At 32.0% G+C, this 72089-nt stretch overlaps 1 protein-coding gene across 1 annotated transcript; it reads left to right on the top strand.

The window, feature by feature from the left end:
- Positions 1-47972: 47972 nt before the first annotated feature.
- Positions 47973-69588, top strand: LOC120177787 (NAP1-related protein 2-like). The gene is made up of 12 exons (XM_039183804.1): positions 47973-48176; positions 48279-48329; positions 48521-48592; positions 48716-48826; positions 48910-48971; positions 49432-49492; positions 49602-49658; positions 49755-49790; positions 50463-50532; positions 50647-50704; positions 68829-68897; positions 69513-69588. The coding sequence occupies exons 1-12, from the start codon at positions 47973-47975 to the stop codon at positions 69586-69588; spliced, it is 927 nt and encodes a 308-aa protein (XP_039039735.1).
- Positions 69589-72089: the final 2501 nt, after the last annotated feature.

Here is a 72089-nt window from a genome sequence, read left to right as displayed (position 1 = left end):
ACTCATGTTCGAGCAACAAACACTTTGTTCTTGTTAGGGTTGAAGAAATAGTATCCCTTAGTTTCTTTAGGATATCCAACAAATATACACTTATGAGATTTAGGTTTGATCTTTGTAGACATCGGATATTTTACATAAGCTTCACAACCCCAAATATTCATAAAAGACATACTAGGACGCTTCCCAGTCCATATCTCGTATGGTGTCTTTTGAACCGATTTAGATGGAACACGATTTAGTGTGAAAGCGGTTGTTTCAAGTGCATGTCCACAAAAAGAAATCAGAAGATAACTATGACTCATTATCGATCAAACCATGTCTAACAGTGTTCGATTCCTTCTTTCAAAAACTCCATTCGACTATGGTGTACTAGGTGGTGTAAGCTGTGAGACAATCCCACATTCTTTCAGGAGTTCATCAAACTCTATGCTTAAGTATTCTCCACCTCGATCTGATCGAAGTGCCTTAATACTCTTGCCTAGTTGATTTTGTACTTCATTTTTAAATTCCTTAAACTTTCAAGGGCTTCAGATTTATGGCGCATAAGATAAATATACCCATACCAACTGAAGTCATCGGTGAAAGAAATGAAGTAATGGAATCCACCTCTGGCTTGTGTATTCATCGATCTACATACATCACTATGTATTAACCCCAATAAATCACTTGCTCGCTCACCTTTACTATTAAAAGGAGCTTTAGTCATTTTTCCCAGCAAGCAAGATTCACATGCATCATATTGTTCGAAAAAAAATGAATCTAGGAATCCATCTTTATGGAGTTTTAATTTGCATCTCTCACTTATATGGCCTAAATGACAATGCAAAAGATAAGTTTATTTGAGTCATTTGTTTTCGATATTTTAGTATTTATGTTATAAATGGTATTTTCTTGATCCAAAATATAGAGACAATTAACCAATTGTGTCGAACCATAAAAAAATATTATCGAGATAAAAAGAACAACAATTACTCTTAATAATAATCTCAAAACAAATATTGTCCAAACAAGAAATAGAAATAATGTTCTTAGTCAAACTAGGCACAAAATAACAATCTTCTAAATTTAAATCAAGTCCACTAGGCAAAGATAAAACATATGTCCCTATAGCTAATGCATCAATTCTTGCTCCATTTCCCACTCGTAGGTCTACGTCTCCCTTAGCTAGATTCCTTCTCTTTTGCAGACCCTGTACGAAAGTAAAAATATTAGAACCACAACCGATATCTAATACCCAAGAAATAGATGTTGACAAATTAACATCAATAACATAAATACCTGAAACAAACGTTCCATTTGCTTTTGCCTTCTTGACCTCTTCAAGGTAAACAGGGCAGGGTAGTTTCACTTCCAATGTCCGGTCTTATCGTAATGGAAACATTTTCCTTCCTTGCTAACTTCCCCTTTGGGTTTTAATGAATTTTTCCCTTTCGGTTTAGCCTTACCATTGCCCTTAGACTTTGCCACTACCTTTTTCTTTTCATTTCCTTTGTCCTTGTGGACCATCAGAATGGGCTTAGGTCCAACCTTTTTCATGTTACTTTCAGCAGTTCGTAACATGCCAAGTAACTGTGGCAAAGTCTTGTTAATTTCATTCATGTTGAAATTAAGGAAAAATTGGCTAAATCTATCTGACAACGATTACATAATAACATCGGTAGCCAATTCATATTTGAGAGGAAATTCCAACTTTTCCAACATTTGGATGTAGCCCATCATCTTGATGACATGAGCTCCTATAGGAGTTCCCTCTTCCATTTTGCATTGAAAAAGATCTTTAGAGGTCTCATATCTCTCTTGGCGTGCTTGCCCTTCGTATATTTCTTTGAGATTTTATATCATCTTATATGCAACCATGTCCTCATATTGCTTCTGAAGCTCAGGAGTCATGGTGGCAAGCATTAGACATCCAACATCTAACATATCATCCTTATGTTTCTTGAATTTGTCTTTGTCAGCTCTTGAAGCATTAGCTACCGGTTCATGAGGAATAGGTTCTTCAATGACATATTCATTCCTTTCCTATTTGAGAACAATTCTCAAATTACGAAACCAGTCAAGGAAGTTTTTGTCATTAAGTTTATCCTTCTCAAGGACTGATCACAGTGATAATGTGTTGTTTGCCATTAAATCTACAACAAAGGAAATATTAAAGTAAGTAAATTTACCGAATTAAAATTTATTAAAAATTAAAAACCCTCTCTATTTTAATTTCGGAAAAAATCAACGAAATTTTTTCTAGTGCGTGAGGATCCATAATACATCAATTTCCTAAATCAGCTTTTGCTTTTCTTTTAGGATAGTGATTATTTAGGTAACACTTTACTAGTTACATCTCATATAACTCATCCTTTTGGCGAACAACTCTTGTTCAAGTCATCTCATGACTTATCCAAATATTTAACCTCTAGGTTTCTAATCCTATTAGAATAACCTAGCTAATTTATTACCAATATATCAACCGGTGAATATCACTTGCTTATTCTTCGCGTTTAACCAAGATAGATTTATGTGCCAATGATTTGGCAAAGCCCACACAATATCGATCAAACCCTTAATGAGGGTAAATATTGGACGGTTAAGTTAACTTAGATTATAAAGAGGGATTTGCATAATTATCTCATCATTGTTCGTTTTAATTTTAGGCCCTTATTGATGTCATCAATATTCATTCTTATTTTATTATTTGATGCATTGCATACATAACATATATAGCAATAAATAAGATGCAATGCTTATATCCCAAAACAATGACTAAGGTGGCCCATCCCAAGCCAATGGGAGAACCAAAAAAACCCTAAAGCCTAAGACTACTCTATAGGTATATTCTCGCCATTCTTCTGCTCCTTGTGAATCTTCATAGGATTACAATTTAAAAAAACTCATTTTACATACGAGGGAGAAAGATGAGAAGAGAAATACAACAGAGATATAGAAAGGCATGGCTCGCAGACCGTATTTCAAATTAAACCATTGTAAATTAAACAAGGACTATAACCATGCATATCAAACACTATACAAAACAAACATATCATATATATATACACACACACACACACATTGTTACTCCTTTGTTTAAAATATTAATATGAGTTTTCAATTTGTACTGCTAATGAGGAGTCAAGGGGCGGAGCCCTTAGCGTGCATCGGTCGTTGCGGTAAGGCCAGTGGGATTTTTGAAAAATAGTACTTTCGTTTCTATAGAAAAACCTTATGATTTGAAAACACTTATCAACAGAATCGTACTTTTGGGATTTTCAATCCCGAAGGTTTTCTACATCGGAACAACCATTGTTCCACTGCCAAACATGATCTGCTATCGCACTCCCACAGATCATCATGTCAATGATTAACATATGGATTTCGTAAAATCCTTGCAGCAATAAATCGATTGAAAAACATATTAACAAATTAACATATTAATCATTGTGGTTATCGATTCAAACAATGATATCATGCATATTTGTCGAAAACGATAAAACTAGAACATGCATCTCATACATATCGCATTAACCAAGAATTTAACATGAATTCGGATCGTAAAAGTGGCTCTGATACCATTGTTGGGACCGTCGGCGTACCACACGACATAGCAGTAGCAAAACCTAACGGTCTCACTAGCAATCCAAGTATGTAAAATCAAAATCGGGAGGAAATGATGTGAATAATTACAATGGGTTCCTTGAAAAACAACAAATATAGCAGCGGGAAGTGGTAATCATGAACGGTTCAAATCGTAAACCTCCACAAAAACATGTCTCGGCCCCTACTTAGTTCACTCGATTGAGAGCAAATTTTCTTTTCCCAAAAACAGTTTTGAGAAAAACGACTGAAGTAAAAACGATTGCTAGACCTGAACTCTTTTAAATATATCAATTGCCCTAATATCTTAGGGTTTATAAAGTTATTTTGAATTAATAAATAAAATATTATTTACTTAATTTAAATTATATATACATTAAAGACTTATAATCTGAATTACAATCTTTAATGTTTATTTAAAAACTTATTTAATTATTCCAAATTATATATCAATTAAAAGAGTTGTAATCTAAATTACATTCTTTTAATGCTTACTTACTATATTCGTGATAATTAAAATCATATGTATATCAAATATACATATCTTAACTTTAGATATATTTTAGTAACATACAACAAATTGTACATCTTTGCTCATTTCACTGTAGGTTCTTGTAACGTTAGTAGTAATTATTATAACAATTCTAATATTACATACACTGAGTGACATCTAGCAATATATAATTGTCAACTAAGTTACAAGAAACTATTAGACATATCATCTTCGTGATTAACTCTTTTATGTATTACATCCTTTTGTCATTTATATCTAGAATAAGCACAAGTCTTAGAATAGTCACACTTGTATAGCCCATCTATTGTTTCTTGATATCTAGATTAGACTATAATTAACGAATAATTTGTGATATCACATATCAACTTATTCGAGCATGGCCATGCATTTCTAGTCTCACTCAATCAAGTGGTCTGTGATATATTTCCTATTATGTAGGCATGACAAATCCTATCTTAACCATATACACCCCACTACATATATCGAGATATATTTAATATCAGTCTTTATAGTGCAACCAGTTATGGAGCATGTTTAACTGTATCAAAACATACAACAATATATGTTGGGATGACATTGATCTCAAGTCTGAGGATCATACATATAATCATCACCATGAGCAATGTTATGACTGTTACATAATAATCCAATACATATGCTCATGATGGGTCAATTCAATATATTGTTCTCTAACAATATAACCATGTATAAATTATGACATCTATATGTCAATGACAACTCCTTGTCATCAATCAATAACATGTTAGTCTTAAAAGTATTATTATTGTCCATGTCCATAATAATACTTGACTATAGATCTTTTAATAATGTTATTATATGGACTTTATTATCTTTCAGTTTATGTTAAACAAAGACATATAACTGAAAATAATATTGGCAATGCCTTTATTCAAAAAAATCGATAAATTAATGTATTATTACAATCATCATATGATTGATCTTTGGGCATACTCTAATATGAGCCTCCCTGATGTACTTCTGGCAAAACCTAGATAAGAAGTACTCTCATGTCGGTCTTACTAGATCTAATTCCATCTCTATCGTCTCGCACCAGTCTACGGTGTGACTCTTATATAGGACGGTGAGATACTTGAGCTTACATTCATAGGTAAGGTACAACTGACGAAGTGTGCAGATGGTATTTTTAAGCCTTTAATTTACAGCGATGGGGTATTCATTCCCAAACCATATAAATTTATGGTCTTATATTAACAGAGCCTCTCAATCAGAGACTTCTGAGGTGGTACAACGGGTGGAGCTGTCTTTGCTGGTGGGGCAGGTGAAACAACTATGGTCATAGGGATGACATGGATGATTTGTTTGAGTGTTAAGGTAAGGTATTTGAAGAAGGCCTCTTTGTCAATCCATGTATCTTCAAGAACCTCAAACTCTAAATCTATGATAAAATTATCATAGATGCCACTAACTTGGAAGGCGTGACTCTAATCCATATCCTCAAAATTAGGAGCTGAACTATTAGCCATAGGTTTTTGTTTGAAATTAAGAAACTAAATACTTAAGTACACTTGATACTTTAGAGCCATCTACCCATATAGAAGCTTACAAACTCTAACCCGTGAGTCTTAGGAACAATGAAACCTGACATTCCAATACCATTGAATGTAACACTTTAATCTAATTTGACCCAAAGATTGAATTATTAGAGCATTACACAATACAACAAAAGTGGTCAACCCAAAACTTTCTTTAGATAATACTGAAATCGTCATTTAGCCATCATATTTGAAAATTTAGATAAAAGAAATAAGTAATTTAGTTTGAAACAAATGAGGAAATCCCAATTCATCTCAAAATAGTACATATAAAATCTTTCTAAAAAAGAGTTGCAACTCGAATACATGAAGGTATATAAATAGTACATGCCCTCTAAAAAGACTTAAGAAGTACTATACTATTGTGAAAGTTATTGAATGAACGTTGTGTGATAAGCTCCTCAATGTTCCTCATAAGAGTCTTCGTACAAAAAAAATTCTTAACAATAAGCTCACAAGCTCAGTGTCATACAAATAACTGCATTATACAACATGTGTTCATCATACGATCATACTAGTAATAAAGACATAAACAAATAAGTATGCCAAATAAACTTGCTGAGGTATGCATCATGGTGTGGTTAGAGGATCCGATCCATCTTAGGAAACACACCCCTCTATCTTACATATAGTACCCTCGGGTACTAAGGATGAAATCCATAATTTTTGCATAGGAAACATACACCTGACCAAGCTACTTCTCTTGAGTACATAAGGCATTTTTGCCCAACCAACAATTGAACTGCCTTGGGATTAGTTGATACATATTCAGATATTCTAATCATACAATAATGCTAGAGTAACTCTTGTGTCCTTGATGTTTACTAAGCGTAAAAAAATTACTAGTTTTATGACGTTCTTATTCATATCATTCTTATATCTTGCTATATTCATTAGTTGTTCTCACTAGTAGATTTATTTAAGAAGTTCTGGTGATTCTACACCCCATCCCAAACCCTTGCATCAAAGTTAAAATCCTTTCTCAATTGAGGATGATAGTACCGATATTAAGCCCTTTAGTATCGATACTAACCATTTAGTTTAGGTACCCACCCTTGGTATCGAAACCAAAACTGCTTACTAGAATCTTAGAAAGCCTAATAATATTAATACCCTAATTTCAAGTATCAATACTTCTCTACTAGGGTATCAATACCTCCCTAGGTATTGATATCTAAATTTGGTTCGATGTTTGGGAAAATAATTCAGTATCGATACCCTTACTTAGTGTATTGGTATTTTTTCCTTGAGTGGTATTAATACTAAAATTTAACTCTGGTATCTATACCCCTCAATTGGATATCGATACTTGAAAAATAGTATCAATACCATATGAACATGGTACCTATAATACTGAGCCAAAAACTCATTGTTTAGGCTTTCTAAGGAACAATCGGTATTGTTCATCTAATACCGATAACCAAGCCCATAAATATTATGTTTTCTCACAAAAAATGACACCTATTTTACCCATTTCACAATCCAAGGCTCTTAAATGTCTTTTAAGTGTTGTGTAAGTTGTTAGGCGTCATAATAAGTCATTTTTCATGTTATGTAATATCAAATGTCGTAATCTACCATGAATTCCCTCACATGCTTAGTGAACCTATAAAAGATAATTTGGTGCACATATGACATACAAGTGGTATAGATGAGTGTTAACCTCGTAAAAAATGTATAATTCATGCCATTTTTACTTGGATTATTGGTTTTTTAAAGATCATTTAATTGCATATAGTTTTATGTAGCTCATTTATTTGCATGTGGTGGTGTTTGCTTACCTTATTTTATTTATTTGTGAAGTTAGTCCTGCTTTGAGAGAAATTTTTTCTTTGGTGTGGTGATGTGCATGCAACTGAAGGGGAGTTGCTGGAAGATGAAAATTTTGCTAAAACATTGTGGATGGCATTTCTAGGCGTATAAAAGGACAAAATAGATAAATATATTTTATTATTGCTACCAGCTATACACTCCACATGTAAATCCCATCGCCTGCCATGTCCACTCTTCACATAAAGGGAATATTCCCTTAGGGTACACAAAATATTAGGGCACAAAACCCTAGGAGACTCCACTATGAATAAATAAGGTCACATCATTTAATATAGTTTTGGAAATTATGAGATAAGAGATAGAGAAAGGGAAAGACAATTACACAAAAACCCCCATCTTCTATATTTTCTTCTTCTTTTTATGGTGTCTTCCATTTTGAAGCTCCAAGGGGATAGTAAGATAGACCTTTGAGAGAAGTTAGCAAGCTAGAGGTAGTTCATAGTTCACGACAACTCACACTTGGGAGATTTTTCTTCTCATTTAGTTGTCTTGCATTCTTATTTGTTTTGTGGGTTTGTAATGAAACGAATAATGATGATGGATGATGTTTGCCCCGCCATGAACTAACTTTATTTGGTATGGGTTTATTATGGATGATTATGATTTTGTTTGAATGAATGATTTAGTATTTTTCATGTTAAATACTTTCTTTGTTTATTATTTTAACGCTTAGATTTGTAGGAGTTTTTTAGAGTTAAAGTTATTTATGTTTGATGCTTGATATCGAGAGAGTTAAGCTTAGATCGATATGAATAATGGGGTTGAACTGGGAAACAAAACCCTAACTCTCCTTAGAGATAAGGATAGGGTCTCAACAACTAAAATTAGTAAAGCTTAATCAATAGTACTTTGTTATTATTTACGCTAAAATGTATTTTGTAACATTTCTTCTATCATATTCCTTATTAGAGATAACTTAAAAAAACTTCAACAAACTTTTTCAAGAAGTATAGTAATGGAAAGTGTTAACCATTCTCGAAACAAATGATATGATTCCATAATAGTCCCAATATTTTTCATTCTTGAAAGCTTGTTTGTGTGAGGTTTGTCTCATTTTATTGTCCCATAACCTAGTTCTCAATCCAGTTTTTCTCCAGCATCTCTTAACTTATATTCCCTTTGTTACAAAATTCCTCACTTGCTACTTTGCCATAGAGTTCACATCAATCGTTCATACCATTATATATACATACATACTTTTTCATAGTTTAAATGCATATACTTCGCTTAATTTCTCTCCAATCCCCGTGGAGACGATACTCAATCATCACTTCATTACTTGTTCAATATTTATACTTTCAAAGTTTGCATATCAAATTACATTACACCCACACACGCAACAAGTTTTTGGCGTCATTGCTAGGGGTTGGTAATTGGTGATTTTAAGTTTTTTTTTTCACTATTTTATTTCTTATTTTTGTATATATTTACTTGTTATTTTTGTTTATCTTTTCAGGTGTTTTTTTATTGCATGACCTATAGAGGTTCTAAGAAACCATTGTTACCTTTGATACATGAGATAAAAAAACTTTTTCGCCAAAGAAGACACGCTCAACGTGCTCAAAGAACCATGTACGAAGTTCAAAACCAAGCTGAGGATCATGTAGATGGTAATGATGTAGCAAATTGCAATAATGGAATCATAGCTTGACCATGAGCCATTTGAAATTATTTAGCTCCTATCTTGGACAATCTCAACCCTTGTATAGTAGCTTCCGAGAAAGGACATGGCTAAGTGGAGTACCTTTTAGCTCGATGGAATCATTGTTAGACTCGTGCAATAGTTTTATGCTGCATTATAATCCACACAACATAACAGTCAATTGAGAAATGATATTGCTTCCTTTCGTCAAGTTGATGACGCGTCTATGTACGAGTGTTGGGATAGATAAAAGTTACTGCTTCACAAGTGTGTAAACCATGGATTCCATGAATGCAAACAAGTTGTGATGTTCTCTAATAGTGGGAATTCTCCAGCGAGGATGATTCTAGAAGCATAAGCAAATGGAACTTTGCTGGACATGTTACCTGAAGAAGCATTTGATATCCTTGATAGGATAGCAACCAATGATTATCAATTCCCTTTTCAAGGCTAGGAACATGGAGGAAAGCTTAAAGAACATTTTAATTGGATACTTAAGATTCTGTTTCATCTCAATTGTCGGTCATTACCAACATGTTAAAGAATATTCAACGTCCTAGTGAGGTGAAAGAAGTCAAGGTTGTAAGCTCATCTTGTGTTCTTTTCTATGGAAATCATCATTTGAGTGAATGTCCTGAAAATCACGAGTAGTAATCATCATTTAAGCAAGTTCCCTGAAAACCACGAGTCTACCAACTACATGGGGAACTTCAATAGGAGTAAAAACAACCCCTACTCGAACAGTTAAAACCTAGGACGTGTCAGCATCCTAATCGTTTTTACGAAAATCAAAGAGCCAACAATGCCATCAGTTCAAATCGACAACAAAATCGAATGAACCCTAGGTTTTCAGCAAAATATGTTGTGGAAAAATACCATTAAGGTGTTAGCAACTTCATCAAACACTAACTCTTTGGAAGCTACTCTCCAAGACTTTATGGTGATCATGAAGGCTTTATTACATGACCATACAACATCTATCAAGAGCCAAGGAACAATGTTTCAAAGCCATGGTGCCTCTTTAAGAGCCTTGGAAACTCAAGTGGGTCAAATTGCTCAAGCATTACATATACATCCACAAGGTAGTTTGCCTAGTGATATTGAAGTCGCTAAAGCTCATGGAAAGGTGTAGTGTACTACCTTCACTTTAAGGAGTGATACCCAACTTAACTAAGGATAGAAGTTTGGGGAAGAAAATAGAAGATCTCAACCCTAAAATTATGCAAGAAGAACCTAATTTGCAAGAAGATATATCTTTGAAGAAGGAAAAACATAGGGGTTCGATAAGTGAATCCACTAATGGAAGAGAGAATATCTCTACAATAAAAGTAGACTCCCACCAATAGAAGAAGAAGTCAAACCCTCACCACCCTTCCCTCAAAGATTGGAGTAGCAAAATCAAGACCTTCAGTTCAAGAAATTTGTAGACATCATTGACCAGTTGTATATCAATGTTCCATTCTTGGAGGCCATTGATCAAATTCCCACATATTTGAAGTTTCTCAAGGATATTGTCACCAAGAAAATGAAGGTTGAGAAGTATGAAACTATTGCTACAACATAAGAATGTTATTTTGTGCCGAACAAAATGCCACCAAAGAGAAAATATCCTAGCAGCTTTATCATTCCTTATTTTATAAGCGATACTTATCTAGGGAGATCCCTATGTGATCTTGGATTAAGTGTGAATTTAATACCCAAGTCAATGTTTATGAAGCTTGGTATGGTAAATGTGAGATTGACAACTGTTTATGAAGTTTTTTTTCCAGCAAACTTCTTCATCTTGATTGCGAAACTAATGATAATGCACCCATAATTTTATGGTGGTCATTTCTAGCCACTGGCCTAATTTTAATCGATTACGAGAAGGGTGAATTTACCGTGAGAATAGCTACTCAAAGTGTGACCATCAATGTAATCAACACTCTCAAATGTGGATTATCATGAGGAGTGTCAATGTATTCTAGACATGGAATCTATGGTGGAAGAGGAATCTGTAGAATTTCCTTGCAATAATTTCTTGTAGATCGAGCACTATCTTAAGCTCAATGATGATTGTGATGAGGAGCTCGAGGAGTTCCCAATTGAGGTGCAACAGTCTAGCTTGTTCATAGCTAGACCAGGTACGTAATTTGAACCATTAGATTTTGCTGAATTTATTCCTCCAAAACCCTCACTTGAGTATGCACCCACTTAATAGTTAAAGTCTTTCCCATCAAATCTTAAATATGTTTATTTGGGTTGCAATGAAATTTTGCCTGTGGTAATCTCTTCTAGTCTTAAGCCTGAATAAGAATGTAGCTTGATAAATGTATTATCCCAACATAAAAAAGCTTTAGGTTAGACTATGGCTAACTTCAAGGGTATAAGTCCTATTATTTGCATGCAATTCTGTTGAACCCCAAAGAAGGCTCAATCCAGTCATAAAGAACTTAATGATAAAGAAGATCATTAAATGGCTCAATTCTAGAGTTATTTATCTTATATCTAATAGTTCGTGGGTAAACCCAATACAATGTGTACCAAAGAAATGAGGCGTGACCACGGACTATCGAAATCTTAACAAGGCAACCAAGAAAGACCATTTCCTCTCCTATTCATCGATCAAATACGGGATCAATAAGTGACAAAATCATTTTATTACTTCCTAGATGGATACTCAAGGTGCAACTAGATTGCTATAGCGTCAGAGGACCAAGAGAAGACAACATTCACATGCCCCTATGGTGCTTACGCCTTTGGGAGGATGCCCTTTGGACTTTGTAATGCTCAAGCTACTTTCCAAAGGTGTATGTTGGCTATCTTTTATAACATGGTAGAAGATTCTTTAAAGATCTTCATGGAAGAATTTTCTATCTCTAGAGATGACTTCGACTCATTCTTGGGCAATCTAGCAAAGGTTCTTACGAGGTGTGAAGAAGCTGACTTGCTGCTGAATTGGGAAACGTGTCACTTCATGGTGACCGAATAAACTATTTTAGGCCATAAGATCTCACAAAAAGGGATGTGGACAAAGCGAAGATTGAGGTGATTGAGAAGCTACCTCCACCCACCACAGTAAAGGGAATTCGAAGTTTTTTGGGACATGCAATCTTCTATAGGAAATTCTAAATGACTTCTCCAAAATCTCCAAGCCACTATGCACTTTGCTACAGTATAATTAGCCCTTTATTTTTTATGAATTTTGCTACACCGCATTCAAAGAGCTAAAGGAGAGGCTTATCTCATCACCTATAGTTGTTCCCCCTGATTGTACCTCACCATTTGAGTTAATGTGTAATGTGAGCGACTACACTGTGGGAGCAATGCTTAGGTAATTTCAAGGTAAGATTTTCCATGTTATTTATTATGCTAGTCGTAGTCTAAATGAAGCACAAATCAATTACACAACCGCTAAGAAAGAATTGCTAGTTGTGGTATTTATATTTGATAATTTTAGTGCATAGTTAATAGGCACTAAGATCATTGTATATACCGATCATTCAACCATTAAATACTTAGTGACTAGAAATGATGCCAAACCTAGACTTATTAGGTGGATACTTCTATTATAAGAATTTAACTTGGAGGTTAAGGATAGAAAGGACATTAAAAACCAAGTTGTTGATAATCTTTCTATGATAGAAAACAAGGGTGAATGCAATGAAAACTTAGAAATCAAGGATGAATTGCCTGATGAGAAAATTTTATTTGCTATGTCAATTTTGTGGTATGCTAATATTGTTAACTTTCTTGTTACTGATATTTTACCTCCTGATTTAAATAGCTAGGGAAAGAGAAAATTTAGGCATGATGTGAGATTTTATTATTGAGAAGAGCTTTATTTATTTAAGCAATGTGTCAATCAAATGACTAGAAGGTGTGTCCCCGAAGAAGAGAAAAAAAGATCTTATTCCATTTCCACTTATCTTCATGTGGAGGCCATTTTGGAGGAACAATGACTAGTAGAAAGGTCTTACAATTCAGATTCTATTGGTCTAAACTCTTCAAGGATGCACATGAAATCTACAACGCTTGTGATAGATGCCAAAGGATACGAAACATCTCAAGAAGACATGAAATCCCATTGCAAAAATATTTTTGAAGTAGAACTCTTCGATGTATGTGGTATAGACTTCATAGATCCATTCCCTTCATCATTAGAGATCTTTACATCATATTAGTAATTGTCTACCTATCAAAATGGGTCGAAGCAGTGGCTACACCAAAGAATGACTCCAAGACAATCTTGAAGTTTCTTCACAAGATTTGGAGCCCAATGAGCCATTATAAGTGATGAAGGAACCCACTTTTACAACAAACTCGTTGCCAAGGCATTTCAAAGATACGGGATAATACACAAGATTGCTACCGTTTTCATAACCTAATTTTATCTTAAGCGTTCAACTCGAATTAAAGATGGTCGAAGACTCATTCTAAAAACTTCAAATTAAATGGCGATAGTGGCATTCGTGAAAGTGGTTCATTGAATCGGGCATTTGGTAGGGATGTTAAATATTTCTATGCTTAATTGGGTTTCGTGCCAAGTTAAAGCCCAAATTAACTAAATTTCTCTTTGTTAAACACTCAAATATCAAAAAATCAAATCCAAGTCCAAAGTTACAAATGTCCAAATTTCAATTCTCATCCAAACCTATTCAGCCACTACCTAAATACTTGAACCCAGTTTCACTTAATCCACTACCCAAACACAATTAACACATACACATTTCCATAATCCATCAAGCCCGATATTACAAAAACTAATCCAACCATTTGGCCTAACAATATGGAAATCCACTCGTGGGGCTAGGGTTTTGTGAACTATCCTACAGCCGCACTAGTCATACCGGTTAGATCAGATTGGTTCAAACAGACCAGATTATTCAAAGAAAGGGCTAAAGTAAACCCTAGAAATGAATAAGCTTCAGCCACCGCCTCATCTTTCCAAGTGAACAGCATGATCGTGACCCCCATCCTAGAAAGCCTCCTCTGCCTCAACAGAAAATGTGTGACCAGTGGTCCCAAGCAACACCAACATGTTAACAGAGGTCACTTTCGATTCACTCGTATATGCAATACCATCCCTCGAAAACGGCTGAGGTGAAACGAAAAATGGTTTTGCAGCAACCAGGGGAATCATCATCACATGCAAACAAAAAGAAAAAAAATAGTAATTTCATTTTTTTTATTTGTAAAGGGTCTATATAAAATCCACACAGAAGATGTAAAGGGATCTCTCCCTTCCCCATTATTCGAATAGAAACAGAAAGCAATTCAACATTTTGAGGTTTTTTCTCTATAGAGTCTCTATTCTTTTCAAATAATGTCATTTTTTTTCTTGCTCACTTGTTTTCGAAAAGAAATAAAAAAAGATAGGTTTTAGCTTTTACCTATTATTGTCGTGGTGTCATCGGAGTCTTTGTTGCGTTGCCGGGAGTTAAGAGCCGAGAGCTTTAGATCCTTAGGGAGTCTTACGTCTTCTTCTTCTTCTTCTTCTTCTTTTATGATTCGGGGTTGAAAAGATCATCGTTTTCCAAGGCTTTTAGAGTGAAGAAGTGAAGATCAATAGGAGCTTTCCATCACCGATTACCAGAAAATGAAGGGTCGAGTTACTTTTGAGGGAGGCTAGGACTTTGTTTAGGCGTTGTTAGACTACGATTTAAGGCTAGGAAGTAAGATCGGGGAGTTTAGGTTCAATTTGGGGAAGATTTGAGTTTTTCGACCACCGTAGGTTGTGGTCGGCAAGAAGGCTAACGCCGATCTACGACGGAAAGCACAACAGTTTCTAGGTTTATGACCGACAGCCGTTTGGGGAGATAAGAAAGGGGGAGAAGAAACAAGAGGGAGGAAGGGGTGTAAACGAGTCGAGCTCGGTATTGTTAAACTCGACTTGATTCGAAAATTTTGAAATAGAATTCGACTCGATTCGAAAATTTACGAGTTTAAAATTTTCAAGCTCGACTCGAACTCGAAATCCTAAACTGAAGCTCGTGAGCAACTCGAAAAGGCTCGACTTAAAAAAAATCTTAAACTTAACTCGATTGAAGCCTCAAACTCAAATTCGAATATTAACCTTAAATACATAAAAATTTTACTATATATTTTTTAAAAAATAAATACATAAATATTAATATTATTAATAATTTATTTTTTTTAATAAAATCTTAATATATTATATTTTCGAGCTCACGAGCATTTCGAGTCGAATATCGAGTAGTTTGTTTCGGCTCGTTAAGAACTCGAGTCAAGTCCATTCAATATGAGTATTTATCGAGCATGATCGAGTCGATCTCAAGTTGCTCGTGATCTGTCTCGTCTCAAGAGAGGAGAGCCTTTTTTTGGTGTTTAGGTTAAAATGAGTTAAAACAAGAAAATGTTGGGATATACACAAGGAAAATGAGTTATTTGCGTTTAGGTCATTCATATTTATCTGTGGTTTTGTATTTTAGTCCCTAGATTTATTTTTTAATTCTTTGAATTCGATTCATTGTTTTCATTCATTTACGAAACAGTCACTTATTTTTTATTTTATTTAATTCTAATTTCTTCACTGCGTTTCATTTTATTTATTTTAGTCATTTTGTTTAATGTAGTATTTAAATTTTAATCTCTCTATTTGTTGCAAATTACACTCCAATAACTGTTTCCTTTGCTTTTAATTTAAGGATATTGTTTTATGTTTATTCTAATGCTCATGTTGGCTTATTAGTGACTTGGTTGTGTGATTCCTTTTAATTTATATTTCAACCTTGCAATTTTCTATTCATTCAGTTGCATCCTTTAATACTTTTCATTCAATTTATAGATTTAAATATTTTGTTTTGTTTTGTTTTATTTTATCTTAATTCTAGTAGTTTTTTTTCTTTTAGATTTTCCCTTTCTTACATTTGTTAAGTTTAGCTCAAACATCAATTTTCGTTTTCTTAAGTATTCTATTTTTATTTCCTTTAAATATGCTCGTCTGTCCCAATTTGATTCCATTTTCTTAATTTTGTTTTTTCCCCTTATATGTGTGAATCATGCTATGATTTCTTTCATTTTTTTTATTTTTTTCTTAATTGTAGTTTTCTTTAATTAATTTGTCATTATATATTGTACCTACATCAATCCGTCTACTCCTTAATTTTGAATGCTTCCTTGAATATTGCATTGTTTGTGTGCTCTGTTTATCCGATTTTATTTTATTTAATTTTAAATTCAGATACATTGATTTAGGTGGAACCCTTAGGTTTAGATTTATTTTGATTTAGTCCTTACTAGAATAATTAGACTTTTATACCTAGTCCCTAAACTTAGAAATATTTGAAATTAATCCTCAAACTTTCTTTTAATTAGGGAAAAATTCAACTTGGTGATCCCATTAAAATGCTCGAGGGTTGACGTTGTTTATTCAATTTCATAATTGACATAATTAATTATGATTAACATTAGAACCTCTATTTTAGGTTTAATTTTACTTTTAGTTCTTTAATTTAGGAAATAATTCAATTTTGCATTCGCATTAAAATGTCTGAGGGTCCGTTTCGATTATTCAATTTAATAATTGGTTAAGATTAATTACTGTTAATATTAGAGCCTCTATTTTTAGGTTTAGTCATCTAAGTTCTTTAATTTCCATAATTGTATACTCTAAGTTAGGGATTGTCTTAATTAATTCACCTGGTATAATTATGTTCATAAATAGTTGCGTGATTTCATTTTGATTTTTTAAAACTAACAAGGCAATGTTCATTTACCACTGGTAATTTCTGAAGTAAATCAACATCATTTACAAAACCTGCATCATATTTTCTTAATTATCAAGGCAATATCTGTTTAATGGGATTGATAAAGAATCTTTCGCATAAAAAGCCCAAGGGTGGTCATTATTTGTCTTGGTAAATCGATAAACTTTTCAAAATTTGAATACCTAGTGGATTTTAAATTAAATAAAACCCCAAATTCAAAATTATGAATTTTTAAATATAAGGTAATTGATTAGGTACCAATATTTGGGTGTTGTGGGGGTGTTAATCCTTCCCCACGCATAATTGGCTCCCGAACTCGATTTATAGTTTTTGCAGACTAAAATTTGGTATTTTTTATGAATTAAAATATTTTTTAAAACTACCCAATTTTAGGTGTTTCAATCGTATCTTAAAAATGATTGGTGGTGACTCCCCAAAACTTCATTAAAAATCATTTCAAAAAACCTCAACATATAACTATTCGACTTTTCCCCTGAAGGGTCGATTGTTACAACATCATATCACCCTCAGACCAATGGCCAAACTGAGATCTCCAATCAAGATATAAAGAAAATACTTGAAAAGGTGGTCAACCTAAAAAGAAAGAATGGTCTCCAAAGCTTGATGAAGCTTCATGGGCATATAGGATAACTTTCAAGACACCATTTGGAATTCCCCATTCAAGATAATTTATGGAATTACTTCCCAATGGAACTAGAGCACAAGGCCTACTAGGCCATTAAGAAGCTCAACATGGATGCCCATCTGGTTGGTGATAGAAGGTTATTGGAGTTGAATGATATAGAGAAATTCTGAGCCCAAGCTTATGAAAATTCACATTTGTACAAGGAGAAAACAAATAAGTGGCACGATAAGCATATTTTGCCACGACATTTTCATGAAGGATAACAACTGCTCCTCTACATCTCTAGGCTCAAGCTATTCCCTTATAAACTCAAGTCACAATGGTCATGTCCATTCCAAGTACAAAAAGTCTGTAAGATCCCAAAATTTTAGCTTGTGACCAAAATGAAATTTTTTAATGTTTTGTGCCAAAATATAAACTTTGGAAACGTTCAGGGAGCAAAGTCTAATTTTAAAAGGTTATATATATTTTGACCTTGTAAATGAATATTTTACCTCCAAGAATGAATTTTCGTGTCTTTCATATTTTTTGGTACAAATTTTATATTAAAAGCTATAAAATGATAAAGTTTAGAAAAAATTCGGATAATCGAATCGATTCGGATTTTTGAGATATTTTGAAGGATGAAAGAGAAAGATTAATAATATCATTTTCATTCCTTAATATGGAAGGATTTAACATGGACCTTTGGATTTAAGTTGATTTTCCATGTTAAATCAGAACCGTTAGAATAAAATGGCAAGATTGTAATTTTAGGGAACTTCAAGGGAAAAGTTAGAAGCTATATAAATGTCGGTTAATATTTGATCATATGATGAATAAAATGAACAAGTAGCATGGTAATTTACATGATTTTTTTAGGGCAAATGGTCATTTGGCATTAATTGTGTAACACCCTTAGATCGATACGGGTGACCTGATCCGATCCAAGGTGTTACATTAGGGCCACCGGAGTGACCCACAGTAGAAATCTAGGAAAACTTTAAAAATAATTTGTTATAACATGTAAAATCATAAAGCAATTTATAAATAAAATACAAGTTCATAAAACATTTATATATTACAAACATAATTAGAATAAGACAAGTTCCAGACTCAGTATATAAAAAAAGCAAACGTGACCTACATGCCCCCTAATTACACGTTGTACCGCACTCTGCAAGCAAAGCCAAAGGAATTCCCAATGTTGAAGTTGTTAGCTGCACTGGATCGGTTCTTTTAACTTGAAATAGTGAGTAAAGAGTGAGATTTGGAAAGCTCGGTAATATAGAACTACCAGATGAATGCGATAGGCCATCAAGTATAAGTAAAGCATGAATTTTATTAATGATACATGCATCATCAGGTTCTATCGACGAGCTTAGATTGCATTAATCATTTCTTCAGGTAACAATCCAGAAATCAAAATCTAAAGGAAATATTCATAGAGAGACTCAGGAGATTGAGATGAAGAGTCTAATGTGTTCCCTCTAAACCAGAATAAATGTAATCATAATTTAAAAACATTAGTAGTTTATTTTAGTAAAACAGGTTTAAAATCACTGTAATACCCTCTACCCAAATACTCCATATGTAGTGCCTCAGAACTGCATTCATAAAGAGTTACCCTAAGCACACAGTAAAGGAGCCACCCTAAGGGAGTACCTTGGGGCATATTGGCCTACCCAAGTGTCTCTTTAGGTCTGTAAGGATTTACCAACTTGATCAGAATTGTACCTCCGTACTCCAGAATCCTACCCATATAGTATCTAGTAGAATTAAGATTGAGCAATAACTTTAATATCAAAATCATGGTCTAGTAGAACGTTGTAAAAATGAAAATGTAGTTATTTAAATAACATAAATTTCCTCAATCCGTACACCAAAATACAGTCCCCATACTAAAAGGGTGACTTGGGGCCTTAGAGCCTAGCCAATGGTCACCTTAGGTCTGTAAGGAATTACCAGCTAGATCAGAGCTGAACCTCCATACTCCAGTATACTTAGATTGTGTTCGAATAAATCATTTCAAGTAGTAACCTGTAGGTCAATGATCCATACTTTAGGCATAATTCATTTTCCCCCAGTAAAACAAGTAACTAATAAATCATTATATCAATCAGAAAAAATAATCGTAAATCAACCATATATCCATTTATAATTTCAATACAAATAAAATGCTCAGGAAGCATACAGGGAATACACCAGAATATTCAGTTATTTTTTGGAGGTAATCAGTCGTTGTCAAGAAGGAAAAACTTATAACTTTTGTAGATTTGATGAAATTTAGAATTGAGGTCCTTATAAAAAGGGTTTGTTCATAAGCAGATCAAATCAACACTAAAAAATTGATGTTTCAAAAATCATTTAAGATTCGAGTGTATTAAAACGGTACTCAGGAACCTTTACATTAGAATCATTGAAGATCTAGATATAAAATTAGTGTTTTCATTATTCAAGAAAACATGGGTATTTCAGACATTTTAATTTCTAATGGATTCTTAGTAACTTAATCAAATAACGGTAAAATGGTAGTTTGCATTATTATGAATTTATTTTGAATTATCATGATTTCGAGTCAAACCATACTAACAAATCTACACCTTGTACAAATTGTCAATAATCTGGACTGATATACTTCATGAATAATCACTCCTTAATATTGATTACACTAGTTAAACTGGTCACTTTCGGAATCACTACTGAACGAAACTAGAGGAGATGATAAGGTATTCGATGACATCATATATTTTTGTTTTGTATCAGTATCAATAATACTTAACGCACTTTAGTTATGCTCCATAACCTTTAGGGATGATACAACATAAGTTTATTGGTGTTTCTAGAATTTATCCAAAGACATTCACTTATTCCAAGTCGTTAGGACATTTAGGTCACTTTAACACTTGAGGTTACTCTGGTCATCTTAGAGTTCAAGGTATTCCAATCTTTTTAAGGTTCAGGGGTATTTCAGTCATATGAATATTAGAGGTTATTTCATAGATCGATGACATTTTGATAATGCTTTTCAATCCAAACATATGTTTTTTTCTGTAATTGATCAAGTATGTCCTTTCTAGGTTATTTTTCATCTTCAGGGCCAATCTTGGTATTTTTAGAGTAATAGGGCATTTTTTTATAATTTTTCTCCATAGAGTTATTTTGTGATTTCTTAACCAAGTATTCCCATAATTTAACCTTTAAACAAAATAATCTGAATTTTGAATCCTGAGGTCAATTTACTTACTAATTAATTCATGAACTTAGAATTATTTTTAGTCGATCTACCAATTCTTTTGTGAGTCGTCTGTAATACCCCAAATAGTAAGTCAGTGTATAATTTGAAAGGAATTAAAAATTTGGAGGATTAAGTTGAATAAATGGTAAAGTATAAGAAATGACTTAAGTAAGACCAATTTGTAAGAGATAGATAAATGAAAGGGAATTTTGGTCTTTTTAAGTGAAATGAATTTAAAACCCATTTAAAATTAGGGATTTAAGAAAAAAAGGAAAGTAAGTTATCTTACTCTTATTGTTCTTCTTCACGTGAGTGGTGCTCCTCTCCATAGCATAAGGTAAACTTCAATTAATTAGTTCTTCCTTTAAACTTTGGGTTGCTCTTGTAACATTAAGTGATATGTAATCTTAAGGAATGATTAAAGAAGATTAAAACTAAGTGGTGGATGTTTTATATGAGATTTAAGGAAATTGTTTTTTGAATGATATGCTGATATATAAGTTTATATTGAGGTTTATTAGTAGATTTAACTTGTCAAAGAGGTAAATGAGAGATTAGAAGCATTGGATGAGTTTAAAAACAAGTAAGAAAATGTGGTGTGATTCTTAGAATCAAATGATCTTGAAGGATGCTAGATGTTTTAAGTAGCTAAATGAAGGAAAGTTAGTATGGATAAGTAGAGAAGAGTTAAATAGAATTATTGACGGTAAACATCATGAAATTTGACCAAATTTGGGTATGTTTCAGGATGAAAAATGGAAAATCTGAGTGATGGTATCAGTACTGATGAAGCAATACTGATACTATAGGCTAAAATTGAATGAATCAGCTGAGTAATATCGATACTGATGCAATCAATATCGATACTGAAGGGGGTATCGATATTAAAGGAAAGGTATCGATACCATTAAAAACAAAATGAAAAAATGGTATCGATACCGTAATAGAGTATTGGTACCATAGTATAGTACTATTGATACCATGGTAGCGGTATCGATACTAAGGAGCCAGAAATTGTAAGATAGGTTGATATTGTTATAGAAAAGTTAATAATATGTACTCTTGAGTAATGTTTAAGTGTAATTGTTAGGAAATATACTAATAATTGATATTATATATGTATTTAATGGATATTGAATAGATCGAAATCAAGCTCCCGAGTCAAGGAAAGCAAAAGGCAAAGGCCAAGTTCTGGAGTAATCAACTTTGCGTTTAGGATACCAAAGCGAGGTAAGCCAGGTGAGTGCATTTATTATGTACTTATATGTTATAATAGTTATAGATACATATTGCTTACTATATTTATATTGATTACCAAATGTCACTATGTGTGCAAAACTAAGAAATTCATAATAAGTTTATGAATTTCCATATTGGCACTTTGTGTGCAAAAATAATAAATTCATAATAAGTTTATGAATTTCTGGATTGGTAATGTGGGTGTAACCCACGTAAATAATAATAAGTTCATGAATTATTGTAATTGGCACTACAGGTGCAAACTCTAGAGTTTATAATAGTTGAAAGAGTTAATTGATATTATAAATAATTATTAGAGTAGAAACTATTCCTAAGTAAAAGATTAATGGCCTAGCTGTGCATTTGACAGAAATATGTCAATTATGCCAGTTAGATGAAAGGTTAAATACATTTGAGTAAACGATTAATGGCCTAGTTGTGCATTTGATAGAAATGTGTCAATTATGCCAGTTAGATGAAAGGTTAAATAGCTTTGAGTAAAAGATTAATGGTCTAGCTATGCATTTGACAGAAATGTGTCAATTATGCCAGTTAGATGAAAGGTTAAATACCTTTGAGTAAAATATTAATGGTCTAGTTGTGCATTTGACAGAAATGTGTCAATTATGCCAGTTAAATGAAAGATTAAATACCTTTGAGTAAAAGATTAATGGCCTAGCTATGCATATGATAGAAAGGTGTCAATTATGCCAGTTAGATGAAATGTTAAATACCTTTGAGTGAAAGATTAATGACCTAGATGTGCATTTGATAGAAAGGTTTCAATTATGTCAGTTAGATGAAAGGTTAAATACCTTTTAGTAAAAGATTAATGGTATAGTTGTGCATTTGACATAAATGTGTCAATTATGCCAATTAGATGAAAGGTTAAATACCTTTGAGTAAAAGATTAATGGACTAACTGTGTATTTGGCAGAAATGTGTCAATCATGCAAATTGTATGGAAGGCTAAATGCCTTTGGGTAAAAGTCTAAATGCTTAACAGTATAATTTGACATAAATAAATGAATAACAATACATTAAAGGCATGAAATGGTACCATAAATGAGATTAATGAATAATTACTAAAGAATAATGGGGGAAAATGTACATAAAGAAAGGTATATTGGACATACTAAGAATGTTTACGATGATAGTATGAAAGAAATTTGGTTTAAATAAGAGGGAGTTATATAATCCTTATGGATGATACGAAGTAGTTCAAAACCAAATAAACATGATATACTTATGTATATAGAAATGTTTCTTTACAATACTATGTCTCACTAAATAAGTATTTAACGTGTGTTGATTTCACACGTAGGTAAAGGCAGAGATTAGTCAAGTAAGGAGTGCAGTAGTAGCAGCAACTATCATCAATTAAGGTTGAATCGTCAGTCACAATAGGACAATCTAGTTTGTTTTGGGAAATATTTAGTTGGCATGTAATTAAAGTACGAAAAATGCTTTAAATTGTATTTAAGTAGAACCTCTTAACATATTTCAATTAATATTTTGCTTTATCTAAAAAATGCTATGTTTTAAGAAAATCTAAAAATAAATTTTTATGTCATTTTAAAAGTAGAAATATTTAAAAAGTGATGTGACATCTGTATCTCGTGTATGGAAAGGAAATCGGGAGTTGGGTGTTACACAGTCTGAGTCTTATATATTGTTATTCCTTTATTCCATATTCATTTTGAGTCCAATGATAATTAAATACACCTAATTGACCAAACATTTACATTCATGCACTTACCAATTATCAATGAGTTTCGAAAAGCATACAAAAGATAGTAGAGTATTACATCAATTTTTTTAGCCACATCAATTACCAATTAAACTCCATTTGATCATCCTCAAACTTTAATTCCATGTCCCATATTGTCTAGGATACAAAGCAAAACCAATTACATTAGAAACGGAACTTAAACGAGAAAATTCGTATTGAATCAGGACATAAAATGCCAAAAATAGCTTACTGAGTTTGAATTTGGTAAACCAGACTTCGGATTCAATTTCAGGACGTCGAAAAACATAAAATATCATATTTCAAAAATTTTGACGTTGTGGTCAAAGTCAATGGTCAACGGTCAAAGTAAATGAGTTAACTCTGTTTGAGTAGACTCAACTGGGTTGACTCAGTGAGTCGACTAAGTTTGATCAGTTTGGGTTAATTAAGTTGGGTCAAACAAACCCAATTTAGACCGGTTTGGGCCGTTTCAGTCCACCTAGACCGTTCTAGAAGAGACCAAGGCTGGAGAAGGAGCCCTATGCACACGCGGAGGTGACGATGTTGGGTCGATCGACTGAGCACTCCAACAACTTCAACAAACCAAGATTAATCCACAATAGTCCAATTTCAGCCCAAAATAATTTAAATCAACCAGACAAAACATTCAAAACCTTACCCAAACGACGATCAGTGATGGCACAACGATGGGTGACGATCTTGGTCGGGTTTCGAGCTCACGGTAAAAATGAAGCTAATGGCGTATATGGTGAGTCAAGAGGACGACCGAGGTGACCAAAATCACCGAAAAACTTAGCGACAGGCTAGGGATTTGATGGAATTTGGTGAGCTTCCCATGATGAACGGTGATAGCTTGCACCAATTGCTCTTAAGGGTTATGGCGAGGCTTCAACGACACTTTTAATGAGGTCGAAAATGACGAAAATTGACGATCAATGAACGAGATCAGTGGTTGGGAAATTCGAACATCTTCCTCACTTCATCGTAATGAAAGACAGTCATTTTGGGTAAATCGAGGGTCGAAATTGGGTCGTCCGATGATGCCTATTCAACTTGTGGCGACGGTGCGTTACAACATCGACATGAGCGAGGAAGATTGTGGAGGTTAACAGTTGGGGTTAAGAAAAATTTAGGGATTTTTGTTTCGATTCTAACTTGGGTAGACTAATTTTTTTTTAGAGATTTCCAATCCAAATAGATATCTCAAAAATATTTTAAAAGGGATATTGACACAACCAGTGGCTTAGCCTAATGGATAGGGCATGGCTCCCCATGCCTGTTGGTCACGGATTCAAACTGTGCCAACCACTCCTTCATTGTTTTCTGCTGTTGGTATTGAATGGTTAAATCTTGGGTTAGATTCCTGAACTTTCAAGGAAATCTAAAAATTGGCCTGAGACTTTAGAAACTTACAAACTAGTCCCTAAAATTAATTAAATAAAAATCCAATTAAGATTATTAATGTTAACCCAAAAATTTCAGGGTGTGAAAAATTGAATTTTTAATTGATTTTATTATTAAAAGATGATAAATTGCTTGTGATGTTTTCATAGAATTTTCAAGACATTTTTTTCCATCTTCCTTAAGTTTCCATGAGCTATGCATGAGTAAGGAATATTTTATTTTTGATTTTCAATCCATTTTGTTAGGATTTTGGACGAAAACATGAAATACAAAATTATTCTACATGAAATTCTCTATAATTTGGTACAATTTATTCATGCTTTCCATGCTTTTTATCTTCCTCAAAATTATTGTTGAATCATTTCCATGTTTGAAAAGTGATGAAAATCATTAGAAATGGTATTAGAAATTTTGACCACCTGGGGTTTTTTTTTGATGAATTTGGAAGTTTAAAGTGAATTTAATATAGGTTTGATTGTAAATGCCTGTAAATGATGTTTGGAGGTCGAATTAATGCTTGAATCATGTTGGAAATCATGTTTAATGTAGGGTACAAAGTTTAACCATGGTGAAATAAAATGGGGAAAATTATGGAAAAATATACAAGGGTTTAGAAATGATGAATGTATGATTTTACAAGCTTTGGAAGGTTGTTTGGAACAATTTGGAAATTTTTAATGGTTAGGGAACCAAATCGCATAATATTGAAAATATGGGTTTGAAATGTAAATTGTTTATAAGTTGATGTGTAATGTTTAAATGATTGTTGACATACTTGAATATGTTATTAGAAGTTTGAAATTGAAGTTGAAATGGAAAGGGACCATTTTGAATAAATTGAAAATGTTAAGATGAATTCTAAAAGAATTCATTTTAGTGATTAAATTGTGGAATTGGAAATGGTTATGTGATATATATTCCTTGAATGAGATAATATGAGAATTGAAATTGTATTTGGAAGTGTTGATGTTAGCATTGATTTTATGAAATGAAATTAGTATCGAAAAAGTATTAAAAGAACTTTTAGGAATTTATTTCATATTGTGTGCCTCTGTTAGTAAGGTACTAACATGTACTTTTAAATGCATATGTTTTGTAAATGATGTTCATATATATTTTGGTTGAAATTAAAATCAAAGAAAGCTAAAAGCTAAGGAGAATGTGCAAAATTGAGGCTTATATCGTTAAATAAAATGTGCAAGCTAAGTATACCAGGTGAGTTTATTCTTACCATACTCTTATATATGATATGAGTAAGACTTACGATTAGTTAACTTGGAATGATTTGAAAAGAAAAAGGTTTTAAATAGTATTTACTATATTTTCATATTTTTTTACAAAATGATATTTAAATGATTACGGGTATGAACTGCCCAATGCACTGTTATACAATATATTGATATATTATATTTATGGATACTTTGATATGTGAATGGTATATGAAATTGATAAAAGCCCATTTTATGTGCATTGATATTTATTGGTACAATTAGTATGCCATGAGGTGGAGTGTTTATCAATCGATTATGTATAGGTAAATTCGTCTACGTCATAGTGACATGAGACAATCTATGGCACATATATGATATGTTTCCTGCACATATATATGATGGTGGTGTGATTTATTCTTGATTATAGATATAGTGTTGTTATATTCTACAGTACTTATACAACCATATGGAACCTATGGTGCAAATGATTCTAATTTATCATACATTAGGCTATGGTTTATATGAAATTGAAAGGAAAGTAAATCTTCGATTGAGTCTCCTGATTTGGTTACATGCGATATATATAAGATCTGTTATTTTGCATGTTATTTGATTAGGCAATAACTTCGACAATTTTGTTTTACATGTTTATACGTTATTATATGATACTTACAATATTATGATTTATACAATATTTTATATTTCTATATGCCTCATTTTATTTATGATAAGGCCTCACTAAGTGTATACTTAGCGTGTGATGATTTTCACGCATAAAAAAAGGTGATCGAGTGGAATAAGGAGATTAGCTTAACATCACTTATTGAGGACTACTTACTGGTATCAGTAATGACATGTATACATATAATTAGTGTACGTAACATATCAAAATGGGTTAGAAATATTCTTATATGTTTATGATGTTTAAATGGTTTGTAATAATTTACATAAGAAAAAATTTGTAAGTAATATATAATTATGAATATGGATTTTGGTTTCATGTTTTGATAAAGTTATATTTTATTAGCATAAAGATGAATTTTTACTTGGGTAGTTTTTAAGCAATTTCACTTAGAACATGATACAATATTAAACTGTCATGTTGATGCCTAAAATCGAACTTGATTTAAATGTTCAAACATTAGATTTTGATATTATGCAATTAAAGTTTTTCATGATTGATGTTAAATTTGATGATTTTAAAAGAAACATAATTTTTCCTATTTTTGAAAAAGATTTGTCTTATATGATCATGTGACATCACTTACTCGTGTTTGGGGATGAATACAGGAAAGGGGTGTCATGTTGTTTACCCTCATGGAGCTATTGATATTAAGAACCATGATGGTGACACAATTTTCAAGGTCAATGGACAATGACCGAAGGCTTATAATGGTGCTCCTATTGATGTTTCGAATAATGAAACAACAATCAGTGCAAGCATACACTATCATATCAAGTAAGTATCGCGTCCATAGAGACTAATATTGCTCAAAGAATTGCTATAGTAATAAGTAAGTAAAATAAAAGACTGTGTAGGTGATGCTGGAAACAAAGTAATAAAAATATAATATCTAAAATAAAGATGCGAATAAAGATATAAAGGGATGAAGGGAATCACAGTAGTGGTAATGAAAGCAATGGACAAACTCAAGCTAAATATTAGGGTTTTGTTAAACTCAATCATGTAATTAATGATTCTGCAACAATAAGATTGATACATCTAGCATTAACATAGCAGGTTTTCCTCTCTCGATGGATCCACCTGAAAACTCACAGCAGTGCTATATCTCTATACCCACTTATGCAAATTTACTAAGTATGCTATTACAATTAGCCAATAAGATATCTCTACACTGAAACATTGCTATCGCAATCAATGATGCTATGAAAGTGTCACTCACCTCTCGATGCAGAGCTCATAAAATGTCACTCACCTGTCGATGCAATGAACTGGGCAATTATATATCTCTATATTAAAAGCCTTAAAAATTGAGAATACACCAATCAAATCAATGGAAAATTAATTAAATATGAAATTCATAAAATATATTTAAAATCATATGTATTCAAGGTTTAACAAACCCAAAACAAAGTAAAAAGTATTTCAACTAAACAAAAATAAAATTCACTCTCAGAATTATTTTATCATTGATGCCGATGATACTCTTACTAATCATCAGCCACTACTTCTTGGTGGTGTGAATTTTGCCTTCACGTCCAGTTGCTACTCTTTCCCAAAATTATCTAAGCGGCCATAACTAATGGTGGAGGAAAGAAAAGATTAAAATAAAACCCTAAAAAGCTCCCTTTTTATTAGTTGCAGTCACCTCCTTTATATAATGACTAAAAACCCTAAATAATAGAGTTTATGTCTGCATTAAATTGAGAATCCTTTTCCGTTAAGGCTCATTTCCATATTAGGATTCTATGTAGTTGTCAACAGCTTTATGGCCGCGTATCGATTGCTACAGCGATGACTTAGCAGTCTTGCCTCGCATCAACACACATCAACAACTACAACATCAGAAAACATCATAGCATTAGTGTAAAAATATCAAAACAAAATATCATGACTAGTCTAATAATTACCAAATCACTCCCAGCAATAAATGTAATGCAAAATTAATTAAAAACATTCTAAATACAATCCTAATATGCTAAAGTGAAAACATAAAACTAAGTAAAAAGGCTTTAAATAATAACTTTTGCGGACAGTTATCACACCTCAAAACCTAAGTGTTTGCTTGTCCACAAGCAACTACAATGCAAAGAATGACCATTCTAAATAACAATGGTGCCAAGCCAAATCAGATTTTTAACTCATTTTTTTTCAGTTCTCATAATTTTTTATTGTTGATATAATTGTGGTAGCATTAGCTCATTTCAAATTAAGGAATGTATTGTCAACTTACCAAAGTTATAATCCACGAAGTGGTGTAGTGTACAGCCAAGGTGTATCCAATAAATACTAAGCTAAATTAGAAAAATTTGATCCTACTCACATGTTTAAAATTTCAATGATATATCAACATCATCCTCACTTTATTTCATTGTTGGAGCTAGTTTCGGGCACCTCCAGGATTTGCTTTCATTTCATTATTAGAGCCAGTTTTAGGCTCCTCAAGTAGATTGGAAATTTGAAAAGTATTTTTTTCTTCTTCTTTTTTCTCGTTAGAGCCAGTTTCGGGCACCTCTTGTGTCCTTTTTTCGAAATAAATACTAGAACCAATGGTGGGCACCTTTAGCATTTTAAAAAAAATATTGAATGTTTTTACAATACCGATTGATTTCATAAGATTTTTAGGTTTCAACAGTTTTTAATGTCTCTAAGTATTTAAAGTATACACCCATTGGGTTAAAGCTTTCCATAAAATCCTAACATTAGCAAGAATTTAACACATTCCTTATGAATTTCACTACGAAAAAAATCATCATCAAACTTCATCAAAAAGAGTTTAAAATTTTTATCAACTACAGCAGCGTCCTAATCCTAAGGCAACGAAAATAAACTAACAATATGAATTTAAAAAATGCAACATGAGCATGACAAATGGAAATGCAATGTTAAAAATGAACAACACACCCCCAAACCTGAGATATTGAAGATGTTGTGTAGTAATGGTTATTTGGAAAGGAAACATGGGAGATGTTGAATATGGTGTGTAGTAATGGCTATTTGGAACTTCAACTAATTCTATGAAGCAAATATAGCAATAACAATATAAACTGAGGATGATGTGATGTGGGGGCATTACCTAAAAAAATCGGGATAAAAGAATTAAACATAATTAATAAATAAACAAAAAAATTCTAATCTAATGTCATAAAATGACTTATTGAAAGTATGGAAAAAATTATTTCACGTTGTTAAATTAAAGTTTGTGATAACTTCTCCTGGGTCCTAGTAAAATAATCTCTTTTTGCTTTTCAATTGTTGTTGTGACATAATCGTATAGCTTCAGACCCTTTGTACTTATGGGATCGAAAATTATTTAAAGCAAAACTCTTACTTGCTAGAATCAATCATGAAATAAACTTTTCCTTTTTAACATATATATGTTGTGGCTTCACGGGGTGAATTTTTAGATGAGAGTCTTCAAATGTCAAAGCTTTGTGAATCCTTTCTTGTTGCCCTCGATTCTACTGTGTCATTTTACACCATGGTAGCATTTTTATCTTTGCTTAGGTGTTCATGTTGTGAATTTGTAGTCAGAATTAACGGTGCAAAACTGTTGTTGATGCTAAAGTCAATGTAGTAGTATTGGTTTCTTTAGTCACATCAATATTAAATAGTTCTTCAATGTTGCCACATTCATCTAATTGGTCTTGTACTATTGCTTCAACAATGTCAACATCACGACAGTCTTCTTCTTCATCACATTGTAGTGGGTCTAATACATTAAATGTAATTTGTTGGTTATTGAGATGCAATGTGAGTCATTCCTTTTTAACATCAATTAATTTTCTTTCAGTAGCAAGGAATGGTCTTCCTAGTATTATGGGAACCTTTTTGTTTTCTTCACAATCCAAGATAATGAAATCCACTGGATAGATAAATTTTTCCACTTGTATTAGTACATTGCCATTTTTTTCTAAAAGATGGATAGTGGATTGGTCGACAAGTTAAAGTGTAATAGATGTGAGTTGTTCTTTACCAATGCCAAGTTTCTTGAAATTAGACAAAGCCATTAAGTTAATGCTGGAACCTAATTCACATAAAGCTCTACCTATGTATTGATTGCCATTAGTAAAAGGAATAGTAAAACTAAATGGATTCTTTAATTTTTTTGGGCAATTTTCTCGCGACATTGGTAATACACCCTTCAGTGAGTGCAACGTCTCAAAATCACCAATCTTACATTTCTTTGAAAACACTTGGTTCATAAATTTGACAAAGTTTGATGTTTTCTTTAAAGCTACTAGCAATGGTATGTTAATGCACAATTACTTAAATTGTTTGTCCTCTTTGCTTTTCTGGATTATTTGGAGGAATGAAGGTAGAGATCTTGGATTTTGTTGCAATGGCAATGTTGGTGGCATCACATATGGTAGTGTTGTCTTCATTGCTGATGGCAATGTCCCAGAATTACTGCTCTATCATGTATCATTTTTTGTAGCATTAAAGCTAGGCGAATCGATCACCTTTTATGGTTCATTGCCTTTTAATTATTTTCTAGGTCTCTCATCCTTTTTCTTTTTGTTCTCATAATTGTTCCCAATTTGGAGTTCACTTCTCGTTGTGACAGCCTTGTAGTGCACACTTCTATTTGCCTTAGGAACTTCAGTATCACTCAATAATACTCTTTGTGGTATGTCACTCAGTGCAATATCCAAGTGTCTAACTTGATTTTCCAATGCTTTTAGCCATGTTAACTGGCTTTGGATCACAACTTCATTTCATGAGATATACTCCTTCAATATAGACTCAAGTGATGTTGATGATAAAGCATGGTTATAAGACTGCCTTTGGTAACTATATTGATTGTTGAGTTGTTATGGTTGCATTGTCTGGTGATATGATTGTTGATGCTGTAGCATCGAGAGTTATTGTGTATATTGTTACTGCTTATAATGATGTGTATTCCCAAAAGTGCATTACAATGCTACATTGGGGTCAGAATAATTCTGGAAATTTGGATTGTAGGTGTTCCCATATATTTTGGCATTGTCCTTCCTGTTATAATTTCTTAAAAAATACACAGACTCGGAGTTTTTTTGACATTCTTCAAAATTATGGTTATCACCACAATAAACACAATTAACAAAATATGTATGTTTTACCTCGTACATACCTCTAAGAGTTTGATTTTTCTTAATCATCTTAGTAAATGTTGTCACATGTATGGTCAGTGTGTTTAGAGCGTCGTTGTCTACTGTTGCAGTAACACGTCTACATTATATAATCATTGTATTAGGGTATTGGTAGTCATAGTAGGAAATCCTCTCGAAGATATCGTAAGCTTCATCGTAGAACTTTTCCAACAATGCTTCAATGGTAGAAGCATCTATAATCAACCTTGTTTTCATGTTAAGCCAATTTTATAATACCTATATTTGTGTCCAATGTTGGAAAAAATTCATCATAATTTTCGTAGCAAATCTTTAAATCGCTCCCAATCTTCATACATCTTTTCATCTTCCATTTTCTTGAAAGATGTGATGTCATTTCTCAGCCTTGCATTCGTTGAGAGGGTTGAATCGTAGCAAGAACTTTTGGGCAAGGTCACTCCATGATGCTATAGCAACATGTGGTAGCGAATTAAGCCACGCCTTGTCTTATTCATAAACTGACTACGAAAATAATTTCAACTTCTTGGCCACCTCGAGCACTCCTTATTGTATGAATGAATCACACACCTCTATAAATGTTCTCAAGGGTCCTAAGTGTGCGTCCCAGTATATTGCCCCATTGATTGTAGCATTTGGAACATTATCGGCTTCAGTTCAAAGTTGGCAACATGAATGGTCAATCAAACAATGCTACGTTTCCAACAATCTGATGTGGGCGCAACATGCTCATGGATTGGGCTAATCCTTTTATCAATGTTATGATAAGCTGGCAATATTGGAATATTTTGCAAAGGTGGAACTATTCCAAAATTAAGCACTTGTTGTTGATCTCCTTCCAAAAATTATTGATTTGATTCATGCATCGGAAAAAATATTAAAATACACCTACAAAAAGGATAAAAAACTATGTTAGTAAAAAAACTTTCAAAGTAATAACACTAGTCCTTGGCAATGACGCCAAAAATATGATGCTTCAAATAATGTAACAACAATCAGTGCAAGCATACAATATCGTATCATATAATTAAGTGGATGCAAATTAATGTATCCAGTAGCTTATCCACAAAGACTAGTATCACTTAAAGAATTGCTATAGAAATAAGTAAGTAAAATAACAAATTGTGTAGTGAATCACAACATTGGCAATGAAAGTAATTGATCAATTTGAGCTAAAGATTAGGGTGTAGTTAAATTCAATCTTGCAATTAACGATGCCACAACAATAAGATCGATGCGTCTAGCATTAACTTAGCAGATTTTCCACTCTCAATGGCTCAATCCAAAAACTCACAACGGTGCTATATCTCTATACCCACTTATTCAAATTTGCTTAGTATGCTACGATATTCAGTCAACATCTCCCTTCACTGAATTTTGCTCTCGTAATCATTGATACTCCAAGAGTGACACTCACATCTTGATGCAATGTTCACACAATGCAGATCACCTTTCTATGCAATGGACTAGACAATTTTATATATATATATATATATATATATATATATATATATATATATATATATATATTAAAAGCCTTAATAAAATAGAGCAAACACCAACTGAATCAATGGTAAAATTAATTAAACATGAAATACATAAAATATATTTAAAATCATAAGCATCCAAGGTTTAATAAATCCCTCTCAAAAAAATTTTATCGTTGCCGTCGTTGATGTTCTTGCCGATCACCAGTGAGCACTTATCATTTATGTGATTTTTGCCTTCACGTCCAACTACTGCTTTACCCCAAAATTGCGTAAGTGGCCATAACTAACAATGAAGGAAATAAAAGAATAAAATAAAACCCTAAAAATCTCTATTTTAATTAGTTATTATCTTCCTTATTATATAATGATTAAAAACCCTAAAAAGTAGAATTTAAGCCCCCATTAAATTGAGAATCCTTTTCTATTAAGACTCATTTCCATATTAGGATTTTATCTAGTTGTTAACAGCTTTATGTACATGTATCAGTTGCTAAAACAATGACCCAGTAGTCCTTCCTCGCATCAACGCATGACAACAATATCAGAAAACATCACAACATCAAGGTAACAATATCGTAAAAAATATCATAATTAGTCCAATAATTACTAAACCACTCCCAGAAATGCATGTAATGCAAAATTAACAAAAAAACATTCTAAATAAGATCCTAATATACTAAAGTGCAAACATAAATCTAAGTAAAATATTCTAAATAATAACACGTTTGGAGAGTTATCACCTATCTTCCGTGACAAGTCCTCCTTACTCCTTCATGATGCATGAGGGTTTGAACCCATTTACCTTTTTATTATTTTCTACAACGTTTCTTTTTTACTTTGTTAAGTACATAAATAATTTTTTTCTTTATCACTTAGTCATTTATTCCATGTTATTTATTTTAGATTTCTTTTTAGTGTTTCGTGTGAATACTTTTCTTCTAGATGTAGATGGAGGCCTGGCACAAGGACAAAGAGTATTTGTAATTTGGGTTTGGGGTTTTTTTCTTTACCCTAACGAAGAAAGTTAAATAGAAACCCCACTTTCCATTCTAACCTTTTGTGCGGCGTTAAAAAGCTAAAAAGGGGTGATTTTATTCTTTTTTAATTTTTGAAACCCCGCACAATCATATCATTTTTCTGAATACTCTCTCATATTTTTTACTTTTTCATCAAATCCCCATAATATCTCTCCACTTCCCCATACTTTACAACCATCAGCTCCCATTTATTAACCCACTAAATTTTTTAGTTTTTATCCTAAAAACTCTTTTTGTCTTTACCCTCTTTTCATTTTCTCTTACACGACTTTTTCTTATTATTCTTCTTTTTAATTAGCAAGGAAGAACCCTAACCCTTCACAAAAAACATTGTGTTTTCATCCTCAACATGACTCGCTGCAAGAATATCATCGAAGCCGATATAGTTTTAAGAGCCCTCAACTAGTATAAATCAAAAAGTTCGTTGACGAGGCTGCCAAAACAAGGTTCCAACAGATTAACAAGAAGAATGCTAATTTTCCCTTTATGTGATAAGAAAGGTTTCGATAATGAGGTAATGGATGAAGTCAACGAGAAGTAATGGAAGATGTTTGTTACTCACCTTGGATCGATCTCTGTATCACTTTTAAGAGAATTCTATGCCCATTTAATAAATCCTACACAATCAAGTTTACATTGATAAAAAAGTTTTATGGCCTGAAGGATGTTGTTGACCAATATACCATATTTTTTTATAAAGATGACTCTGAGACGCACCAAGATGTTTTGCAAGAATTATGTTTTGATGTTTAAAGTGGGACATTTCTTCAGCCACAAACAAGATGAGGTGGAGAGGAAGATTTTGAAGCCAAACACCAAACTATGGAATCGCTTCTCGAAAACACACATGATGCCATCTTCCCACCACACCACAATTTCTCTACAGTGAATGCTTTTATTGCACTCTAATATAATGGGTAGGCCAATCAATGTTGGGAAGATCATCATTGATGAGATTTACGACCGCTAAAAAGAAAATCAATCCCCTTGGTTTTCCCTAACCTCATCATAACCTTCTATAAGATAGAGGTTTATGAAGATAGTTTTGACGAGATTGTGCAAGGTAAAGATAGCTTAAATCCAAAGAGGATCCCAAGCCTAAAGGGATTTGATTAAGATGATCTGGTAGAAACACTTAAAAGTGGAGCAAAAATAATTTATGCAACAAGGCTGGCTTTAGTTGTGGCTTCATCTCAACACACAAGGGGGAGCCGAAAGACATAAAGAACGATATTCGAACTTTCTTTACTTATGTGAAGAAAAAAGATGAGGTGTTGAAATCATACTTCCAAAAGATGTTACCTCAAATTCTTGCCAACTTCCCTTCATTCTCAGAATCCTTGTTTGTGGCCCAAAGGAGCAACATCCACCAAAAGAAGTTCGAGCTTTTCAAGAGACAACAACACATGACTCTACTCCCACCAAAGCCACTTCTAGTTGACCTCTATCCCATCCATCAATAGAAAGGCTCACGTGTAATCCATAATGATGCAAACAACTAAAGAAGATCCCATCACTTTTGAGAGTGACGATGAAGTAATTACTTACAATACTCCTACCCATACACGAACACCAACACTAGATACTACAACAAGGAAAATATATCATCTGAAGTGAACCTTCATTTGTATATGGAACTCTCCCATTAAGGAAAATGATGACTCAAATGAATAACCCACAGTTGAGGTTGAATAGCCTATAGAAGCCCTTCGAAAGAAGCGTATGAAGCACATGGAAATAAAGACACCACAACCACCAAAGTGATTTACCTTCATTACCATCCTTATTTGAATTTCATATAGTTTAGTTTCCATGCATAGAGGACATTGTATCCTTCAAGTTTGGAGGAGGTAGTGTTCATAGTTAAGCATTTGCATTTGTATTATCAATAGATTTTTTCTTAACATTTATTGGTTTAGAGATAATTTTTATGAATAACTCGACGATGCCCAATAATGATGAATTTTTAGTATGTCTATGACTGATTGAATGTATGTAATTGTTAATATTGATAGAATTTACTCTAGGACTTGGGTATTTACACTTAAATCGATACACGGTTGCATGATCTCTATGCTTAAGAGTGTTAAAAACATTTTATGAATTGCATGCCTTAGTATAAATTCATATTAAATAATGGTATGAAATGCTTGAATTAAACTCACTTTAACTTATTTGAAATTTTGAATTATGAATAAATATTACGGCATAAACTATAGAGGGACACTCCTCTATGCATTGCATTGCCTAAGAAGCCCCCTTTAATAAATGAAAACAATGACATATGAGTGAATGAAAGTAGTCACTAGATTACTCTGCTCAATACCAATTGATTTTGTAAGATTTTCAGGTTTGAACAGTTTTTAATGTCTCTAAGTATTGAAAGCATACACTCATTGTGTAAAAGTTTTCCATAAAATCCTAACATTAACAAGAATCTAACACATTCCTTATACATTTCACTACGAAAAAAATCATCATCAAACTTCATCAAAAAGAGTTTAAAATTTGTATCAACTACAACAACATCCTAATCCAATGGCAGCGACAATAAACTAACAATATGAACTTAAAAAATGAAACATGAGTATGACAAATGCAAATGCAACGTTAAAAATGAACAACACACCCCCAAATCTGAGATATTGAAGATGTTGAGTAGTAATGGTTATTTGGAAAGGAAACATGGGAGAAAGGAAAGTAATACTCCCAAAATGATGTTGAAGATGGTGTGTAGTAATGGTTATTTGGAACTTCAACTAATTCTATGAAGCAAATATAGCAATAACAGTATGAACTGAGGATAAAAGAATTACACATAATTAATAAATAAACAAAAAAATTCTAATCTAATGTAAAAAAATGACTTATTGAAAGTATGTAAAAAAATTATTTCACGTTGTAAAATTGAAGTTTGTGATAAGTTCTCCTGGGTCCCAGTAAAATAATATCCCTTTTTGCTTTTCAATTGTTGTTGTGACATAATCGTATAGCTTCAGACCCTTTGTACTTATGGGATCAAAAATTATTTAAAGCAAAACTCTTACTTGCTAGAATCAATCATGAAATAAACTTTTCCTTTTTAACATATATATGTTGTGGCTTCACGGGGTGAATTTTCAGATGAGAACCTTCAAACGTCAAAGCTTTGTGAATCCTTCCTTGTTGCCCTCGATGCTACTGTGTCATTTTGCACCATGGTAGCATTTTTATCTTTGCTCAGGTGTTCATATTGTGAATTTATAGTCAGAATTAATGGTGCAGAACTGCTGTTAATGCTAAAATCAATGTAGAAGCATTGGTTTCTTTTGTCACATCAATATTAAAGAATTTTTCAATGCTGCCACATTCATCTAATTGGTCTTGTACTATTGCTTCAACAATATCATCACAACAGTCTTCTTCTTCATCACATTGTAGTGGGTCAAATACATTAAATGTAATTTGTTGGTTATTGAGATGCAATGTGAGTCCTTCATTTTCAGCATCAATTAATTTTCTTCCAGTAGCAAGGAATGGTCTTCCTAGTATTTTGGGAACCTTTTTGTTGTCTTCATAATCCAAGATAATGAAATCCACTAGATAGATAAATTTTTCCACTCGTATTAGTACATTGTCAATTTTGCCTTCAAGATGGTTAGTGGATTAGTCGACAAGTTGAAGTGTAATAGCTATAGGTTGTTCTTTACCATTGCCAAGTTTCATGAAATTAGACAAAGCTATCAAGTTAATGCTGGAACCTAATTCACACAAAGGTCTACCTATGTATTTATTGCAATTAGTATAAGGAATAGTAGAACTACATGGATTATTTAATTTTTGGGGTAATTTTCTCGCTACGTTGGTGCTACACCCTTCAGTGAGTGCAACGTCTCAAAATCACCAATCTTACGTTTCTTGGAAAACACCTGGTTCATAAATTTGACGAAGTTCGATGTTTTCTTCAATGCTTCTAACAATGGTATGTTAATTCACAATTACTTGAATTGTTTGTCCTCTTTGCTTTTCTGGATTATTTCGGGAATAGAGGTAGAGATCGTGGGTTTTGTTGCATTTCCAATGCTGGTGGCAATGTACCAGAATTATTGCTCTATCCTGTATCATTTTTTTGGTAGCATTAAAGCTAGGTGAATCAATCACCTTTTCTGGTTCATTGCCTTTTAATTATTTTCTAGGTCTCTCATCCTTTTATTTTTGTCCTCATAATTGTTCCCAATTTGGAGTTCACTTCTTGTTGTGATAGCCTTGCAATGCACACTTCCATTTGCCTTAGGAACTTCAATATCACTCAATAATACTCTTTTTGGTATGTCACTCAGTGTATTATCCAATTGCCAACTTAATTTTCCAATGCTCTTAGCCATGTTGACTGGCTTTTGATCACAACTTCATTTCCTGAGATGTACTCCTTCAATATAGACTCAAGTGATGTTAATGATAAAACATGGTTATAAGACTGCCTTTGGTAACTATATTGGCTAAGTTGTTGTGGCTGCATTGTATGGTAATATGATTGTTGATGTTGTAGCATCGACAGTTGTTATGTATATTGTTACAGTTGATAATGATGTGTATTCCCAAAAGTGGATTACAATGCTACATTAAGGTCAGGATAATTCTAGAAATTTGGATTGTAGGTGTTCCCATATATGTTGGCATTGTCATTCTTGTTATAATTTCTCAAAAAATACACAGATTCAGAGTTTTGTTGACATTCTTCAAAATTATTGTTATCACCACAATAAACACAATTAACAAAATATGTATGTTTTACCTCATACATACCTCCAAGATTTTGCATTTTCTTAATCATCTTAGTAAACGTTGTCACCTGTGTGGTTAGTGTGTTTAGAGAATCGTTGTCTACTCTTGCAACAACACGTCTACATGATATAATCCTTGTATTGGGGTATTGGTAGTCATTGATGGAAATCTTCTCTAAGATATCGTAAGCTTCATTGTAGAACTTTTCCAACAAAGCTCCAATGGTAGAAGCATCTATAATCATCCTTGTTTTCATGTTAACCCGATTTTATAATATCTAAATTTGCGTCCAATGTTGGAAACAATTCATCATAAAATCCCGTAGCAAATCTTTAAATCGTTCCCATGCCTGGAATCAATCAAAGAACTAAATGAAAAAATTTCAAGGAGAAAGTACTTATGATCAAATTGGTAGAACGATCCTGAGGGTCACGGATCACATAAACACTCCCAGGTCCACCACCCTCAGCTGGAGCACCACGACCACAACCTCAGCCATGAATCTAATCCTGGTGGGTACCACCAACTCTACCTCCTCCATGACCTGATAGAGCCACAACAGCTCTATCATCAGTCCTCTGTGGATAATCCATGATCTGATATCCTGCAGTACCACAACAGAAGCAAGATCCTGAACGAATCTGACACTCACCTCCATGGTTCTTGCCACAAGTAACACACTTTGTACCCAACACTCGGTTGAACAACTCTGTCTATCTACCTCTGTCGAAAACCATAAAGATTTACTCTATAACGATCTATTAAACTATAAGCTCTCTTTGTCGAGTGGCCATGAAAACCAAAGCATCAGAAGGTCTCTTTCTATGAATCTCGTGACTCATTCCACCTAAGGCACTCTCCACATCTCTTGCTTGATCTACCAGAGTATCAAACACATATGATGAACCAATCACCAAATAACATCGAATATTATGCTTCAATCCATCCTTGAATATCTTGCACCACTCAGCCTCGGCTGGTACAATTCCAGCAACATACTCACTAAGTCTGACAAACTCAGCCTCATATTCAGAAATTGACATCTACATTGAACCAACTCAAGAAATTTCTTCTTCCTAGTATCAGTGTACTGAGAACCCATAAACTTTCTTTGCAACGACTCTTAAAAGAACACCCAAGTCAAACGATCAACTCTTGTTCCCCTCTTAATGGTTAAACACCAACTGTTTGCATCAACTTGGAGAAAGTACATCACACAACCTAGCTTCTCCACAACCGAACAACCCATCTGCCCCAGAATTCGTATAACACTATCCAACCATTCCTCAGCTATGGTTGATTCATTATGATGGACTCCACTAAACTCCTTAGCTCTAAGCGCTCTCAAATACTCTAAACGTAACCCACGATTCACAGGCTAATAGGTGCGGCATTCATAACTACCCTCTGATAAGAACAAACATTTGCTTCAACTAGTTACTTGATCTGAAGGTTGGGATTTTGAACCACAGGTAGAGGTCCATTAACACTACCCCAAATTGTAGTTGTATTAGCAATAGTAGCAGGGAACTGACCCTCGGGAACTCCTAATATAGCATGATGTGATGCCATAGAGAACTATAGAGGTGAGTAACTAAACAATTAAACAAAACAAAGGTTAAAAGTTTATCGTGTGATCAAATAATGACCTCTAAGTTTTAATACATATGAGTCAATATAGTTCCCAATTATTTACCCCAACATACACACGAATACTCAAATAAGCATAGGCTCTAATACCAACAAATGTAACACTTCATACCTATCCATGTAGGGTGACACGGATACCTGAGTGTACATTAGGTTCCAAAACTGTCGGAAATAACAAATCTAAAAAAACATGCAAGCTAAGAGGAAGCAATTTAAAATTTAAAACATACAAGACGCAATTCACGGTAGTGGTAAACATTTAATGAATTAATATCACCCAATTGTTGAATAGTTCAGGAAAATGCTACCAGATTATTAGGGGTAAATTAGTCATTTCATAATTAAAATCCCCAAGGGTAAATTATTTAATTAGGCTCATTATTACTTATTTAATATCCTTAATTAATGATATACGAAGTTTCATATTGATCGAAAATCAATCGAGAGTCTAATTGAACTTACAACGTAAGGACCAAAATGTAAATTAATCATAGATCTCACACAAAAAACAATCATGCAATCGACTCTCTTATCATATGTTTTACTATATTAGAGTGTGAAAAAAAACAAATCCTATCAATTTCCAAATTAATGTAAAATATAAATTAACAAAACCATTTTAGAGCCATTTTAAACAATCATAAGCATACTAGGGCCAAACTAAGACTTAAGAACTCTTATAACCTTTAATAAATTGAATTTCTCATTTTCCTCGATCACACAGCGAAGGGATCAATCCTGTGCAATAAAGTAAGTTTGATATCGATCCTTTTGGACAAGGGATCGATCATTATTTTGGAAATTGCATAATTTTATATGATCATATAAAAAATGAGTTTGTAAACTTCCACTTAATCATTCCTAGGGTCCAAATTCATACACGTACATGCCCAAAACACTTTATACACATCATAATACACTTGTAGCATGCTTTAAAACATCAGTCAACACATCATAATGAAATCTAGCATTAAAAGTCAAAATTTACATAAACAAGTTACTTTATCATAAGTCACCTAACCAAATGACACAAAGACTCTCGTTTGATGCTTCCTAAGACACTAGCATATTATGTACACTCAATTTAACTTATTTAGGACGTTCAAACACTTATTTAAGTTCATAGCAACATTTTACATCTCATACCTACATGAGATCAATAACTATCACCTATTCACAACATCATCATCATAACATACTACCAAGTAATTTAAGAGATCAAATCTTCACTATAATATTTAAAAACTTGACAACACCAAAACTTAACAAAAATATCAACATATCATTCCCACATTGCCTCAAACCAACACATGGTTCACATACACTCATAAAAACCAAGTCTTATTTGATCACCACTAGACAACACTTCCACACCAACAAACTAGCCTCTAATTCTATGCAAAAATGATTCAACGGAGTGTGAGCTTAAAGCCCAACAATTGTGTATACCTTCTATAATAATGCACGTAGTAAAAATTAACGAATGTGACACAAACGTTGTAATATCTTTCTCCAAGCATATCACAACCTTAGTTAATAAAAATGCACAATGTTTCACTACACAATACTTAACATCTTACTCAATTTTGAGATTATAATATCCTTGGTAATTTCATGATTAACAATGCGATACACAATCTCACATGCACCATTACCTTTTTCGGAATTCAATACACACAACACACATAATAATCTCTTTTAAGACCATTGCCAGTTGTTCATAACACAACTTATATATGGATAAACGGACTCCATACCACACCTTTTATTTAGGTCTCACATAGGTTCCAACTTCCCTATTTCGAAGCAAAGCTCAACGTACCAACCTAACCTCGTATAACTTCTTGGAGCAAATCTCAATGCACCAACCTTACCTCGTATCCCTTCCACGTATATTTATCAAAACGTATAATACTCTTTCCTACACATGCCTTTGATATCCAATGTCACATTAAGAACGATTGTCAACTAACTCAAGTTTACAATAAGTAGCTGCCAAGTGATGCATAAAAAATACATATACTTTTTTCATTTTTTGCTCAGCAAGAAATTTTTATTAAAGAAGAAATTTTTCACCTAAATTGTAACTCTTGTTAAAAATCTCCCTAAACTAGGTGGAGGAAAAGAGTACTGACGATTAGGACCAAAACCACACACATAGACCAACTATCACTCGAAAGAAAAAACGACAAATAACAGAAAACACCCCAACAACAACCATCTAAACCGGCTGCCTGCACCCAACATTGAGCGTCCATGTAAATGCCTACCATAGAAACAAAAAGATAGTAATAGAATATTGAACCATCTAAAAATACATATACTTATACATTTCAAAAACATAGTTTTCAAACTAAGGCGTTTCTCGTGATAAAAAGTAATAGAATATTGAACTGTCTCCACTCATTCTTGGACAGGAAACTGTCTCTACTCGTCCATAACTAAATTCAGAATATCTTGTAAACATAATTTATAAAATCATGTACGCATCATAAGGTAACATCGTGCTCATGAATAAACATGTTTAATCATCATCATCATCGTAAAATGTTCACATGAAAGAAATCAATACCAAAACATAACGTTAACTCACTCTTAGTTTCACTAAAAAGCTTACCATTCTAGCCTTCAATTAACATTACCAATGTTCATTATATAAGAACGAATAGGCACTCACCACTACCGCTTTTACCACTCGAAATCGATCCGAACTTACACCAACCGAACACCAAACAATAGTACACAAATTTTACTCCATCATAGACCTAATTATTACCATAGAAACTATAAAAGAATGTCACCAAAGTGCTCAAAACAGAGCAGAAAAATCTGATACAAAACAGAGCAAAAGCGTCGATACAACCAAAAATTTTACCATTCTTGAACCTGAAACTTTCCAAAACTTTAACACAATCCAAAGCAATTTAAATAAGCTTTTAAACATCAAATAACCGTCCCAAAACAGAAGCAACGGAAATGATTCCCGAATTTTTGAAATATATCAAAACTAAGCTTTTTTTTAAAAAAAACTTAAATGAAATCCAATTCCAATTGAAAACCTTTTTTAACCCAATATTTACCTCATCATTAACATATAAATTGTCATAAGAAAACCCCTAATCAACTCAAGAAAGTAAGCTTTTGAATTTATTCTGAAAATCCTTTTTAATCATCCAAACACCAATATCTCATTGAAAACTATTATCCATCAATATAAAAGGATCTCGCATAAAGGAACCAAGAAAATGAAGTTTACCTTGCTTGAAATTGATTGAAGAAGAAGAAGAACAAAGGAAGAAAACAAGGAACTCTTTTAAGCTAGAGTAGTCCACGGTTAAGAGGACGAAATGGAAGTTTGAAAATCAAATTTGGGAATGAATTTAATCAAGAATAAAATAAACAAAAAGGTTTGGGAGAAGAGAAATGAAGGTTTTAGACATTGAATAAACAATAGGAAAAATGAACATGTTTTTGGATGAGTATAAAAATATTACGAAAAAGTTATATTTAATTTGGATAAAAAGGAAAATTAGATTAAATCATTTAAAGTAAATTAAAAATCAAAATAAAGAGTTTAAAAATCAAGAAGAGTATAAAAGTTTAAGTTTATAAAAAAGAAAAGAAAATAAATGGATAATATATCTCTTGGTAAAATCGCTTCATAGATTTGATAATCAATCCTATTCCATTTTGGCCACTAAAATCACACTTTTTTAAATCATTCAATTAACCCAGATTAAAATGAATAATAATATTCTAAAATAATTTCCAATTTAAAAATTCTAAAAATTATGAATTTTCTGGAAATCTCAAAAATTTACCAAACCACCGACCCAAACTACTAACCTGAATTTTAGGATGTTATACCGCACTCTATGGCATAATGCATAATAGTATGGAATTAACTTACTATAAGCATGTCAATTATACCAAACAATCTCAATGTACATATAATGGGTATTTTTATCAAATTCATATAGCTTTTTTTTCATTGGAACTATCACTCCATACTCGTAGATCAATTATCATATTACAGTGCATTGGGCAGTTCATACCAGAAATATTTCATTTTCACATAACTTGAATATATTATAAAAATATCATTAACCACTTATCTTTTAAACATATAGGCATCATATACATCATATGATTAACATCATAATCATCGGTAATATAATAGAGTGGGCTCAATTTGAACATTTAAAAAAGCATATAGCCTAAAAATAACATAAAATGCATGATTTTTCACAATATCCTATTATTGTAGTTTGAGCTACCCGTAGAGAATGAATATTATGTTTTTAAATACACACTTAAAATTTATTTCGTTGATACCATTAGAGATTATACTTAAATATGAATCTAACCATATAAGGTACTCTTTCTAGTTCAACTTTTACAATTTATGATGAATTTTCTAATCTAGCGTACAAAATAAGTTTTCAGCAGAATCTGTTGTCTTGGTTTATGACCAATCATCAATTAAAAATTCATATCTTCTAATGTATAGTTCAGAATAAATTTATGTTTATTTTATAAAAACTAGATTGGCATAAAAATCAAATGGTATAAAGAAATTGTGGCAATTTTTCAAATTTACTATCAATATCATAGAATCTTGGAAAATTTTATTATTTTCATCTTTTGCTTTTTCACTAATTCAGAATGGACCTATATGCATCAACCATAAAGTCACATAACATTTAGGAGTCACTTATTACTGTAGTGATTCCGTCACTGACCCATCGCAAGCCAATGTTTCCACAATAACATAAATACAAACTAAATATGCACTCATTTTTGTACTTTTTCCTTAACTTTAAGCTTGCTTTGATCTCGATTCGACCACATTCTACATGAATATCATTCACAAAAAATATGCATTTCAAAGTACATGTTAGTATCTTACTAACATAGGCACATAATTGGAAATAAATTCCTTAAATTTCTTTCAATCCGTTTTCACAAGGGATCGATCCAACGCAATGTAGTATGTTTGGGATCGATCCTTTGGGACAAGAGACCAATCATTTTTCTTGGAAATTGCATAATTTCATATGATTATGCAAAAATGAGTTGGTAAACTTCCACTTAATCATTCCTAGGGTCCAAATACATATATGTAAATGCCAAAAACACTTCATACACATCATAATACACTTGTAGCATGCTTTAAAACACCAGTCAACACATCATAATGAAATATAGCATTAAAAGTAAAAAATTACATAAACAACTTACTTTCTCATAAGTCACCTAGCCAAATGAAAAGAAGACTCTCGTTTCATGCTTCCAAAGTCACTAACCTATTATGTTAACTTAACTTAACTTGTCTAGGACATTCAAACACTTATTTATGTTCATAACAACGTTTTACATCTACTACCTACATGAGATCAATAACTATCACCTATTCACAATATCATCATCATCATAACATACTACCAAGTAATTCAAGAGATCAAATCCTCACTAAAATATTTACAAACTTGACAACACCAAAAGTTAACAAAAATCTCAACATATCATTCCCACATTGCCTCTAACCAACACATGGCTCACATACACTTATAAAAGCCAAGTTTTATTTGATCACCACTGGACAACACTTCCACAGCAACAAACCAGCCTCTAATTCTATGCAAAAATGTATTCAAAGGAGTGTGAGCTTAAAGCCCAGAAAATGTCTTTACCTTCTATCATAATGCACATAGTAAAAATTAACAAAAGTGGCACAAACGTTGTAAAATCTTTCTCCAAGCATATCACAATCTTAGTTAATCTAAATCCACAATGTTTCATTACACATAACTTAACATCTTACTCAATTTCAGGATTATAACATGCTTGGTAATTTAATGATTAACAATGCGATACACAATCTCACATGCACCATTACCTTATTCGGAATTCTATACACACAACAAACATAATAATCTCTTTTAAGACCATTGGTAGTTGTTAAGAACATAACTTATCTATGGATAAATGGAATCCATACCTCACATTTTATTTAGGTCTCACATAGGTTCCAACTTCCATATTTTGAAGTAAAGCTCAACGTACCAACACTACAAGAAAATATACCTTTAATGACACACGCTAATTTATGACTTGCAAAACATGTGTGTCATAAAATAAATGTCATGTTTTTTTAAAATCTGAACGATTTATGACTTATAATAATGTGTGTCATATTTAATAGTCATAATCCATAAAATTTGCAAAAACACGGAATATACTTTTTAATTGTGTCATCTTTAGGAGTCGTATTCTAATTTCCCCCATTATTTTCATCCTTTCCCGCTTATTCCCCCGCCTAATGTTTTCCACTCCTTTCATTCTCTCCTTTTCTCTCCTGCTTTTCATCCCGATTCTCTTCTTCTTGTTAGGCCCGAGTTTGAATCCGTAGCCTCTGCTGCCCATTTTCGCCTCCGATGAACTCGACGATCTCCGTCTCTTCCACCGCGCCACCGTCTCTCCCTCCGCCTTGTCCTCACAATGATCCCACTCTCTTGTTCTATAATATCAGTACGATATTTTTGTTTTTTTGGTTTTCTGTTTAGTTGTATTTACAACTTTAAGCAGACGAATCAACCCTCTTCTTCTTGTTTGCTTTGTAAGTTTCCTCTTTGTTTTGTCTATATATTTGTTACTCAGTTTAAAATACGAGTCTATTATCTAACAAAATGTTAATGGTGATTTTCATGTTTAGTTTTTGCAGATGTTGCAGAAAACTAAGATTCCAGAAAAACCCATGTTTAAACCTGAATTCCCTCCTCAAGGTTTATTCTATTACCGCTTTTTTCACTGTTTTGTTATTTGTTTCATTGTAACCTAAAGAGTTATTAAACACGTTGTTTAGCGGGGTTACTTTAGAATATCATGTCTAATTGCTGAGGTGATTTAATTTGCATATGTTTGCTTTGACCTTATTTGTAAGTGGTAAATGGTTATTCTGGTGTTTCTATTGGTGTTCCTTTTTTGGTATTTTGTATATTAATGAGGAGGCGAGTGAGAAAGTTTTGGAAGTGGAGCAGAAGTACAATGAAATACGCAAGCCAATCTATGATAAGCGGAATGAGAAGATTAAGTCGATTCTTGATTTATGGTTAACAGCTGTAAGCTCTTCTATTATTTCCTATCAATTTAGGGATTTTTCTCTTAAATCTGTCTCCATGTTGAGAAGAAGGATTTCAGTTAATTTGTTCTTTTATATACAGTTCTTGAGTCATCCTGCTCTTGGTGAACTTTTGAATGACGAGGATCAGAAGGTTTAATATCACTTCTTTCCCAAACTGAAACTGGTTCAGCACTTATATTACTTTGCAAAATTTATTTTTAGTTCCATTTATTTATTCATTCATTTATAAGAAGTGTTATGGATTTTCCTGATATGTAATTCTAGGTAATTTCTTTCTTATTTATTCATTCTTCTTATTTTCAACCTTTTGTTGCTTGATAGATATTTAAGTATATTAGCTCACTTGAAGTGGAAGATTTTAAAGATTTGAAATCTGGCTACTCCATTACATTTGTAAGTTTATTTATTTTTCCTTTTCTTATCTTATTCTGTAGGAAATTGAAGTTGCATTTTACATTTAATCATGGTCTAATCAGTCATCACAGTTTGTTGACTGGCTTTTGTTATATTTTTCAGAACTTCGATCCCAATCCATACTTTGAAGATGCAAACCTTACGAAGACCTTTACCTTCCTTGATGAAGGAACCAAGATTACTGCTACCAAAATCAAGTGGAAAGAAGGCATGGTGAGGGGTTTTTCTCTTGTCATGTCTACTCATGTTATTTGTTTCCTTTGGTTATCATGTTAAATTAGTTTCTAAATGTCAAGGGCTTGCCAAATGGAGTTGACCATGAAAAGAAAGGAAACAAGCGACAGTTTGCTGAAGAAAGGTTTGATATCATATTTGTCAATCAAATTTCTCCCCAGCCTGAGGACTTTAGTCACATAAAACCTGAGATTAATTTCTCTGTTGTGTAATGTAGTCACTTCATTTTTTTCTCAATAATTTTATTGAACTTCAGCTTATCATCTTATAAGAACCTTAGTTATTTCATGAGTCATCTTCCTTTTGTTATGTAAAGCTAAACCTTAGCAGATAGAGTTTTCCTTTTTTAGTGAAGACAAATTAAGATTACACATGCATTATGTATTATTGTGTATTGTGATTATAAATAGTATGCATTTATATGTTTCTTTAGTTTATTAAGTTGCATTATAACTTCTAACATGGTAGGAATTTGTTGTACTGCAAAGCTTGGGTCATTTATGACATTGTCTTGTATTTGATTTTGCCTCTTTCACTTAACCACCATCTCTATATTATACTAAATTTATTACACATGAATGCAGCTTCTTTACCTGGTTTTCTGATACTCAGCAGAAAGATGACATGGATGAAATTCATGATGAGGTAAACTCTTTATGCATGTGCTGTGTGAATGTAGGTTTGTCTTCTTTTTTTTCTCATTTTGTTAAAGAGTTGGCGCCTGGCCTAAGCTTTCACTTGATAAACACAACAGGTAGCAGAGATTATCAAGGAGGATTTATGGCCCAATCCCCTCACATATTTCAATAATGTAACTTCATTTCCTTTGGATTCTTCCCTCGATTTTGTTTTATACCATTTATGATCATCTTATGCTTCCTTTAATTTTTTTCATAACCTGATGCAGGATGCTGATGAAGAAGATTTTGAAGATGATGAAGAGGTACATCATCTTTTGCCTTCTTTTTTCTTTCAATTATAAATTCATAATCTTCCTGTACCATTTGTTCTTGCATGTTTTCTTTTAGGATAATGGCATGATGTAGGTTTTGTGGTCTTTATTTTAATATTTTTGGTTTATTTTTCAATAAAGATAGAGTAGATTGGTTTATTTTCATTGTAGATATGTTTGTAGGACATGCTTACTAGAGTTTAGCTTGTAGTTAAAATTTGAATTCATCAATTGAGTAATAAATTGCTAATAACAAAAATGTGAATATAGAGCTCCCTTACTAGGGTTTCTCAAATGGTTGGAAAGGATGCATCCTTTTAGTTTCAAGTATATGCTCATTTTCTTTTGTTGGAGCGGTTGTGAAGGTGACATTTGTGTGAGACATTCCTTCTTACTTGAGGTCCCAAATTCAATCGTACATTTTGTTAGATTCGATTATGGCTTGCTGCATAGTTGAGTCAAGTTCAAACTACCCCTGGTAACTCTATAGTTTGGGTTTCTTTTTCCAAACTAATTAAACTTTATGTTCTCTCTGGACCTGGAAACATAAACCGGCTAAAAGGGTGGAGTTGATCATGTTCTACCGTAAAGAATACCCAAAACTATTGTAATAAAACCGTCAGAATTTGTGGCTCATTTTCTTTCTTCTTATGCTTATTCCAGGTTGACAAACAAGGACTTCCCATAGGTTTACAACTAATAGGTCGTCCATGGGGTGAAGCTACAGTTCTACGTTTGGCTTCTGCAATCTAAGTATAAACAAGTTTATGTCCTTGAAAGAGAATGTTTTGAACTCTATATTCGAGGTTGCATAACTAATTATAAACAAAACGTCTCATGTTTCTAGGAACTTTGTATCAAATCCAGGAAGACAGTGCTTCATTCTATGACATCTCAAAGGCCAAGTAAGAGCCTTCATGGACTATGTTATATTGCAGATCCTTATGTTATCTCTTCAGAATCACCAATAACGATGCATCTCTAAACATCGTTATCTTATTTGATGTATCTTATGTGGAAAACTTTATTATGCCGTGATATTTTGTATCGACATATGATTACAATATTTTTGATAACTTAATGTTAATATATTGTACGCAAATGGATTGCTTATATATAATATGATATATATATTTAGTATTATGAGGCATTAAATGTGATTTAATTTGATTATTTGTCAATCTACAATATATATATATATATATATAATTTACGACATACAATCACGACACACGAATGTGTGTCATCTTTTCTAATAACGTGTGCTTCAATGACACGCAATGTAAGTCATAAATTCGTGTCATAAATTTATGACACACAAATGTGTGTCGTCTTCATTTATGACGGGGGCTTCAATGACGCGCAATGAGCGTCATAAATGTGTGTCATAAATGCGCGTCATAAATGCGCGTCATAAATGCGTGTCATAAATGCGCGTCATAAATTTATGACGCACAGTTGCGCGTCATCTTAAATTCATGTCGGTGGCTTCAACGACAGGCAAATGTGTGTCATCCGCGCCCATAGATGACGCGCAATGCGCGTCATTAAAGGGGTTTTTTCTACTAGTGCAACCTAACCTCGTGTAACGTCTCGGAGCAAATCTCAACGCACCAACCTTACATCGTATCCCTTACACATATATTTATCAAAACATATAGTACTCCTTCCTAGGCATGCCTTTCATATCACAGGTCCCATTAAGAACGATTGTCAATTAAGTCAAGTTTACCATAAATAGTTGTGAAGTGATGCATAACATATACATATACTTATTCATTTCAAAAACATAGTTTTCAAACTAAGGTGGTTGTCGTGATAAAAATAATAGAATATTGAACTATCTCCACTAATCTTGGACAGCAAACTGTCACTGCTCGTCCATAACTAAATTCATAATAGCTTGTAAACATAATTTATAAAATCATGTACGCATCATAAGGTAACATCATGCTCATGAATAGTCATGTTTAATCATCATCATCATCGTAAAATGTTCACATTAAAGAAATCAATACCAAAACAGAATGTTAACTTACTAGTTTCACTAGAATACTCACCATTCTAGCCTTCAATTAACATTACCAATGTTCATTATATAAGGACGAATAGCCACTCACCTCTACCGCTTTTACCAGTCGAAATCGATCCGAACTTACGCCAAACGAACACCAAACAATAGTACACAAATTTTACTCCTTCATATACCTAAATATGACCTTAGAAACTATAAAATAATGTCATCAAAGTGCTCAAAACAGAGCAGAAAAATCTGATACAAAACAGAGCAAAAGCGTCGATACAACCGAAAATCTTACCATTCTTGAACCCGAAACTTCCCGCAACTTTAATACAACACCCTTACACCTAAAAACGATCAAAAGCAATCTAAATAAGCTTCTAAACATCAAATAACCGTCCAAAAACAGAAGCAACCAAAATGATTCCGGAATTTCTAAAAATGTCAAAACCAAGCTTATTTTAAAGAAACCTATATGAAATCCAATTCCAATTGAAAAACTGTTTTAACCCAATAATTACCTCATCATTAACATATAATTTGTCATAAGAAAACCTCCAAATCAACTCAAGAAAGTTAGCTTTTGAATTTGTTCTGAAAATCCTTTTTAATCATCCAAGCACCAATATCTCTTTGAAAACTATTATCCATCAATATAGAAAGATCTCGCATAAAGGAACCAAGAAAATGATGTTTACCTTGCTTGAAATTGATTGAAGAAGACGAATCATCAAAGGAAGAAAATAAGGAACTCTTTTAAGCTAGAGTATTCCACGGTTAGGAGGAAGAAATGGAAGTTTGAAAATCAAATTTGGGAATGAATTTAATCAAGAATAAAATCAACAAAAAGGTTTGGGAGAAGAGAAATGAAGGTTTTAGCCATTGAAGAAACAAGAGGAAAATGAAAATGTTTTTGGATGAGTATAAAAACATTAGGGAAAAGTTATATTTAATTTGGCTAAAAAGAAAAATTAGATTAAATCATTTAAAGTAAATTAAAAATCAAAATAAAGAGTTTAAAAATCAAGAAGGGTATAAAAGTTTAAGTTTATAAAAAAATGAGAAAATAAATGGATAATATCAACTCTTGGTAAAATCGCTTCATAGATTTTGATAATCGATCCTATTTCATTTTGGCCACTAAAATCATATTTTTTTAAATCATTTAACCCGGATGAAAATAAATAATAATATTCTAAATAATTTCTAATTTAAAAATTCTAAAAATTATGAATTTTTTGGAAATCTCAAAAATTTACCAAGCCACCGACCCGAACTACTAACTTGGATTTCAGGATGTTATACTCCACCTCTATGGCATAATGAATAATAGTATGGAATTCACTTACTATGTTCATGTCAATTATACCAAACAATCTCAATGTACATACAATGGGTATTTTTATCAAATTCACGGTGAAATATTTCATTTTCACTTAATTTGAATATATTATAAAAACATCATTAACCACTTTTCTTTTCAACATATAAGCATCATATCCATCATATGATCAATATCGTAATCATCATAGTAATATAATAGAGTGTGCTCAATTTGAACATTTAAAATAGCATATAATCTAAAAATAACATAAAATGCATGATTTATCACAATATCCTATTATTACAGTTTGAGCTACCTGTAGAGAGTAAATATTATGTTTTTAAATACACACTTAAAATTTATTTCGTTGATACCATTAGAAATTATACTTAAATATGAATCTAACCATATAAAGTACTCTTTCTAGTTCAAACTTGTACTATTTATGGTGAATTTTCTAATCTAGCGTACAAAATCAGTTTTAAGCATAATTTGTTGTCCTGGTTTATGATCTATCATCGATTAAAAATTCATATCTTCTAACATACAGTTCAGAATAACTTTTTGTTTATTTTATAAAAACTAAATTGGCATAAAAATCAAATTGTATAAAAATCACTTTCTACTACCTTCAATAGAATTTATGCCAATTTTTCAAATTTACTATCAAGATCATAGAATCTTGGTAAATTTTATTATTTACATCTATAGCTTTTTCACTAATTCCATTTGCTTCTACATACAAAATGGACCTTTATGCATGAACCATAAAGTCAGATAACATTCAGGAGTCACTTCTTACCGTAGTGACTTAATCACTTATTCATCGCAAGCCAATGTTTCCACAATAACATAAATACAAGCTAAATATGCACTCACTTTTGTACTTTTTCCTTAGCTTTAAGTTTGCTTTGATCTTGATTTCGATCACAATCTATATGAATATCATTTACAAAACATATACATTTTAAAGTACATTTTAGTATCTTACTAACATATGCGCATAATTAGAAATAATGTCCAAAAATTTCTTTCGATCCTTTTTGGAAGAGATCGATTCTTTTTCACAGGGGAACGATCCTACGCAATGCAGTTGGTTTGGGATAGATCCATTGGGGCAAGATATCGATCATTTTTCTTGGAAATTGCATAATTTCATATGATAATGCAAAAATGAGTTGGTATACTTCCACTTAATCATTCCTAGGGTCCAAATACATACATGTACATGCCCAAAACAGTTCATACACATCATAATACACTTGTAGCATGCTTTAAAATACCAGTCAACGAATCATAATGAAAGCTAGCATATACTTATTTATCAAAACATATAGTACTCTTTCCTAGGCATGCCTTTCATATCCAAGGTCCCATTAAGAACGATTGTCAATTATGTCAAGTTTGCCATAAATAGTTGTCAAGTGATGCATAACATATACTTATTCATTTCAAAGGCATAGTTTCCAAACTAAGGCGGCTGTCGAGATAAAAAATAATAGAATACTGAACTGTCTCCACTCATTCTTGGACAAAAAACTGTCTCTGCTTATCTAAAACTAAATTCATAATAGCTTGTAAACATAATTTATAAAACCATGTATGCATCATAAGGTAATATCATGCTCATGAATAATCATACTTAATCACTAAAATACTTACCATGGTAGCCTTCAATTAACATTGCCATATTTCATTATAAAAGAACGAATAGCCTTTCACCTCTACCACTATTACCGCTTGAAATCGATTTGAACTTACGCCAAACGAAAACCAAACAATAGTGTACAAACTTTACACCATAATAGACCTAAATATCAACTTGGAAACCATAAAAGAATTTCACCAAAGTGCTCGAAACAGAGAAGAAAAATCTGATACAAAAACATAGCAAAAGAGTCGATACAACCAAAAATCTTACCGTTCTTGAACCCGAAACTTTCCATAACTTTAACACAACATCCTTACACATAAGACAAATGAAAAGCAATCTAAACATCAAATAACCATAAAAAAACAACAGCAACCAAAGTGATTCTCGAATTTCAGAAAAACTTCAAAACTAAGCTTATTTTAAAGAAACCTATATGAAATCGAATTCCAATTTAAAAATCTTTTTAACCCAATACTTACCTCATCATTAACATCTAATTCGTCATAAGCAAACCCCCAAATCAACTCAAGAAATTTAGCTTTTGAATTTATTCCAAAAATCCTTTTTAATCATCCAAAAACCAATATCTCATTGAAAACTATTATCTATCAATATAGAAAGATCTCTTTTAATCGGAAAAGCATAAAGGAACTAAGAAAATGAAGTTTACCTTGCTGCAAATTGATTGAAGAAGAAGAAGAATCATCAAATGAAGAAAATAAGGGAACTCTCTTAAGCTAGAGTAGTCCACGGTTAAGAGAAATGGAAATTTGAAAATCAAGTTTGGGAATATATTTAATCAAGAATAAAATCAACAAAAAGGTTTGGGAGAAGAGAAATGAAGGTTCTAGCCGTTGAAGAAACAAGAGGAAAAATGAACGTGTTTATGGATTAGTATAAAAACATTAGGGAAAAGTTATATTTAATTTGGATAAAAAGGAAAATTAGATTAAATAATTTAAAGTAAATTAAAAATCAAAATAAAGTGTTTAAAAGTCAATAAGAGTATAAAAGTTTAAGCTTATACAAAAATAAGAAAATAAATGGATAATATCAACTCTTGGTAAAATTGCTTCGTAGATTTTGATAATTGATCCTATTCCATTTTGGCCACTAAAATCACACTTTTTAAAACAAAATCATTCAATTAATCGGAATTAAAATTAATAATAATATTATAAATAATTTACAAATTTAAAATTTTAAAAATTATGATTTTTTCTGAAGTCTCAAAAATTTACTGAGCCGCCTACCCTAACTATTAACACGAATTTTAGGATGTTACACTTCACCTCTATGGCATAATGCACAATCGTATGAAATTCACTTACTATGTGCATGTCAATTATACCAAATAATTTCAAAGTACATACAATGGGTATTTTTATCAAATTCATATAGCTTTTGTTCATTACAATTATCCATCCTTACTGATAGATCAATTATCATATTACAATGCATTGGACAGTTCATACCCGAAATATTTCATTTTCACATAACACAAATATATTATAAAAACATCATTAACCACTTTTCTTTTCAACATATAAGCATCATATCCATCATATGATTAACATCATAATCATCTTATTAATATAATAGAGTGGTCTAAATTTGAACATTTGAAGTAGCATATAACCTAAAACTAACATAAAATGCATGGTTTATCACAATTTCCTGTTATTACAGTTTACGCTAACCATAAAGAATTACTATTTTGTATTTAAATCACACTTAAAATTTATTCCGTTGATACCTTTAAAAACTATACCTGAATATGAATCTAACCATATAAAGTACTCATTGTATTTTAACTTATACAATTTATGGTGAATTTTCTAATCTAGTGTACATAATTTGTTTTGAGCAGAATCTGATGTCCCGATTTTCGACCTATCATCGATTAAAAATTCATATTTTCTAACATACATTTCAGAATCAATTTCTATTTGTTTTTAAAAAACTAGATTGGCATAAAAATCAAACGATATAAGAATAACTTTCTAATACCTTTTATAGAATTTATGGTAATTTTTCAAATTTACTATTAGGATCATAAAATCTTGGTAGATTTCATTATTTGCATCTTTAGCTTATTCACTAATTCCATTAGCTTCTACATACAAAAGGGACCTATATGCATGAACCATAAACTCATATAACATTTAGGAGTCACTTCTTACCGTACTAACTTCTTCGATGGCTCATCGTAAGCCAATGTTTCCACATTAACATAAATACAAACTAAATATGGATTTACATTGTATACTTAGGTTGCACTCACTTTTGTACTTTTTACTTAGCTTTAAGCTTGCTTTGATCTGGATTTCGATCACAATCTATATTAATAGCATTTAAAAACATATACATTTCAAAGTACATGTTAGTATCTTACTAACATAGGCACAAAATAGGAAATAAATCCCTAAAATTTCTTTCGATACTTATTCAATACTAATTCCATTTCATAACATCTGTGTTGTTCTTAATATTTCAAAATGCAACTTCAATCCTCCCAATATTCATATCAACCAATAGCTCATATAATCACTTCAATTTCCTCAATTTAACAATTAAAATGAATTCTTTTAGAATTTATCTCAACATTTTCAATTTATTCAAAATGGTTCCTTACCATTTAACTTCAATTATAGCTTCAAATAACATAATCAAGCATTCTAACATTTCATTCAAGCATAGTCATCAACTTTTGAACAGTTTCCACTTCAATCCCACAATTTCCATAATATGTGATTTGGTCCCTAAACCTTTACAAATTTCCAAATTGATCTAAACAACATTCTAAATAACTTAGAATCATTCATTCATCATCTCTAACCCCTATAATTTTTTATAATTTTTCCTTAATATTTTCCTTTATCCCTAATACTAAAGGTCACTTTGGCCTTATTTTCCAACTTGATTCAAGCATGAATTCATCTTCTACACATAATTACCATGCTTTAACGACCAATTTCATATCAATTTCAACTTAACTTCAATTTTCCATAAAAACCCTAAGTGGCCTGTAGCAACATAAACCGATACAACATAGAGTAGACCAAATTAGAATGCCACACGAGACCACCATAGTGACTAACCCAAAATTTTCTTTAAATACTTTGGAATTCAATTATTAAAACTATTCAACCAAAAGAAATATACATAGTTGAAAATAAGCTTTATATAGGGAGCTCCCAAAATAAGTATCTCGAAATAATAAATACAATTGAGTATAAAAATAGAGTTACAACTCAAATATAAGAAGGTTTATGAATAATACATGACCTCTAAAGGAAAGACCTGAGACGTGCTCTGCTGCTCGAATTGTCTGGAATACCATTTGTGCGATAGGTTCCCTTAATGCTCCTCCTAAAGACCTGTACATGTAAACAAATTTCAAATGTTGAGCTCACTAGCCCATGCTACACTAACAACTAAACCATACAAAAAGTTTTTAGCAAATGCTTATGCTATCAAGTACAATAAAAGAGTGGGTATACTCGTACACTTCACACTATACTCGGGTAGACATAATGATGTGGTTGGAGGGTTACATATCTCAGGACACAGACCCCTCTAGTCCACTAAGGATGAGGTTTGGAATCTCTTTATCGGGAAAAACACCCAACTAACCCATCTGTCACAGATGTTTGGTCATCACACCCTAGTTCGTCTCAAGTTCCTCGCGCACTACCTAAGGATATCTGGAAATTCTATACTTCATTACTAACTTCCTTTTCTAAAGTAGATCGGGTGTCCTGATCATTTTCTCGAGCATCAACCAAGCCTAGTTTTATGTTGCCCTAATTGATATTATTTCTAGTTGTAATTGCATACACTTTATCGTTCTCACTTGTAGTCTTATTTGATTGTGTACTAGTGCTTGTGTCCCTCAAATAATAACCACCCATTCACTTGGTCTTTTTCCCAAAAGGTTCTAATGGTACCGATACTCACCCCTAAGTATTGATATTATAGGATTAAAACAAGATGAAAAAGTGGCAGGTAGTATCGATAATACTAGGATAATATTGATACTCCCGAGCTAGGGTATCGTTACTCTTCAAGTACCAATACTAAAATTTGCTTCAATATTTTGAAAAATTACCCCCGATATTGGTACTACTATGGGGAATATCAATACTCTACTAGAAATATCGATACTCAATGAAAAAGTATCGACACTTTCATATTAAAATTTCCTCATTTTGTTACTCGCAAGATTAATATTGGTATTAGAGGAATAATATCGATACCCAAACCTAGAAATGCCAGTTTATGCACGAATTTGACTCCCGAAATTACCCAAGATTACCTAATGAGGTCCCCAAACATTATTAAAGTCTTATGTATAAAATAAATGATCATAATAACTCTTTAAACATGCTGAAAACAATAATTTTGTGAATCTACCATGAATGCTCCAACACTCAAACTATCTAGCTAAATGCATTCTAATGATTCAAAAATGGTATGAATGAGTTGTAAATGTGTTACCTTAACTTCTTAGTTGCTGAAAACTCCCTCAAATCACCCAAGGGTCAACTTCTCTTTGCCTCTTGCCTTGGAACTTCCTCCTACCTCTTTCACTAATCAAAGGCAAGGTAAATGAGTTACTAACTCATTCAGAAGCTTGAATTTAATTTAAACACTTTCTACTACTCAAATTCACCAAAAATGAGTTGGACAACACTTGGATTCTTAAACCCCCTCTAAAGCCTATTTATGGTTATAATGGATCAAACCTTGAGTTTAGGGGCTTAATTTGAAGCTCTAAGGGAGGAGATAAAGGTACTTACCTTAACAAACCTGGACAAAGCTTGAAATACTTCAAATTTTTACCTTTGTTTAGCTCTTGGAGAGGAATTGAAAGATGAAGAAGAATTGAAGAAGACAAAAGAGAGAATGGTGAAAGAAAAAAGAATGAGATGTGAGATCACCTCCTAATTAAGAGATTTAAGTTTTTTTTCAAATGGTGGTCTAATTGCTCTTTTCGTCCTTCATTATTCATCCTAAGATAAAAATACCCTTTTAAATGATAATTGGGGCCCAAACCAACTCCAAATGGGTCTAGCTCCCCTACAATACTCATGGGCTTACTTAACCCATTATGGAGTTAACTCGAAACTTCTAACCCGAGATTTAGGGTGTTACAAGGCAAAACATTGATTTAACCATTTCTAATTGTTTCTTAGCATTATAGAAGCATGGAAATGATTCAATAACATATCCTGCATCAAAATTCATCCATAGAAAATGAACTAATGGTTTCCAAGCATGAAAACATGAACCAAAGATAGCAAATGATATAGAATTTAATATAGATAAATTTTGTATTTCGTGCCTTCATCAAAATTCCTAGTTAATTAGATTGAAAAAACAAAAGGAAATATTTATCTTAGATAACCTCACGAAAAGATGAAGAGAACATTAACTATTTCTTGAATTTTCTATTCTCTATTTTAAGGTTATTTTTCATCTTTTATGTTAAAATGAATTAAAATTTTCATTTTAATGACAAATGAACATTTTTTCATTATATTCTCATGTTTCTCATGCATCCACATGTAAAAAATTCTCATTATATGGTCAAAAATAAACCAACACATTGATAATTTCCAACTTTGTCCTTTTACTTCTCCAAAATTACAATCTTGTCATTTTTATCCAACAGTCCAAATTTAATATGGAAAATCAACTTAAACCAAACGGTCCATGTTAAATCCTTCCATATTAATAAATGGAAATAAACTTATTATCCTTATTATATCATCTTTCAAAATATCTGAATAGTTTGCTCTGACTGTCCATCCACCTGAGGATGAAAGAAAATCTAAAGTTAAGTCTAGTACCAAGGGCTTTATACAAAGATTTCCAAAATTCTTGAAGTGAACCTTGTATCTTTATCAAATTTACTTGATATACCATTCATCATACTTATTCATAGAGTAATTACTTTAGATTGAGATAAAGTGTGCTGACTTAGTCAATTTATCAACAATCATCCAGATTGAATCATTTTTGTTATGCCAAAGGTAACCTTGTAATAAAATAGAAACAATCATAACTCGTTCCCATTTCCACTTGTTTGGTTTTTGACATGAACTTCTTAGTCTTTCTGTAAAGATCATTTGTTTGGTCAAAATAATGTAGGCTTTAACCTCAATTATGTGATTTGTACACCATCTTCTTTCATTGATAGTCACACATCCAAAGCTCTTAAGGCAAAAAATGTCTTTCGACTTAACACATTGACTACCACATTAACTTTTTCTAGATGGTAGTCGGTAACCAATTTATAATATTTAAGAAGTCTAATCCATATATTTTATCTTAATTTTGACTCCTTTTGAGTTAACATATACTTTAGAATTTTTTGATCGGTATAAACATAGCATCGTTCACCATATATGTAATGACACCAAATTTTTAGAACAAACACGACTGCTTTCATTTTCGAATCAAAGATCAATCTTAGAAAACACCAATTTGCCTTTTAAATGATCAACGAATTCGTCGATCCTCGTGATAGGATGTTTATTCTTCATTAGTACTTAATTTAAATGATGATAATCTATGCACAATCGCATTGACCCATCTTTATTTTCCATAAATAATACCTCGTTCTCCTTAAGATGACACGCTTGGTCTTATAAAACCCCGATCTAACAATTCTTGTATTTTTACCTTTAATTCTCGAAGCTTGGTCGGAACCATTCTATATGGGGCCATAGATATAGATGCAATACCTTGTAATAAGACAAAACCTCTATTTTAATTTCTACCTCTCAACCTAGAGGTAATATAAGTAATTCATCTGAATATACATCTAGATACTCTCGAACCATTGGAGCATCTTCTAACTTAACTCTTGAAACTTGAGTATCCACCACGTTAGGTAAAAAAATTTAAAAAACCATGCAATAATAACTTATTGGCAGTTACTACTGAAATCACATTAGATGATGGATTCACTTTTTTACCGCCTACTAGAATCTTATAACATTTCAAGTTTCGAATTAATCATTTTAAACAAAAATTTATTATGACATAGTAGGGGGAGTAACATAACCATACCCATAAGTGCCTCTATTTGTTCAAAGGGAAATTCCAATGCACTACCTATAGCTGATTGAACAAAAGGCCCATGGTTTACCTCATTACTATCACTAGTGGTTCCTTCCAGATCCTCCTGTTCAATAACTCATTTCAAATCCTCTATTTCAAATATCTAGTACATGTACTTATCAACTTTTATTAGTAAGGAGTGGCATCAATCAATTAAACATCATATCAGTAACAATGTCATCCTAGTGGCATGTACACACTTTTCAACTCAAACAGACTTGGTTTGGGCCTAGAATCAACTAAACTTGCAACTTTGATACAAATAAATGTAACACCCATTTCCCACATCTGTTACCGAATATGAGTCAAGGATGTCACATTGAACATATAAAACAAGTCTTATTTAAAATCGATAAAATTTTTGTTTCTTTTAAAATTGTTAAATTTAACATTAAACATGTAAAAATATTTAATCGCGTAAAAATAAAAATCTAATATTTTAACGTTCAAATCAAGTTAGATTTTAGGCAGCAACAAGGCAGTTCAATAATGTTTCATATACGAAGTGAGACTGTCTAAAAACTGCCTAAATAAAAATCCATCTTAACTCTTATAAAATATAACTCTATCAAAATATAAAACTAAATTCCATATCATAACCATATATTACTTACTAATTTCTATTCATATTAATTATTACAAACTATTTAAATATTATAGATATATCAGAGCCTCTTTGACCCAATTAAATTTAGCCATATAAAAATATTACTAACACTCAAACACGTATACATGCCAACTAGAAAAATGAAAACAATTAGAGGATGTCATTAAGGATACCGTTAAGTAGTCCTCGACAAGTGATTTCAAGCTAAGCTCCTTACTCCACTCGATCTCCTTTTTCTTACGTGTGAAAATCACCACATGCTAAGTATACACTTAGTGAGGCATTTCAATATATAAAAAATTCATAATAATCAAAGTATTGTAATTTTCATATAAAAATATAAGAACATATAAAACTGACTTATTAAAGTCGTCCATTCATCATATAACATGTAAAACATCATTTATCATATATAAGGCATTTTATGCCAATTAGAGTATTGATGAAAGATTTACTTTCAATGAATAAATCAAACATGTACTTTTCATATAAACCATAACCCAATGTATAATAGATGAGAATACATGGTGTGCGAGTCACTTGTATCCACAAATTCAACTTTTAGTGCCAGACAGATATACAAGTGTTGTAGAACACATCATCGTGTATAGATAATCAGGAATATCATAGCACCAAACTCACATACTATGTTTTTCATTCTCTAGAGTTACAAGATATCATATTCACTTACCATGTACTCATTGTAGTTGTGCACAATAGTACCTAATTCATTTACTATCTACATCAGGAAGCTAATGATAATCCACGTCTATGGCATAATGCACAATATTACGAAATTCACTTATTATGTGCATGCCAAATATACCAAACAACCTCAATGTACATACAATGAGCATTTTTATCAAATTCATATAACTTTTATTCATCGGAAGTGTCCATCAATACTCATAGATCAAGTATCATATAGCAGTGCAGTTCATACCCGAAATATTTCATTTTCACATAACATGAATAAAAACATCATTAACCACATTTCTTTTCAACATTTAAGCAAAATATCCATCATATGATTAACATCATAATCATCATAGAAATATAATAGATTGGGCTCCATTTGAGCATTTAAAAGAGGATATAACATAAAAATAACATAAATTGTATGATTTATCTCAATTTCCTATTCTAGCAGTTTGTCCTACCTGTAAAGAATGAATATTATACATTAAGCTACGAATTTGAAATTTATTCCATTTATTTCATTAGAAACTATACTTAAATACAAATCTAAGAATATAAAGTACTCTTTCTAGTTAAACTTATACAATATATGGTGAATTTTCTAATCTAGAGTATAACATCTGTTTTGAGCAGAATTTGTTGTCCTGGTTTTTGTTCTATCATTGATTAAAAATTCTTATCTTCTAACATACAATTTAGAATCAGTTTCCATTTATTTTACACAAAACTAGATTGATATAAAAATCCAACGGTATAAGAATCAATTTCTAATACCTTCAATAAAATTTATGGTGATTTTCAAATTTACTGTCAAGATCATAGAATTTTGGCAGATTTCATTATTTTGCATCTTTTACTTTTTAATTAATTCTATTAGCTTTTACATACAAAATGGACCTATATGTGTGAACCTAAAGACAAAACATTCAAGGGTCACTTCTTGCTGTAGTAACTCTGTCATTGGCTCATTACAAGCCAATGTTTCCATAATATCATAAATACAAACTAAATATGCACTTATTTTGCACTTTTTCCTTAGCTTTAAACTTACTTTGATCTCGATTTCAATCAAAATCTATATGAACATCATTTAGAAAAAATATACATTTCAAAGTACATGTTAGTATCTTAGTAACAAGGCGCATAATAGGAAATAAATTCCTAAAATTTCTTTTGACACTTATGCAATACTAATTCAATTTCATAACATGAATGTTGACCTTAATATTTCAAAAGCAACTTCAGTCCTCCAAATATTCATATCAACCAATTGCTTATATAATCACTTCAATTTCCACAATCTAACCATTAAAATGAATTATTTTAGAATTTATCTCTACATTTTCAATTTATTGAATATGGTCCTTTTCTATTTAATTTCAATTCAAGTTTCAAATAACATAATCAATCATTCTAACATTTCATTCAAGAATAGTACATCAATTTTTGAACAATTTCAATTTTAATCCCATAATTTCCACAATATTCGATTATGTCCCTTAATCTTTACAAGTTTCCAAATTGGTCCAACCAACATTCTAAAGTATGTAAAATCATTACTCATCGTTTTTAGCCCTTGTATATTTTTTCTATAAATTTTCCTTAATATTTTCCATTAGGACTAATACGAAATATCACTTTGGCCTTGTTTTCCAACTTGATTCAAGCATGAATTCATCTTCTACACATAATTTCCAAGCTTTCAATGATCAATTCTACTAAGTGGCCAAACCATGATTTAACCATTTCTACTTGTTTCCGATCATTATACAATTATGGAAATGATTCAATAACATATAATACATCCAAATCCATCATTAGAACTTGAAAATATAACCTCTCCTTTATTCACCCAATTCAAGAAATTAGGGTTTCCAAGCATAAAAGCATGAAACGAAGGTATCAAATGATAGATAATTTTATATGGATAAATTTTGTATTTCATGCCTTCATCAAAATTCCTAATAAATCGGTTTGAAAAATCAAATGGAAATATTTTCCTCACCTCAGATAACCTCACGACAAGATGAAGAGAACATTAATTATTTCTTGAATTTTCTATTCTTTATTTTAATGCCATTTGTCATCATTTATTGTTAAAATGACCATTTTGTCCTTAAATTCTCATGTTTCACATGCAACCACATGTCAAAATTTCTTATCATATGGTAAAAAAATAAGCAAACATTAATAAATTCCAACTTTGTCCTTGTACTTTTTCAAAATTATAATCTTGCCATTTTTCATCAAATGGTCCAAATTTAACATGAAAAATCAACTTAAATCAAACGATCCATGTTAAATCCTTCCATATTAAGACATGGAAATGAAATTATTAAACTTCCTCTATCATCCTTCAAAATATCGAAAAAATCATATTCGATTCGATTATCTAAATTTTTCTCCAAACTTTATCGTTTTACAACTTTTAATACAAATTTCGGATAAAAAATCAGAAACCCACAAAAACCTCATTCTTGGGGTAAACTATTCATTTATAAGATGAAATTTATTTTGAGAAAAATTAACATTTTGATCCCTAAACTTCTCCCAAGTTTACACTTTGGCTACTAAATTGTCAAAAGTTATATTTTTGGTTACTAGCTAAAATGTTGGGTTATTACAAAATTATAACACAAACTTCCACAAGTAGGGACCAAATAGCTCATTCATCAAGGTTTGGAATGTTTCTGGTGCGTTTGTTAATCCAAAAGGCATCATCTTGAACTTAAAATGTTTATGGTGAGTTCTAAAGAATGTCTTTGGTATGCTAGGGACCAAATAGCTCATTCATCAAGGTTTGGAATGTTTCTGGTGCGTTTGTTAATCCAAAAGGCATCATCTTGAACTTAAAATGTTTATGGTGAGTTCTAAAGAATGTCTTTGGTATGCCTACAAGAGTGATGCTTATTTGCTGATACCCTAGCCTTAGATCCAATTTAGAAAAATAGGTAGCTTCAACCAATTCATCTAAGTGATCTTCCACCACATGAATAAGATATTTATTTTTATTGTTAATGCATTTAGTTGCTTGTAATCTATACATATCCTCCAACTTTGATCTTTCTTTTTACCAGTAAACATGATGGTGCAAAGGGATTCTTACTAGCATGGACAATAGAAAAAGATAACATCTCAGCCACCTGGTTCTCAAGTTCTATCTTTTGGTGATAAGTCATTATGTAGGGTTTTATGTTAATTGCTTCAGCTCTAGCTTTTAACACAATACAATGATCATGTTTCCTCTTTGGAAGCATTCTAGTAGGCTCTTCAAATATCATATGAAATTATTCAGTATTTTATATATATCCTTAAGTATTTCAGCCTCAATCACTTCCCCCAATCAGCATATACATCTCTCTTGAAATATCAGGATCCTTCTCTACTAATTTTTTCATTTTACTACTTGATATAACCTTAAAAGTCAGAATATTTTATCCTTTCTTCAACATATTTTCCTGTCCTGCACTTCTGAAAATAAATGTCATATCATTGAAATGCATTATCAAAGGGTTGTACTTCTTCATCTAGTATACTCCTAGGACCATGTCATTTCCTTCCATGGGTAAAACTCTAAAGTCATGCTCAAACTGAAATCCTTGCATCCCCTAGTTCAACTGTTTGCTTTTTCTTTCTTGATGTATAATATTTCACCATTTGCCATTATAATAGCTAAATGAGTGGTTTGCTCCAATTCTATCCCTTCTTTTGATCACCTGTAATGAAACTATGTGTGTTACCACTATCAATTAGAAGGTTTAGCGGCTTCTCTTTGATATATCCCTAAATTCTCAATGTATTGCATCTTGTTTAACCAGTTAGAGCATTCATTGATATTTCTAAATTTGTCTCGGGCTGAGTCACTTCTTCCTAACATTTCTGTTCATCTTCTTATTCCTCTTGTTCTCTCAAGTCTCCATGGAATTTAGTTGCTTTAACTTGCACTGATTACCAGGAGTAAACTTATCACCACACTTGTAACATAATCCATGTGTCCTATAATCCATCACAAACTGCATGTTTTGTTTCAGATACTGCTGGACTCCATTTTGTGTCTTGTTAACTGTAGCAGTAAAGTTCTTGCAAGAAGAATTTAGTCATGTTGAAGTAGTTTTAGGCTAATATCTGATTTTTCTGTTTTCAACTTCCCAAGTCAACTCAAGCAATCTGGCCAACCTGAAAGCAGGAGCTAGAGTCAATGGGTTATGGGTTTTGACTCTATGTTTAATTTCCTCCTTCAACTCAATAAACTAGAAACAAAGTACCCCTTCTCTAATAAAAGGACTGTACCACGTCACATAAGACTTAAGTTCTTCGAATTTTTCTTGGTACTCATCCACTAAACCCCTCTGGGTAGTTTGTTAAATTCCTAAATTATTTCATTACAATCCTTACCATAGAACCTAAGGCAAAGGTCTTCAATAAACTCATGTCAATATATATTATTTTTTATGCTACATACCCATCAAATTAGATCTCAGACATCTCAACCAAATACATCGAAGCTATTACCACCTTCTGAATTTCTGGAATACCAAAATTTGAAAAGTATTTTTGACATTTCTTCACCCAAATCCTTAGATTAATCCCATCAAAGGCATGCAATTCTATTTTAGGCCTCAGTATAAAACTTGTCTGCATATTTCCAGCCATAGAAGATTCTCCCAACTGTCCTATGTTTCCCCTTATCTTCATTTTAAGAGCCTTCATTGAGATTTGAAATTGATTATTAGTGTTGATAGGGATAGCAACAGAGTGATGAATGTTGCTTAAAGTCGAGGAATCAAGCATAGGGATCTAGACTCGATCAAAGAATGAGGGGATTATGGATTAGAGTTTTGTTGCAACATTTAGGTTTTTTGAATTGAGGAAGAATTACTTGAAAATCAAGAACAAAAATTATGATAATAAGGATTAAGATAATAAAGATAAATAATATGAATAATGATAAAATGACTTAGCCAAATTAGGATTTTATGGTGATGGTGGTCGATTTTAGGATGATGATGGTGATGATAGATCATTGTCCTACGAACTCACCTAGTTGTCATTGACTAGGAAAACTCGATCATCAGCTCTAACCAACCCTCCTAATCAAAAAGAGAAGGCAAACTGGAGTGTGAAGATCTCCCTCATGAACGAAATTGAAGAACTTAATGATGAAGAATGCTTCGAAGGCGCAAAACAATCAACACTTGTAAAAATGAACTCTCGTTGTATTATTAATCAAAGAAATAATATTTTAAATCTATCTTAATTCTTAATAAAATAATAAATATAATCTAAAAGATAACGTATCATCATATATTAAATTATATTAAAAATAATCAATAAAATATTGATAATTCTTAATATTTACAAAATCACGTATTAATCACGTATAGGAATTTCTACATGTGATATCTTCACTAAAATGGACATATCTTGAGTTCTCGACATCGGTTTGACGATTTTCAAGTACCGTTGGAAAGCTAAGAGACAGACGTCGAATCTTTAGAAGATATGTTGACCAAATAACACCCGAATCACAATAAAAAAAATCATTGCAAGTATACTGCTATTCTAGTCTTCTTTTTCAATGCTTGATTGTGTAGATCAACTCGAAGAGATAATCCATCTTCCTTTGATGTGAGACTTGTGGTGCGTGTATCAAGTGTGATAAGGTAATGTTTGGTTCATGCAAAATGCTAGAATACTGCTACTTGGTTTGGCAACTGAGATTCCATGTTCTTAAGCCTTATACGAGTATTTCTCATGCTCATTGATAACAATAACTTGTAACGTTTTCTTACCTCTACGTTGTTTTTGAATTTTTCACATGTGTTCATGTTTCTCATTAGATTTGTTTGTTCCACTGCCTCGACACTTTTAGCCATCAAGCTTAACATCATTTGTAGATAACCCCAAGTTTCTTCCGATCTCATCTCCAACGTATTAAACTTATCTTCCCTTCACTTTCTGCCTTCTCCAACATTTTGGAACCTTCACATCATCATCCTCTTCTTGATTAGACTTGTGTACTTCAGGTTGCTTGTTCTCGACCATTTTTTAAGATTTCTTGCTTTTTTCTCAGTTTGTTGGTACATTCAAAAATCTTGCTCTGATTACCAGTTGTCATGATCAAACTTACATATTGAAGAAAAGATCTAAGGAAAATAGAGAATTTTTGCTTAAGAAAGGAATTTTATGATCTTCATCATAGAAACTCATATTGTCTATTACAAAGAATATATAGTTTGGATATCCTATTGTACTAATTGATCAGTTTCTTTTAACAGATGGACATCTTCTAACAGAATAGATTCGCCTGTTGCTAGTATTGGATTTCCTGGAACGTCATTCCATGCAGTTTGATGTTGATGCATAGCTTGTTGAATCCTTCAGTCAGTGGCCCGCCATTGTCTTCAGTGTTCCTTGGATCTCCTTCACGGCCAATATGTTTTATGTCTGATCCAACACCCTCTCTTTTATGTACGTGCTCCTCGTGTTTTAATTTTTCCTCTTTTTACTTCAAATTCCCAATTCTTTGGAATTACCCAATTCCATTTTTGAAATCTCTATCGCTTCTCCTTGTTCCATGACACTTGGTTAGGTCATGTTGTGCGGCGGTGGAAGTGACTGCCACGGCTATCGCCGTACCTATGAGAAGACAAGAAAAAGTAGATTCTGACTAAAGAGAGAATCTGCAAGAGAAGTGAGTAGAAAAAAATAATTAGTGCAGAAAAGACACTAACAAATCTTATGTGTAAAAAAAATAAGGCATGTTCTTCTTTAGGGCTTTAGTTTCCCTTATTTTTTAGCAAAAAAATAATATAGAATTGTGCTATGTTTATATTTGGATAAATTACGTAACGCATCACTCCATTATTAATTTAGTTAGTTATTTTTTTCTAAAAGTTATAACTTAATTTTTTAATTATAAATTGGATTTTCAATTGAAGTTTCAACTATGTCTTTAATGTTTAATTATAAATTAGATTTTCAATTATATATTTTTCAATTTATTTTTAATATATATATATATATATATATATATTAATATTACTTAATACTTAAAAAATAATTGGCAGGACCAAGGTTCTCCTTGACCCTATGAAATTCCGCCCATAATTAATAGTTTGGTTATGAGTGTAAATTTTTATTTATTTTTTAATTCCATATAGTAAAACTTGTTTACCACACCGTCTTACACTATTAATCTATTACATTTTCTTATTTTAACTTAAGAATTACATTGAGTAATTTAATTTTTCACTAGTAAATAAATTAATAATTTATTATTGTTTATGTAGCTAAAAGATACGAGTTTGTTGACTGTTATGTGGATTGAATTATAAAAAAAATCCAATTTTAGTGCATATATTATTTGTGTTTTATAATATTATAATATTTAATGAGGAGAAATTTAACTTTTTGAGACTACTTCGTTCATTTTTAAGATTTATTAAGAAAATCTAATTGAGTTTGATATTTAAAACTAATCGATTGTGGATATTGACTTTATTCGTAGCTACATATCATTTTTTTAATAGAACTCTTTATTTGAGACTTATGTTTCATGTTAGGTATTAGAATTTTGGTTAGTAAGTTTGACACCCAAAATCTTGACAAAGCTTACGAGTGCTACATTCTACCACCAGAGTGCCCCAATAATTTTAAAATACATAAAATAAATATTCAAATAAAATAATTATACAAAATTTATAATTCCTTAACTTGTTTAAAACAATATACATAAAATAATTTATAATTTGACTCGATACAAATTAAACCCTTACATGTCCACCTAAGTAATCATTTATTTTAGTCGGATGATTCATTGAGACTCATCAAATGATATTGTAGTTTCATTGCAAACTATGAAACTTATAATCTTGAGCATTGAAATAATCCGAACGTTGAACTAACAAAGTTCAATAATACACATCTATTATGTTATATATTTCATGAGATTCATAAGCATAAGCATGCAAGTGTGGTATAAGCATAAAGGCATTGAGTACAACATAGATCTTCATCGTCATTTTTTCTCAAGTATATGTAATATCATATTTCTTATCATTATCAATATATGAATACCATGCTTATCAACATATATTTGTACACTATTCAAGAGTGTCATCAATCAATCGCTCAATTTTTTTATAGAAGTCACTAGTATTATTAAAAAAGGAAATATTTTAAATTATAATGAAAATCTATAATCATAATTGTAAATTAAGCATATAATTAGAATATTTTTCTAAAATTATTGACACAAAAAAACTAGCTACTTAAGATAACATAAGGACAATACAATGAAAAATTAAAAAACCTAACGAAAACCCAAACAATGATAGATACAAATAGATCTGATCGCATCAGAAAACGAACTGCTAAAGAGGATCAAGCTATAGAAAGACCACCGAAAAACCGTAAATCAAAGTCGAGTGACATGAATAAACTATCCATGAACGCAAACCGAGTATCCAAATCCAGTCTGAGGGTCCAAAGCAAGGAAGATCAACATGATAACAGATAAGTGTCATCTTGGTAAGTCGTGACAATGTCAAATCAACTCTTAAAACTGATAAATAAAAAGCAATGGTCAAACAAACGAAAATATATCAAAAGACAGATAAAAATGTGTGATAAAGGTAAATTTATTTAAAAAATAAAACATGAGAGAAATAAAGATGTGATATAAAAAATATAAAGGAACATAAAAAAATACCTGCAATAGACAACCAACATCAAGTTTGATACTACCACCAATCAACAAAGATAAAAATAAAAAGTATGAATGACACACCACAAATGAGAAAAACTAGAGAAACTAGGGCAGGTTATTTTATCAATCGCTCAATTTTCAATTG

Source organism: Hibiscus syriacus, unplaced genomic scaffold, assembly GCF_006381635.1.
Source record: "Hibiscus syriacus cultivar Baekdansim isolate YM2019G1 unplaced genomic scaffold, ASM638163v2 tig00112319_pilon, whole genome shotgun sequence".
Lineage (NCBI taxonomy): Eukaryota > Viridiplantae > Streptophyta > Magnoliopsida > Malvales > Malvaceae > Hibiscus > Hibiscus syriacus.
Note: the sequence above shows the minus strand (reverse complement) of the source record. Positions and strands in the feature narration are given on the sequence as shown.

Coding starts and splice junctions, on each gene's coding strand:
- LOC120177787 (XM_039183804.1), top strand. CDS start 47,973: ATGTTTGCTTTGACCTTATTTGTAAGTGGTAAATGGTTATTCTGGTGT. Junction 49,659..49,754: donor CCCTCACATATTTCAATAAT/GTAACTTCATTT, acceptor AACCTGATGCAG/GATGCTGATGAAGAAGATTT. Junction 50,705..68,828: donor TATGACATCTCAAAGGCCAA/GTAAGAGCCTTC, acceptor TTGATTGTGTAG/ATCAACTCGAAGAGATAATC.